The 72,089-nt window shown below is 37.0% G+C and overlaps 2 protein-coding genes across 2 annotated transcripts; both read left to right on the top strand.

Annotated features, from left to right (window-relative positions):
* Positions 1 to 35,874: 35,874 nt before the first annotated feature.
* Positions 35,875 to 36,763, top strand: LOC131066269 (uncharacterized). Its single transcript, XM_058000993.2, has 3 exons — positions 35,875 to 36,268; positions 36,374 to 36,514; positions 36,624 to 36,763. The coding sequence occupies exons 1-3, from the start codon at positions 36,239 to 36,241 to the stop codon at positions 36,732 to 36,734; spliced, it is 282 nt and encodes a 93-aa protein (XP_057856976.2). The 5' UTR covers positions 35,875 to 36,238; the 3' UTR covers positions 36,735 to 36,763.
* On the top strand, positions 36,751 to 44,055 carry LOC131859671 (disease resistance protein RPV1-like). The gene is made up of 5 exons (XM_059213701.1): positions 36,751 to 36,922; positions 37,058 to 37,215; positions 40,810 to 41,834; positions 41,928 to 42,179; positions 43,591 to 44,055. Exons 1-5 carry the CDS (start codon positions 36,822 to 36,824, stop codon positions 43,900 to 43,902), a joined length of 1,848 nt encoding a protein of 615 aa, XP_059069684.1. The 5' UTR covers positions 36,751 to 36,821; the 3' UTR covers positions 43,903 to 44,055.
* Positions 44,056 to 72,089: the final 28,034 nt, after the last annotated feature.

The raw sequence follows: 72,089 nt of genomic DNA, 5'->3' as shown, positions 1-72,089 counted from the left end.
ATAGTGTAGACTATTGTTTTGACAGCTTCTCTCCAGAAAGTTTTTACTACACCTCCTTGTATCAACATCATTCTAGCAGCTTCAACAACTGACCAGTTGTTCCTCTATGCAATACCATTCTGTTGTGGTGTCCTCAATGCAGAAAGTCATCATTTGACACCATTTCCCTCACAATATCTAGTGAATTCCATAGAAGTAAATTCACCACCTTGATCAGCCCTCAGACACTTTAGCTTCTTTCCACTTTCCTTTTCAGCTAAGGCCCTGAATGCTTGAAATTACTAAATGCTTATGTTTTATCCTTCAAGAATGTGACCCACATCATTCTTGAGCAATCATTAGTGAAGATCATAAAATATTTGTCACCTTGAATACTTTTAGTCCTTATTGGTCCACAGAGGTCTATATGAACCAAATCTAATAGATGTTCCACTGAAAAAGATTTGCTCTTAAAAGTTGAGGATGTCATCTTTCCCAACTAACATTACTTACATAGAGAATTAACTGGTTTTTCCAACTGAGGCAAACCTCTCACTGTCTTGGACTTTCTCACTTTAAAAATATTATCAAAATTTATATGACAAAATCTCCTATGCCAAAGCCAACTATCATCTACTTTAGTAATTAAATAGTTGTTGACTTTAGGATTCAAGTGAAAAATATTACCTTTAGTTTTCTTGCTAGTTGCAATCATTCACCTTTGCTCCCATAGATTTTGCACATACCATTCTTAAACTCCAATGGATATCCTTTGTCATTGAGTTTAGCAACACAAAATATTGTGCTTTAGTCCTTCAACCCAGTAGGCATCATCTGCATTACTCTTCCCATTAAGAGAAATAGTTCCCTTACCTTTTACCATGCAGGGTGAGTCATTACCAAATCTTATAACTCCACCATCAAATTCCTTCAAAGAAATAAATTTGCTTAAGTCACCAGTCATGTAATGTGAACAACCACTATGAATGATCCAATCATCAGAATTATCCATGTGAGAAACTAATGCCTTCTGATCAGATGTCTCCTCTTTAATGGCTACAAAAACAATGTCTTCATTAGCATCACCCTTAGATTCCTCATCAGTGATACCACCATCAACTGCAATAAGACAATATCTTTTACCTTTTCCCTTGTACTTCTTAAACTTCTCTCACTTGTGCTCATTATCACCATTAGGACAGTTAGCTGCAATGTGTCCAATCTTGTTGCATGCAAAACATTTGAAAGGTAATTTACCTCTATACTTACCGGTACCTCTGGGCAATCGCTTGGCCAACAATGCTTCAATCTCAAGCAAACTATCTTCATCATCAATTTCTCTGTTAGATCTAGATTCATAATTGTGACTGAAATGTTTACTTTTGGGTTAGAAACTGAAGCTCTAAATGCATATTCAGATTTCTGAACACTACCATCATAACCATTTAATTAAAAGTAGTAAGCTTACCAATGATGGAGTCAAGGGTTACCTTAGTGTTGTCAATTGATTTTATCTCCTGAATGGCTACAACACGGATATCATAGATTAGTAGAACGGTTCTCAATACCTTACTAACCACTATGGAATCTTCCACTTTACCACCAGCACTCTTGATCTCACCAACTATCTCTTTTATCCTCTGACCATATTGTTGTATATTCTCACCTTCATCCATCTGCATGTAATTAAATTTTCCTCTTACACTCTCTTCTTTGGCAATCTTCACATATTCATCACTGCTATAAATCTCTTCAAGTTTCTTCCATACCTCATAAGCAGTCTCTAGACCACGGACATCTACATATTTTTCATTAGACAAAGAACTGATAATAGCCTCTAATGCTTGATTGTTTTTTTGTTGCTCTTTCTTCTAATAATCAGTCATAATCCCACTAGGTGCAACATATTGAGTACCAACATGTTCCCGGTATTGACTTCCTAGACTCTTAATATAAATTTTCATTCTATCACTCCATATTCCATAGTTCTCTCTATTAAACTTTGGATATTCCTTCTTCATCATTCTCTACAAGATCTTTACCTCAAGCCATTGGGCTTAGACCTTAGAGGACTTGAGAAGCTCTAATACCAATTGATGGTATGATGAAACAATAAGGATCTAGTCAACTACTAAGACGGGGGTGAATAAGTAGATAGAAAAACTTATATAAACTTTCACCAATCATAGAATCAACCTCTCAATGCAAACTCTAAACTGACAAGTTAAACCACTAAACTACAAATGCAATATCACTGTCAAGTTAAACCGGTTGACTATTATAACAGATTAACACTAAATCAACTTGAAACTCACAAACATCCAAATACTTTAATGACATAAGTAAAACTTCATTTCAGATTGTTGTCGGTTACAATAACATATCAAATTGGATTTAGCAGTTAAGAATTTCACCCATAGTAAACATAACCACAAAAGAATTCACCACTTGACACAATATTTTTGACATGGAAACCCAAATGGTAAAAACCATGGTGGGGATGAATACCAACAAGTATTCTAAACTCTTCTGAAGTTCTCCCTATTAGGAGCCAAGCCCGTTAAAGCTTTACAAAAAGTCTTGTTAAGAACAGATCCTATTAGGGACCACCCGGTTAAGGGATTGACTATAATGCCCTATTAGAAGCAATACCCTATGAGGAGTAACCTTGGTAGAGGATTTGAAATCCAAGCTAATGGACCACCTGGTTAGAGGATTTGAATAACACTGAGCTTGTTAGAGCTTACCCTATTAGGGGATTTTACTGTTGTAATTGTTAGAAAACAACAGGAGTTTACTAATCTATTTGAATAGCACTACACTTGATTGTTTAGATCCTTTTCGCGCTCCTATTTGCCTTTACACAAACTGTAGATACATCATCTGGTTTGGCAACCACACTCTCACTCTCAACTACAAATTTTCCAACTCTAAAACAAAACAACTCATCGATCTTATAAACAAATCAATAGGTTGGTAACACAACACAAACCTAATTCTCCTATAGAGATTACAAATAAATCGGTTCAAGTATGACCATTGGATTACATAACAATCTTTTCACATCATTCAAGATAGCCTTGACCACTCCTTGATCATCGCTTCATCAAACTCTATGACTAATCACAAGGTTTGGATTATATTCAATGTACTTTCTCATTCCCAAGATAAAAACCATTATCTCAACGTGCCAAAAACACTTTGAAACTCTTCTCATACAACATGCATACATGTCATAATCATTACTACTCATCATTAGATCATAAACCAATACAACCAATTCACCAAACTTAATCGGTTAGGGTTTATCATATCAACAGGTACGGTTTACTGGTTGATCTCACCATTACTTAGCAATATCAATTTCCTCCACAAACTCACCTACCAGTTGCAGTTCCCTTCACTAGCTCTTCCTACCAGTTACAAAACAAAATTAACATCATCATTACTGGTTAATTGACATCAGTGACAATAGAACATTTCATTAATGCAATCTTCATGAAAATGCCAATAGTCTTGCTATGGTTTTTGCCTCACAGAAATTATGACATTACAGATAACTCATAAAATTAAGCTTGTTGCAAGGATAGATCCACTGAAGTATCTTCTCAATAAGGCAACACTCACTGGTAGGCTAGCTAAATGGGTTGTGATCTTGAGTGAATTTAACATCAAATATGTGGACAGAAAAGAAATCAAAGGATAAGCTATCACAAATCAGTTACCAAATGCACCCATGATTGATGATGCTCCTCTAACTTTAGAGTACCAAATGAATCCATTCTGATGGTGTCACACACGAAGCCTTGACAACTATACTTTGATGACTTGTACACGCACCATGGTGTAGGAGTTGGCATCCTTTTTATCACACCTCAAGGGAATTACATTCCTAAATCATATCAATTGTCATTTCCTTGCACTAATAATATAGAAAAATATGAGGCATTAACAAGTGGATTACGAATTGCAATTCAGTGGAAGATCCAGGAACTTCATATTTTTGGGGACTCTCAACTTATAATTTCTCAAGAAACTGATGACTACCAAACAAAAGATGAAAAAATAATGCCCTACAAGAAAATGGTAGATGACTTCAAGCAACATTTCATAAAGATAACCTTTGAGTAGATAACAAGAGAACACAATCGAGCTACAAATGCCATGGCTACTATTGCCTCACTGATTGATCTACCACAGAATGAAACCCTCTATGAGTTCTTGGTGGACAACCTTTTGGTACCCTCATATGAGATCACTCCTGCTGAGATGATATGTGTCGTTGGTCCTAATTTCCCTTTGTATGGTCCCATTTTTACATACCTTCATTACAATATTCTTCCTCCTGACCTATCCAACAACCAATGTCATACTTTCATTCGCCAATCTTCTTGATATGTCATTTAGCCAATACCCTTTACCATTGAGGTCTAGAGAACACTCTTCTTAGATGTTTAGAAGGGGAAGAAGTTCAATTTGCATTACAAGAAGTCCATGAAGGTATATGAGGTCCACATTCTAGTGGTCCCACCTTGGCCAAGAAACTCATCAGGACTGGATATTACTGGCCCAATATGGAAAAAGATTCATATTAGTTTTTCAAGAAATGTAAGCAATGTCAAATTAATGAGACCTTATTCATGTGCCATCTCAAGAACTTCAACCAATTACGACTCCTTGGCCCTTTTGTTAGTGGGGACTTGATCTCATAGACAAGATTCATCCTCCTTCCAATGGCCACAAATTCATTATCATTGCCATAGAATATTTTTAAAAATGGATTGAAGTTTTTCCTCTCATCCAAGTCACTAGAAAACAGATTGCTACATTCATTCTTAACTATATCATATGTTGTTATGGTACCCCTCTTTCCATCATCACAAATAACGGATCTCCCTTCAAGAACTAGGATGTTCATGAACTTTGTGATCACTTCCATATTAACCATCACTTCTACACTTCATACTACACCCAAGGTAATGGTCAAGCTGAGGCATCCAATAAAACCATTCTCAAAATCCTCAAAACAATAGTCGATGATGCTAGCTGAAATTGGCTCATCCAACTTAATCCCACACTTTGGGCTTATCGCATAGGTGTTCGCACACCTATAGGAGCTACACCTTATTACCTTGTCTATGGGGCCGAAGCTATGTTGCCTATTGAGGTTGATTTACCATCTTTGTGAGTCTCTTTGCACAACATTATCATTGATGATGACTATAGGGTCTCTCGCTTACAAGAAATAGAACTATTGGATGAAGGATGACAAACAACTTTTAATCACCTCAAGGCTTATCAACAAAGAATGAGTCACAACTACAATCATAAGGTTAAGACTTGTACATTTGAGGTAGGTGACTTAGTTCTCAAGGAGAATCCTATAAATCAGCAAGAAAAGATAAGTAGGGCAAGTTCAAACCAAATTGGCTTGGTCCCTATGTCATCACCATAGTTTATGGATTAGGTGCATACGAGCTCTCAACACTAGATGGAGAACCTTTGGAAGATCTTATCAATAGCATGCACCTTTGTAGGTTTTAAACATAGCTTTTTAGAGTATCCTAATATAAAAATATAAAAAAATCATAAATAAAAAATCATTACTCAGTGAAAACCTCGCAAACAAGCGCCTTGTGACACAAAAATATTGAAAAAAAAAAAAGAGAAATAAATTCGTCCAATGGTGAAAACCACTTCGGTGGCGCCCTGGGAAAGTACCATGGTGAAAACTGAGTTATTGGTGCCATGTGTAGAGACATTTATCCTCCCTCCTTCAGGATTCAATCTCATCCCTTCACTTTGCACACACTCACATCCTATCCATCCATTTTAAACTTACCCATTCCCATCATGGCTTGTTATTGATCTACCCAAGATTGGTTAGCCATTCATAATAATCCCTCCTTTGCACCTGTAGTCACATAAATCTGTCCACTTAATTAAATGAATACTTAGTATTTATTTGATTATTTAACCATCAATTAATAATTAATTAAATTAATATTTAATTAATTCATCTTAACCCTCTTCTCCTATTAATTAAATAAATTATTCAATTTATTTGATTTAATTCACTTAACCAAATTCAGACCATTAATTAAATAAATAAATCATATTTATTTAATTAAATCTTCTCTCACATTTAAATAAATCATATTTATTTAATTAAATCTTCTCTCACATTTAAATAAATTAATATTTATTTAAAACCCCCAAAATCCCACCTCTCACATTTAAATAAATAAATCATTTATTTAAATCACCTTTATCCTCCACCCACTTGTATTTTCCTACAAAAGCAAGTTGCACAATTATTTTAAATAAATCATTTATTTAAATCACCTTTATCCTCCACCCACTTGTATTTTCCTACAAAAGCAAGTTGCACAACTATTTTAAATAAATTATTTATTTAAAATCTTATTTATCCTCACCCACTTGAAACCTTTAATGGTTTCCCTTAAAGTAGTCAAACTTGATGGCTTTAAAGTCTTCAAACTTGATGGCTTCCTTCTATAATCTTCTTAAGACTTTAATGGTTTTCCTTAAAGTCTTCAAGCCTTTAATGGTTTCCCTCAAAGTCTTCAAGCATTTTAATGCTTTATCTTCTTTTTCTCATTTAAATAAATTAATATTTATTTAAATATTTATCCAAATGCAACTTACACCATTTAAATGAAATAAATGATTTTATTTTAATTGAAAATACCAAAATTTCTCCCACTTACATTTTCCTACAAAATCCACTTGTATGCCTAAACCCCTTCTAGATTCTTCTAAACCCTTCCTAATTAGCCTAATCCATCCCCTAAATATTGTCACATTCCTAAGCAAATTGGAGTCACTTCTCAAAGACTCCAAAGTCTTTGAAAAGCAATTAATGCTTTGTGTGTTCAACAAATTAACCCTCAAAGTCTTGGATAACCTTTGAAAGCTTTCAACCTTCAACCACTTAATCCCCAAAGTCTCCAATAACCATTAATGGTTAATTCAACCCTCCCACATGGTTAAAACATTTGTTTTGACTCAACCTCTACCCAACCCAAAGGTCTCATCAGGCCATTAATGCTTTGACCATGATTATCTCTTAAACATTTGCACAAAGGTTTATCCTTGGATTAACTCTTAATCCAGTGGGTAATCTTAATTTAGACTTGACCCTTACCTTCTAGATAACCATGAGGTCTTCTCAGGCCTTTAATGCCTCCAACCTCTTCTCTCAACCCAATCCTATGTTGAAACTTGTCACCATTTTATTGGTGCCAATTGTGCACATGGATCCCCAACTTTCAATCCTAACCCTTGTTAAGATTGCTCAATCTTAACCCTTCATTTCCCCATTTCTTCTATAAATAGAACCCTTCTCCTCAAACAAAGAGGAGAAGCATTTAGAGTATTGTTGTTATACTGGCATTAGCATAGAGCTTTTTCATAGCATCACTATCTACTCTTGTATAGTATTTGCTTATCATATTCAACTATCTTGAATCTCCATATGGCATCCATGGCTAGTGCTAAAAGCTGAGAGCTACACTCATTTGGGACTTGGAGAGGAGAGGAACAAGGGAGGAGCAACTATGAGCATCTTGATTAGCTATTTCATTCTATGTTTATATGCTTTCTATTTCATGCTTAATATCTCTCTTGATATGCCTGTTTAGGATAATCTTTTGTTGCTAACACTAACGTTTGTTTCTTGTGCTCTTGTGTGTGTTGCCATCAAACAGATTTTCTAATCCTTTTTGCAGAGCATCATTTGGTGAACCCGACGTGAATCGAACACGCAAAAAGAGCAACTTTTTTTTTTTAACCAATAACATGTTTGAATGTTGAAAATGTCACACAGGTTGCGCTTTTGACACTGTTTTGGTGCATTTGACATTATTTTGGCGCTATTCACCCTGTTTCAGTGCTTTTCCCTTCTCTGTCTTTCCCTTTCTTTTAGTACGTTTGTGTTAAATAGTGCCTCTGTTCAAACGCAGACTAGCGCTATTGTAACAAAACGTTGTACAAATCACCTTGTAACCAAAAAACCAAAAAACCAAAAAACCAAAAAAAAAAATTAGGCTTGTAGAAGCCCACCAAATAGGCGGATTTTACTAACTATTTTTCTCTTTTGTGCAGATTTAAATTAGATTAAAGAGTAGATTTATATTTTTTTACTAACTTGTTTTTGAAGTTGGTTTTAAAAATGAATTCACTTTTTATTTTGGTTTAAAATTAACTTCACATTTCAAATTTGGGCTTTTAAAAAAAAAGAATCACACATTTGTTTGGGGCTCTTAAAAAGAATTTCATTGTTCAAAGGTAAAAAGAACCACAAACTTATACAAAAACAACTTTATTTTTTTTTTTTTGCAAGTTAGGAAACAAACTTCGTTTTGGTGCTTAAAATCAACAAGGCAAAATTTCTTTTTTGCATCAAACTTAAAAATCACAATCCACACTTCAAATTTTTGGTGCGATAAAAAGAACAATTCACTTGTCTTTATTTTTGGCAAAAAAACAAATTTTCCTTCATGCAAACGTGTTTTTCATTAAGTTGACCAGGACTTTCAAACTTCTAGATTACAAAACATATTGCTTCGAAGTTAAAAAGAACACCATGACTGTTGGAGCAACATCTCCAAATAGTTAGATCATATTGCCATGATGGATTAAAAAGAACAAGTGAATTTTGTGTTTGGCACGCTTGTGCACAAAAGTCAGTCGAGTGGACCTACTTCTAACACACACTATCCTCTCCCTTGGCTCTCGTGGTCCTAGGTGCAAGAGAAAAGTGTTAGTAACACTCAAAAATTTTATTTTAAGAGAGGCCTGCCAAGGGATCGATACTCTTGGGAACGACCTCGAGCGGTAAATCCTTCGAGCCGCTATAGAAATCAGGTGAGAGCGAAAGCTGTAGCCTTGGGTATAGCTGTTCCTACAGTGTAACTGGCCGAAAGGACAAATGGGCCCCACCACCAGTTACAAGGCTCTTAAGTGAGTCACTGCAGAATGAACTTATGTCCAAAGCCATCGAACATGACTAAACACCTTTAAGTAGTAGCCCACCTGTTCTATTGATTGAGGATATTTGAGGTATAATTTAGTGCAAGAGCATAGATGGTTTTGCTCCCCAGATACTCACCATACATATTTCCTTGAGTAGAAACATAGCTTTTTGAAAAGTCACTTGTGGCTTGATAAAAGTGGTGACTCCCCCATCATAGGGATCATCTATTTGTTATGCTCGTGCAAGACTTAGTATATCACATCCTTACCTGCCATGGCGGGATTCATAAGGTATGTAGTACCAAAGTCGAAGAAATATCAAGATGTGGGCTAAATTTATCACAACTGGCCATTTGACCTTAGGGATAAAAAGTGTTTGAAGTGTGTTCGTTTTACAGACCTAGTGCGAATTGAGCCGACTTCAGGCTTTGGAATTACACCTTAAAATAAATCTAAAGGAAGGGTCAAAAACAAGTCCAAGGATTGGGTTGATCTAGACCCATACTCATTTGTGCCTTTGAGGCTACAATTTTGTGTTTGTGTGCTTGCTTTGTTTTCTTGTCAAAGAAAAATCAGAAAATCAATGCCAAAAACAAAGTATTCATCCAACATCTGTCAACACAACCAAAAATACCAAAAACACAGTGCCAACAACGAAGAATCACATTTTATGACCATTCTTCACATCTTGCGAAAGAAGAAGTGTCATCAAAATATCACCTTGAAAAGGAGACCACTAAGCTCAAAGGCTTTGATCAAAAGGAGGAAATTCTTCTATATCAATCGACAAATCTTTGTCTCCCATAGAGTCTTTCTACATCGCATGCGTCTATACCTTCAAGGTAAAACAAACGAATTTGATTCTGAATCATTGAACCGCAGAGCTTTTATGCAATATAGAGCTCTGAGTTATCACAAAAATCAAGGAGGAAAGATTAATCCCAACTTCTTCCCAAACATCTGTATCACCTACAACACAGCTCGAGAAGTGCCACCAACGCTTGAAAGGGAAGAAACAGAGTTCGTCCCATTTGTGACACAGAGTTTTTATTGAAGTTAAAAACAAAACATCCATCATCTTACTCATACATTATCATTCCATCATCAATCCATCCCAAAACTCTCAAAACATTAAGAGGTTCTTGTCCTAAGATTCCTTTTTAGATATTGCTTGAAATCAAACACATCACATCACTTTTTAGATTGTTTCTACATCTAGGATAAGCTCATCCTAAGAGACACATCTACGCAGGTTAAAACTAGTTCATGAGTGAATCCTCTCATTGCTAGGTAGTCAAAATCTGTAACACATCTCAGATTTCTCTACACCTTATCACATCCAAACTCCTCAAACAAACAAGCAATTCAAAGAAGGAATTTCGGTTGCATCTACCTTAAAGTGCTAGAGATCTACATACCACCAATCCACTAAAATCATCAATCCTTCATCAAACAACTCATCATCATCTTCAATCAACTTCAACACAAAACTTGCAAACAAAATGGCTCAAACTCGATCACGGTCAAGGCAACGAGAAATTGGAATTGAAGGACATGACCCGAAAACAACCAATAATGATCATCAGATGTTCAAGGATCCACTTCCATCGCAAGATCAAAGGGGTCCTTCCACTTCCAGACGAGGTCCTGATACCACTGATTATACGCAAGCTGTGTATAATTACACTGCCAATCACCTGTATGATGCCAGTGAACAAATTGCAACTATCACCTTCAAAAATCCCACCTCAAATTGCAATGTTGTTACGCGTCGCGGCAAAGTTACCATCAAGGCAGCTCCACAAGGCACCACCTCCATCCCAAAGCAGTACAATCTTGTGGAACAATTAGACAAAACGCCTGCGCTTATATCCATTTTAGAGCTGTTACGCCTATCGCCATCTCATAAAACAATCTTGGATCAAGCACTCCAAGAGGCGTCAGTCCCTGCAAACTTGAATACAGACCAATTTCAAGCCATGGTTGGAAATCTAAAGTCATCACCTTGTCTCACTTTTTCTGAAAGCGACAACTCTTCTTTCCAACAACCTCATAACGCCTCACTCCACATTGAAGGCTTCGTCAACCAACACAGGATCAAGCGAGTCTTGATCGATAATGGAGCAGGCCTAAACATTTGCACACTACAGTTGGTCACAGCATTGGGATATGCAATAGAATCAGTGGATCCTCGTAAGAAGATCACCATCAAAGCCTATGATGATGCAGAGCGTTCATCCAAAGGAGCTGTGGTACTACCAATCCGAGTGGGCCCTGTGGTAAAGCATATCATTTGTCAGGTTCTGGACCTTCCTCTGCCATATAATCTATTATTAGGGAGACCTTGGATACATGCCATGCAAGCTGTTCCATCTACCTACCATCAATGTATCAAGTTCCCACATAATGGTGCAGAGATCACAATCCTGGGCGATGCAAATCCCTTTGCATTTTGCCATAATATCAGCCATCAACCAGAAATTACTGTTCCTAATAATAGGGAAGCCATTTCCTCCACATCATATGTAAATCCCACCTCTCTTGCTAGTTCAAACACCCCTATACCCAAGCAAGAAAAGCTTAAGATGAAAATCGCAGAGGAAGGTCCTGGAGAATACAACTTGAGTCAGCTCTTTTGTGTGGGACAAATGCCCACTTCTCCTAGAACACATGGTAAACCACAGCAGTTGCTCCAGCAACCACTAATCACGCCTCCATGTGCCTTAACGCCTTTCATTCTTGGAAAGAGTCAAGAGGAAGAGACACAAGATGAGGACCTGGCGGACTGGATCTATAAAGATCCCATCACCACTGACAAACCGCAAGTTACACTTCCTACGGAACAGTATGGTAAAGGCCTCCTCATTATGCAAAGAATGGGGTATGATGGTCAGAGTGCTTTGGGATACTGCAAACAAGGACGACACGAACCTCTACTACCAGAATTCAAGCCCAAAGGTAATACAGGCCTTGGCTTTGAAAAAGAGATCCTTCCTAAACTCAGATTCAAAGGAAAACCCAGCAAACCATTTTGCCCACCTACTGCAAAGAGGATACCTTTCATAATCAAAGCACCATCAAGCACTATCCCCACTGCCCCCTCCAAGCTCACAACTCCACCATCACCAATGTCACTCATCCCATCAAACGAACCAGTAATCCTATCAGCAACACCATTTGTAGCAGCAACTATATTGGAACCCGCAGCAACATCTATGGCACCAGTAATTCCAGCAGAAGCCACTGAGTCACCATTACCGATACTTCCAGTGACAAATCCATTAAACCCCATCATAATTCCTGCAGCACCGATCACTACAAGGATACATAAACCAATCACACCTGCCGTGTTTAACTCCAAAGACATCCCAGTATGGTATAGCAATCGGATGCTGGAGAGTGATTCAGAGACCGACTCACATGAGTGGGAATTTGATTCAGTGCAACTTAACACTTCAGATGAGGAAGACACGTCACCACCTCCGCCATGCAAAGACATTCCTGTTTACGGAGAAGCACAGATAAAGACCACTTGGGTACCTGAGCTGGAAACATCTTCCACAGACCCTACGTCTCATCCTACGCCTGATTCTGACAGGGAGAGTACCATCAACGACCTTCACCACACCGTCTTAACCCTCACTGATACATCTCCCGCACTTAACTTAATCGATGAAGTAATGCCCATTATCCACCCTGAACTCATTGAATGGAACCAACCAAATCCCCCATGTCTTGACCTCTTCCAGAACGATGAGGCTATCATTGAATTTTTGGAATTAAGGGATAATCTACCAAGCGGGGATCACAAAGCTGGATTCGCCATTGAACTTAATAGCGCAGCATACTTCGGGGCGGATGCCAAATCCTTCAGCTGCAAAAATATAACAATAAAACATGGATCTTCCAGTGAAAACCACACTGTGGCACTATTTGATCCAACAAAAGTAAAAAGAAAGAGCGTATCCAATGGTGAAAACCTCTCTAAGGCGCCTGAGGATGAAGGGTTTGACATCCTCCCTGCTAGTACACAACAGGAACGATCAACGATTCTTATCGAGGAAACCAAAGAATACAATGTGGGGACTCCTGAAAATCCTCATATCATACATCTGGCATCTCTTCTCACTCCAGAGGAACAGCCTCAATTTATAGAGTTCTTCCAACAGCGTCAGATCAACTTTGCATGGTCATATGCAGACATGCCTGGGCTTGATCCTGATTTAGTCATGCATCATCTCACAGTAGCAAAAGGAGCCAAACCTGTCAAGCAGAAGCTTCGTAAGATGCATCCTCAGATTGCCGTGCTAGTCAAAACAGAACTCAAGAAACTCCTGGATGTTGGTTTCATTAGACCAATTGATTATGCAGAATGGATCTCCAATATTGTGCCAGTTGGCAAACCAAAAGGGGGCATCCGCATTTGTACTGACTTCAGAGATCTAAATAAGGCCTGTCCTAAGGATGACTTCCCCTTACCAAATATCGACATCATAGTAGATTTGACAGCAGGACATGCCATGCTTTCACTCATGGATGGCTTTTCGGGATACAATCAAATAAAGATCGCACCAGAGGACCAACATAAGACAGCCTTCACATGTCCATGGGGCACATACTGCTGGAATGTAATGCCTTTTGGTCTAAAGAATGCAGGAGCGACCTATCAAAGAGCAATGACCACCATCTTCCATGACATGATGCATACTATAATGGAAGATTATGTGGATGATTTACTAGCAAAATCACTTACTAGAGAAGGACATCTTCACATCTTAGATAAAATCTTTGATAGACTGGAACAGTACCATGTTCGACTCAACCCAAAGAAATGTGTCTTCGGAGTGACCTCCGGGAAGCTTCTAGGATACATTGTCTCAAGCAAAGGTATTGAGGTCGATCCAGCAAAGGTTAAGGCAATAATGGACATGCCACCTCCAAAGAATATCAGTCAGCTAAGAACACTACAAGGACGGCTTCAATCTATCCGCAGATTCATTGCACAATTGGCTGATAAATGTCACCCATTCACACACCTGCTACACAAGAACATCCGCTTTCAGTGGGATGACAGATGCCAGCAAGCATTTCAGGCGCTTAAAGACTATCTCATGAATCCACCATTGCTGATGCCACCAGATCCAAGTAGACCATTATTGCTCTATATCTCAGCAACAAGTACAGCATTGGGTGTACTACTGGCACAACATAATGCAGAAGGAAAAGAGTGTGCTATTTACTACATCTCTCGCACACTTGTGGGCTATGAACTCAATTACACACCTATTGAGCGAGCTTGCCTAGCAGTAATCTTGGCAGCCACTAAACTGAGGCACTATCTGTTAACACACAAGGTGCAACTCATTGCAAAGATTGATCCACTCAAGTATTTACTTAACAAAGCAGTATTGACAGGTCGCTTAGCTAAATGGGTAATGATTCTAAGTGAATTCGACATCGAGTATGTGGACCGTAAAGCTATCAAAGGTCAGGTTATTGCAGATCAGTTGGCCGATGCACCTCTCATAGGTGATCATCCTCTCATTTCCAATTTTCCAGATGAAGAGATATTCATGATTACAGAAGCACAGTCATGGAAATTATACTTTGATGGTTCATACACTAGGCACGGCTCGGGGGTAGGCATTCTGTTTATCACACCTCAAGGTGATAGCATCCCGAAGTCTTACAGGCTCACATTTCCATGCACAAACAACATAGCAGAGTATGAGGCCTTGATCACAGGACTCAGGTTAGCCGTACAATGGAAATTACAAGAACTACAAGTATATGGCGATTCCCAACTAGTCATTCGACAAGCAACAGATGAATATCAGACCAAAGATGATAAACTCATGCCATATAAGCAAATGGTGGACAATCTAAAGGCATCATTTACTACTATCACTTTTGAGCAGATACCAAGAGATCAGAATCGAGCTGCTGATGCCATGGCTACCATCGCATCTCTACTAGATCTTCCACAGAATTCAACACGCTACGAGTTCTTGGTAGAACAGCTTTGGATCCCCGCTTATGATATCCCTGAATCCGAGATGATATGTCACCTTGTCGGTTCAGAATCCCCATGGTATGGTGAGTTCTACACCTATCTCTGTGATCACACCCTTCCTCCTAACCAATCAAATAACCAACGAAAAACCTTCATTCGCCAAACTGCTCGATATACCATTATTGCGGAAACCCTATACCGACGTAGTCTTGATGGTACTCTCCTTCGATGTCTAGAACAGGATGAGATAACAAAGGTTTTGGAAGAGGTACATGAAGGAATTTGCGGGACTCACTCAAGTGGTCCATCACTAGCCAAGAAGATCATGCGAGCTGGATACTATTGGCCATCTATGGAAAAGGATTCCTACTACTTTGTTAGGAAGTGCAAATAAATGTCAAGTTCATGGCGACCTAATACATGCACCAGCTCAAGAACTGCAACCAATCACAACACCATGGCCTTTTTGTCAATGGGGTCTTGATCTTGTGGGTAAAATCCATCCATCTTCATCCAATGGCCATAAATTCATTATTACCGCCACCGAATATTTCACCAAGTGGATCGAAGCTGTTCCACTTACCCAAGTCACCGGCAAGCAGATCGCCTCATTCATCCTCAATTACATCATCTGCCGGTATGGTGTGCCCATGTCCATTGTCACAGATAATGGTCTTTCTTTCAAAAATCAGGATGTCCGTGAGCTTTGTGAGAAATTTCATATCCAACACCGCTTTTCCACTCCCTATTACCCACAAGGCAATGGTCAGGCCGAAGCATCCAATAAAAACATATTAAGAATCCTAAAGAAGACAGTCAATGATGCCAGTCGTGATTGGCATGTTCAATTGAATCCAACGCTATGGGCATATCGAACTAGCATTCGGACCCCTACAGGTGCAACTCCTTATTCATTGGTCTATGGTGCTGAAGCTATCTTACCTATTGAGGTTGAGATACCATCATTACGGGTTTCCTTGCATAATCTCATTGATGATGAAGCATACAGAGTATCCCGTCTTCAGGACTTGGAGTTACTTGATGAGAAGCGACAAGCTGCATACAATCACCTCAAAGCCTATCAGCAGCGCATGAGTAGAAGTTACAATCACCGAGTTAGATCTCGTACATTTGAGGTAGGTGATCTTGTTCTTCGAGAAAATCCTCGCAACCAACCAAATAGAGAACATCAAGGCAAGTTTGAATCAAACTGGCTGGGCCCATATGTTGTCACTGCTGTATTCGGGTCCGGGGCATATCAGTTGGCTACTTCAGAAGGAGAACCGCTTGCAGATCCAATCAATAGCATGCACCTCAAAAGATTTTATACCTAAGGTGTACAGAGCATCAGGCTCCCCTACATATCAGAAAAATACCAAAAACATTCAGAAAATGTCCTGAAGAAAATACAAAAAACATTCAAAAAAGTAAAGAAAAAAAATCATGCATCCAAACGGTGAACAACCACTCCGGTGGCACCTTGGATAAGTGCGATGGTGAAAACCTGGCAAACAGGTGCCACTCGTAAAGGCAATGGCTCTAGTATCTTTCAGGCTCGTTGTGATCACATTCATGCACACATACATCCATCCATCCCAACCATGGCTTGTTATTTGATCTACAATTAAGAAAGTACTCCATGCGTCTAGCATCCCACCTTTTCATAGTCAGGTCTACAAACTGGGGGTAATACCCTTAACCTATTGATGGAAGTGGATTCTACATTGTCTTATGTGTCATTACGCTCTTCATTCAGGCAATCATCAAAAATATCAAAAACATTCAAAAATGTCCCAGAAAATATCAAAAACATTCACAAACAATACAAAATCCAAAAACATTCAAAAATGACTCACAAAATCCACAAACATTCAAAAACTATTACACAAAATCCAAAAACATCGAAAAACCATCGAAAATCACCCAAAAAAACATGACAACACCTTGTACATATTCATCCGATCAGATACAAAATACTCACACAAATGACCACTTATCACTCGACCAACACAATCAACATCAACAATCCAAACTGTCTTAAACAAGGATGCATCCTTCCTTATCAAAACAAAGACAAGATGACATTTTATTTGACAAGAAAATTATGTTAGGCTGTCAAATACTTGGTTGATTTATGAGTACAATCATTTGTTTATCTGTATCGGGATCTTTCAGCATTGTTTTGTATCATTTGCGCATTACTTCCGATGAAGTACTGGGGCATGTACTAATGGTGTCTACGTGGGAAGTTCACCAAGCTACATGATCTTATGCAAAATGCAGTCATAGATCATTACAGCTTGCTGACTACAGCGTATACCTTGACCATATGGACAGTAACCATTACCAAGGATCCATATTCTTTATTCTTTATGTATATATTGTTTGTTTGCAGGTGCAATGCTCTTCCTTTGGTTCCTCCTACCTCATCCAAACTGGATAAAGGTTTTTTATCTCTTAGTACGGTATGAACTTGTCTCAGGATATGATCAGCCTAAGATCAAGGAGGACGATCCAAGTCATGCATGAATAGAGATAATCCTTGTCTGTTCCGCAAGCAATACTCAGGTCAACTTGATCCATTATATCAAGTTGCTTGTATTAACTTGCTATATAAAAATCCATGTAAGAAATACTCTGGTCATCTTGAATCTTTATGTCAAGTTGCTTGTATTTTCTTACAACATTTTAAAGCTCAATGATGAAAAATAAAGCACCATGGATCGTCATTCCATCTCATCTGTATATATTGCATTTCGTTGCATTCCACCCATCCATACATTCATAATAGCTGCATATCATGCATACGTAGTCATAATAATGCATACTCTATTTTACTCATCTTCTTCCATAGGACTCGATCCTAGTCCTCCATATCTTCTATCTAACATCAAATCCCCCCTCACCCTCCCTATCTTGATCATCAACATCATCCTAATCCCTTCATCGCTTCCCATCCTCACTCATCCACAAAATTAAGCCAGTTACTCTGTCTACACAGATACATCGACTCCCACACACCTAGACTATCAACAGATACTCTGATCAAGTATCTTCGGGTCTCAACAGGTAATCGATTATGGTAATCCTAGACTACATCAGGCATTTATCACAATGACCTAGTCTCAACGGGGTTGCCATGATTCCCCACAACCATCCATCACATGCACATACTATCAATTGATCAACCAATCAAACACAATCCAATGGACAATTACATCAATTGTCTACGTCTCAACGAGTATTTTTCTTCATATACCTTGACTTCATCGGGCAATTACATCAATTGTCTAAGTCACATCAGGTCACTTTGATTCACTTACTCAGACTTTATCATGTCCAAGTGACCAACTGACATCAACTGTCACGCTTTGACTTGACCGGGGCAATTAAACCGATTGCACCAGATTGTCCAACCAATTTTGATCAATTGTATAGCATCAATCCAAACCCCACACTACATCTGCTATGTATCTCTTGCATGACCTCAGGGTACTCGTTGGCTTGTTGTTTCTTCATATTCACTCCATTTTCTCCCATTCTTTCATCATTAGTTCTAATTTCTTCTATTCTACCTCCCCTCCACTTTGCATTCTTTTTCGAGAGATCGCCCGATTTTTCAAAAAAATTCGGCCCATCCCTCGAGGGGGCATACCACCCATTAAATTTACATTTTATGGGGCATTTCTTCACACCTATTTTTCTTTCTTTGAAACGACGCAATAAACTGCACCGTCTCAAAGAGGGGCAAATGTAGTCACATAAATCTGTCCACTTAATTAAATGAATACTTAGTATTTATTTGATTATTTAACCATCAATTAATAATTAATTAAATTAATATTTAATTAATTCATCTTAACCCTCTTCTCCTATTAATTAAATAAATTATTCAATTTATTTGATTTAATTCACTTAACCAAATTCAGACCATTAATTAAATAAATAAATCATATTTATTTAATTAAATCTTCTCTCACATTTAAATAAATCATATTTATTTAATTAAATCTTCTCTCACATTTAAATAAATTAATATTTATTTAAAACCCCCAAAATCCCACCTCTCACATTTAAATAAATAAATCATTTATTTAAATCACCTTTATCCTCCACCCACTTGTATTTTCCTACAAAAGCAAGTTGCACAATTATTTTAAATAAATCATTTATTTAAATCACCTTTATCCTCCACCCACTTGTATTTTCCTACAAAAGCAAGTTGCACAACTATTTTAAATAAATTATTTATTTAAAATCTTATTTATCCTCACCCACTTGAAACCTTTAATGGTTTCCCTTAAAGTAGTCAAACTTGATGGCTTTAAAGTCTTCAAACTTGATGGCTTCCTTCTATAATCTTCTTAAGACTTTAATGGTTTTCCTTAAAGTCTTCAAGCCTTTAATGGTTTCCCTCAAAGTCTTCAAGCATTTTAATGCTTTATCTTCTTTTTCTCATTTAAATAAATTAATATTTATTTAAATATTTATCCAAATGCAACTTACACCATTTAATTGAAATAAATGATTTTATTTTAATTGAAAATACCAAAATTTCTCCCACTTACATTTTCCTACAAAATCCACTTGTATGCCTAAACCCCTTCTAGATTCTTCTAAACCCTTCCTAATTAGCCTAATCCATCCCCTAAATATTGTCACATTCCTAAGCAAATTGGAGTCACTTCTCAAAGACTCCAAAGTCTTTGAAAAGCAATTAATGCTTTGTGTGTTCAACAAATTAACCCTCAAAGTCTTGGATAACCTTTGAAAGCTTTCAACCTTCAACCACTTAATCCCCAAAGTCTCCAATAACCATTAATGGTTAATTCAACCCTCCCACATGGTTAAAACATTTGTTTTGACTCAACCTCTACCCAACCCAAAGGTCTCATCAGGCCATTAATGCTTTGACCATGATTATCTCTTAAACATTTGCACAAAGGTTTATCCTTGGATTAACTCTTAATCCAGTGGGTAATCTTAATTTAGACTTGACCCTTACCTTCTAGATAACCATGAGGTCTTCTCAGGCCTTTAATGCCTCCAACCTCTTCTCTCAACCCAATCCTATGTTGAAACTTGTCACCATTTTATTGGTGCCAATTGTGCACATGGATCCCCAACTTTCAATCCTAACCCTTGTTAAGATTGCTCAATCTTAACCCTTCATTTCCCCATTTCTTCTATAAATAGAACCCTTCTCCTCAAACAAAGAGGAGAAGCATTTAGAGTATTGTTGTTATACTGGCATTAGCATAGAGCTTTTTCATAGCATCACTATCTACTCTTGCATAGTATTTGCTTATCATATTCAACTATCTTGAATCTCCATATGGCATCCATGGCTAGTGCTAAAAGCTGAGAGCTACACTCATTTGGGACTTGGAGAGGAGAGGAACAAGGGAGGAGCAACTATGAGCATCTTGATTAGCTATTTCATTCTATGTTTATATGCTTTCTATTTCATGCTTAATATCTCTCTTGATATGCCTGTTTAGGATAATCTTTTGTTGCTAACACTAACGTTTGTTTCTTGTGCTCTTGTGTGTGTTGCCATCAAATAGATTTTCTAATCCTTTTTGCAGAGCATCAGCACCCCTTTACATCCATAATAAATCAGCTCCTATCTGTGGCTAAGGTAGATCTTAAGTCTCGTGATGGGTGTGGAGCTAAGAGCATCACACATCCTGAGGAGTAAATTTTCTTCAATTTTTTTTCAGTCTATCCACACACAATCCACAATAAAGCAACACTTGCATCACGGATCTGCAATAAAGTTTCACCTTCTTTGCAATAAAGTATCAGTTTCATGGATTCAGTCAGTTTCAAATGAGACACTGCAGGAATGGGCTTCAACAAATCAACTCTTTCAATAGACTTAGACAACATTATGGTTCAGTGTTGTATATCCTTTTGTGAATGTAAACATTGTGACCACAATCAAATAGACTTATACAAGTGACAAGAGACGCTAAACTTGTGGACTATAGTAGATGTTGGTGTCGGGTCTTGGTTTTCTTTTGATTTTATCTTTCTGGTAACATGTCTTTTAGCTTTTTTAGGATGTCTCTAACTAGAGATTCTATCTCCAGAATGTCTTTGACTAGAAAGGCGAGGATGGGACATGTTCACATTTTGTTTTGCTTGTCATGCTTTGTGAAGTGTACCTGTTCCTGCAACCACAATGCATTCAATAAATCATTATAAGAAATGGTTAGTAAATTGAAACAGTGAAAGACAAAACCATAGCTAATCGACTTATTGCCTCCTAGTAAATGTGAGTATGAAAAATGCTCTCAGATTTGATTATGCATATTTCTAGTGACTTTACTACACTTAGATGGAGGATTTGAATGATGAAAATGTATGATCTAGCAAGAATAGCATGATTAAGCTATATGAATGCATGATTATTCTAAAAAATGAGCTAAGATTAAAATGCAATTAAGCTAAAATTGAGCATGATAACATTGTTAAGAATGATAAACTAGAAGCTAGATGCCTATAGTAACAATGCATGAATGAGAATGAGATGGGATCAATATTTCTCAAAATGAGGTCTATTTATAGGATTTTCCAAGGCTAGGGGTGAGGTGGCAAGAATCAACGGTCAAGATTGATTTGAAGATATCAATGGTTAAATTGGAGGAGGTTGGCAAAGGGGGTTGGATTAAAGGGAACATCTGTCATCTCTATGGTGACAAGTGTCAAGAAGCTTCTAGAAGAAGTTGGATGAAAGGGAACACTTAGTGACAAGTGTCACAAAGGTTCTAGAAGATGTTGGATGAAAGGGGACATGGTGGTTGGTAGAATGGGTTAGGTTTAGGAGTGGTAGAAGTTAGGAGAATTTGAATTTAGAAATTCAAATAATATGAAAAGGATAATTAATCTCAACAACTCATGAATTAGATTTGTTTTAACTGATTAAAGGATTTAGAAGAAATGATTTTGAATGGAGGGAATTAATCAATTTGAATTAATTAATGAAAGGGATGAAATGAGCCTATTAAATAAATCCTTAAATAAATGAATTCAACCACAAAACCCTAGCCTAACAACAACAATAAAGATCCACCATAACATATGAAGATTACCTAAGCCAATGCAAATCAAATGAAATCACAAAGATTATACCATCACATGTCCAATAGGGTTTTGATCTCTATTCTCCCTATCTCCATTGATACTGCTTGATATATTTGCTCTCAAATTTTATGTGTGCACAAAAGCTCAACAAAGAATGGAAATGTGGTTGCAAGTAGGATCGCATATGAAAGTGAAAAGGCGTAGTGTAGTCGAGTAATGAAGTAGTTAGGCAGTTAGGGTTGATAATGAAGAAAGCATCTCCTTATATAGAAGACACAACAAGAAATGGAGGGGTAAGATTGAGAGGGTAGGTAGAGGAAATAATAAAATAATGAAAGGGTAGGTAGTGTATGAATTAAGAGATGAATGACATGTGTTATAGGTAGAAAAGGTTAATGAATTAATTAAATAAATAAAGATTCATTTAATTAATAGAAGAAGTGGGATCAATTAAATAAATAAGATATTTATTTAATTTAGGAAAAGGGCTATTTAAATAAATAAAAGTATTTATTTAAATGAGAAATAAGCCTAGAAGAGGGTAAGTGAATTAATTAAATAAATAAAGATTTATTTAATTAATAGAAGAATTAGGCTTAAAATAATTAAATAAATAAAGATATTTATTTAATTAGACATGACAATTTTAGGTGTCTACAATAACCATGATGATCTACAATGAGATCTTACATCTAATTTATACAAACCCTCGACCATAAAAAATCAAGTCGGCCATTAAACAATAAATTAATTACATAATTACAAACCATGTCAGCCTTAGACCACAACAAATAATATCCACACATAAGATATCCCTCAAATACAACAATAGGTCCTATCCACACGTTACATTAATGCCTGTCCATAACCTAGATCAACTGGGACCAAGTATAGGTCTGCACGCTTCAACAATGATCTCCAAATGCCCAGTCTCAAACATTTTCACCAACAACATCCTGAAACTCCATCAGAAGATACACCAATACCAATTATGCAATGCATCAAAGATCTCCACCAAAAATCTCTTCCACTAAAACCCTCACCGGAACCAGAAGCTAATATTCTAAGTAAGTAGGATAGCATCCAATCGCCAGGCCTAAACCAACTAACCAAATATGAGTATGAGTATCATGAACAAGCCGATTCCATCACTAGATATACTAGAGTCTACCGGATCATGTTGGATCCAAGTTAATAAAAAAATAATAAACCTATCGGGACCAGAAGGGTGCCAATAAGCATCTAAACAACTAGTGTTAACATCAATGACAAAACATCAATGCAACACATAATCAATTCCACCAAATTGCCAACAATCTCCCCCTTTGGCATTGATGGCAACACTAGATGTGAAAAACATCTAAGTACCATGAAATGCCAAACAAGTCTCCCCCTGTGGAAGACAACCAACAATCTCCTGCATATAGCTGTGAATATCAATGTCTCTCCCCTTTGAATAATATCTCTGAAAAGTTCTGAATTTCTTTTTCACATCACTATCTCTCCCCCTTTGACATCAATGCCAAAAATATGACAAAAATATCAAAGCAAAAGAATAAGCCTCTGAATCTCAAAGATGACTACTCCTTCTGAGCAATAGCATCCCACATTAGTGCCAAAATTAATAGTATCTCTAATAATGCATGTTGGACTGATGCCAAACCGCATCAATCAAGTCTCTACTAGAGGGGCAAAAACTCTCAATCTGTCTCTCAAGTACTCAAATGATTCCTTGGATAAAGGTTTAGTGAAAATATCTGCAATCTATTCTTTAGTGTTCACATAAACACGTTTAATTTCATTTGCTTCCAACTTTTCCTTCAAAAAGTTATACTTGATAGATATGTGCTTTGTCTTAGAATGAAATACCAGATTTTGTGATATATCAATAGCAATAGACTTATCACAGTGAATAACTACTGGTGCATCACAATCCACCTTTATATCCTTCAATATTTTCTTCATCCATAAAACTTGTGTACAATTAGTAGCAACAACAACATACTTAGCTTTAGCAGTAGATAAAGAAGTACATGACTATTTCTTGTTGATCCATGAAACCAACTTCTTTCTAAGAAAGAAATCTCCAGCAGAAGTACTTTTTTGGTCATCAACATCTCCAGCTCAATTGGCATTTGTAGATGTACATAAAGTAAAGTTATCAATCTTAGGGTACCATAAGCCATATTTTGTTGTACCTTGCAAGTATCTAAAAATTCTTTTTACCGCCATCTCATGATTTTCTCTAGGATCACTCTAAAATATTGAAATAATACAATCAATAATCATAATGTTAGGCCTTGTCTAAGTCAAATAAAGTATACCTCCAATCATAGATTTGTATCTTGTAGGATTTATCGGTGCAGAAACATCTTTTCTTGTCAATTTCTCACTTGTAACCATAAGTGTGCTTACCGGTTTAGAATCTCCCATACCAAATTTTTTCAAAAATTCCTTAGCATATTTTGTTTGACAGATAAAAATACCTTTGTCAGTCCGAGTAGTCTGCAAACCTAAGAAAAATTTCATCTCACCAATCATAGACATCTCAAATTCTTTCTCCATATTCTTAGAAAATTCATGCATAGTTTATCTTCACCTCCAAAAATAATGTCATCGACAAATACTTCAACAATAAGTATATCATCATCAGTGATTTTATAATATAAATTTTTGTCAACACTACCCTTCGTAAAACCAAGCCTCAAAATATATTTATCCAACCTTGCTTACCAAGCTCTAGGTGCTTGTTTCAATCCATATAAAGCTTTCCTTAACCTCCAAACCATATTAGTATCATCTGATAGTGAAAAACCATCAGGTTACTCAATATTAAATTCCTCATCAAGATCCCCATTCAAAAATGCACATTTAATATCCATCTAATAAACCATGTAGTTTTTATAAGCAGCATAGGCAAGAAATAATCTTACAGCTTCAATCCTAGCTACCGGTGCAAAAGTTTCTCCATTATCAAATCCTTCCTTCTGAGAATATCCTTTACAAACTAATCTAGCCTTATTCCTTATAATTTTACCATCCTCATTTAATTTATTCCTAAAAAGCCATTTAGTTCCAATAACATACTTATTTTTTAGGTCGGGGAACCAAAGTCCATGTGTTATTTTTCTCAATCTGATCTAATTCTTCTTCCATAGCTTTTAACCAAAATTCATCTTTACATGCCTCAATTACTAATACTGGGTCAATTTTTGAAATTAAACATACCTCATTAGTTGCCAATCTTCTTCTTGTCATCACTCCATTGCTCTTATCCCCAATGATTTGATCTTCAGAATGATTCAATCTCACATAACTAGGAGTCTTCTGACTCTCTATTCGTCTTCCCTGTTCTTCAATTATTGTAGAATTCTTTGATGTTGTTGGAGTAACTGGTTCAACTCTTTGTTCCTGTAAAGGTGCTACTAGTTCAGATATAATCATTTCCACTACCTGTTCCTTCTCATAAATTTTGATTTGACTTTTCCTCAGCTCATATACTTTGACATTAGCACTCTCCACTATTCTCTTCAATCTCTTGTTATAACATCTATATGCCTTGTTTTCATTAGAATAACCAGTAAATATGCCTTCATCACATCTAGGATCAAATTTCCTAATAGTATCGTCTCTCCTAATATAACATTTACTACAATTTTTTTTGAAATACTTAACTATAGGTGTATTGCCAAACCATAATTCATAAGGTGTCTTACCGGTTTCTCCTTTGATATGTACTCTATTGAATGTATAAACCGATGTACTAACTGCTTCTCTCCAGTAGATATGAGGTAGACTTTCTTTCATCATCATTGTTCTAGCAGCATCCAAGATAGTTATGTTTTTCCTTTCCACAACTCCATTCTACTGAGGTGTCTGGGGAGCAAAAAATTGTCTTCTAATACCATGCTTGTCACAAAAGTTATTAAACTCACCGGATGTGAATTCTCCAACATGATCTAATCTCAAACATTTAATCTTCGATCCCGTCTTAGTTTCCACTTTAGCCTTAAAAGATTTTAAACTTTTCAAATGCTTCAGATTTTTCTCTCAAAAAAGTAACCCACATCATTCTAGAATAATCATCAATGATTAGCATGAAATATCTATCACCATGAAAACTTTTAACTCTAGCAAGGCCACACAAATCAGTATGAATAAGATCAAGAACATCATTTGATTTATCTTGTATACTCCTAAAAGAGGTTCTAACCTATTTACCCATTTGGCATTCTTTACATACCGGATTATAGGGCTTCATAATCTTAGGTATATCTCTAACAGCCTTAGTTGAATTGATCTTCACAATGCAATCAAAATTCACATGACATGGCCTTTTATGCCATAGCCAACTCTCATCAATTTGTGTAATCAAACATGTTTTCTCACCGAAGTTCAAATGAAATATGTTACCTTTTGTCTGTGTACCGATTGCAATATCCAGGCCAAATCTGTTAATGATTTTACATTTTCCATCCTTGAACTATAATTGAAATCCCTTATCTACCAATTGTCCTAAACTCAAAAGATTATGCTTCAAACCTTAAACATAATAAACATTGTCAGTATTGTTCTTACCATCCAATGATATAGTTCTTTTTCCTTTAATCATACATGCCTTGTCGTCTCAAAATCTAACTAGTCCACCATTAAATTCTTGCAAAGGCAAAAACTTCCCTTTATCTCTAGTCATATGATGTGAACAACCACTGTCAATTACCCATTTATCCTTGTCCTCAATTTTAGTAACAAGTGCCTTCTCCTTAGGTACAATCTCTTCCAGTGCTACATCATCTTCCTTGATAGCCAAGAATACCCATTCCTTCCCATTGTTGGACCCACTAGCAGAGTCTTCTGTCGGATCATCATCTAAATCAGTAATGCCTTCATCATCCACTATGTAGCATGATTTGTCTATGTTTTTCTTGAATCTATACTTGTTCTGATATCCAGGGTTAGGCTTAAATGATCTTTTAACTCTTTCTTCAAATCTTGAATTCCTTTAAGGACATCTAGATGCAAAATGACCAATCTTATTGCAAGAAAAACATTTAAGAGGTTCTTTTCCTTGATACTTACTTCCTATTGGTCCTTTCGGTAATCTTCTAGCAAATAGTGCTTCAAGTTTTTCAAACTCATCATCTTCTCTCTTCACATCTTCAACTTCTTTTGCATATAAAGGTTTCCAGTCTTGCTTACCGGTTGTAGATGTAGATGCATGAAAAGTAGGTTCAGTCTTCACAACTCTAGAAGGTCCAAATTCCTCAAGCTCAAAAGTAGATAGTTGTCCAGCCAAAGTATCTCTATTGACAGATACATTAGCCTTCATTTTGTAAGCCAGTGGTAGGGCTCTTGGGACTTTAGAAATAATTTCATCTTCGCTCAGAGTTCCACCACAACATTGAATTCCCATAACAATCTCATTTACCCTTTCCATGAATGCAGTAATCCTTTCATCTTATTCCATCTTTAGGTTTTCATATCTCACCTGGTAACCATCAAGTTTAGCAATCTTCACTGTAGGGTCACCTTCATTAAGAGTTTGCAAATTATCCCATATAGCCTTTCCAGATGATTTGTTTGTTATTTCCATTATTTGCTGATCAAAAAGTGAACACAAGAGGGATTCTCTTGCTCTACAATAATTCTCACACTCCATGTCCACGTTTGCTGGAGGAGGATTGCTAGATCCCAGATTATAGGGTTTGACATCATTCTATGTCATCTCCCAAATCTCCTTGCCAAGACATATCAGATGAGTCTCCATCTGAATTTTCCATATTGTATAATTTGTTCCTTCAGACCTCAGTATATCCCTTCGAAAGATACCTCTAGAATAATTGGATGAACTTGAACTATTAGTCACCATAGGATCTTCCTCAAGCGGTTAAGCTTTCTACAGAGAGGACCAAAGCTATCAGTTGTCAAAGATTACAAGAAGCATTAGCAATTTAAAATTTAATTCTGAAACCCAAAACAATAATACCAGAATAGTAGTTAATCCATTTAAGCATAAACAATAATCACAGAATAAAAGCCATTCACACAACACGAAGATTTGTATGTGGAAAACTCGGTAAAGGGAAAAACCACAGTGGGAAGCCTAGTCACCATCAGATACTACTTTTGCAGTAAGTATGTGAATTACAATGAAGGGGCCTGCACTTGCAAGAAGGCCAACAACCTAGGGCACACTGCTCATCACAAAAGGAGTCTCACTAACTACATAGAAATCCAGACTACAATCCGAAGGAGTTTTGAACTGCAAAAGATAACATCTCCTATTCCTGAGTACAGTTCCGATTAAGCTCAATACCAGAGGACTAAATCCTCTTAAACAAATCCAATTTGATCTCCAATGATCGACCAACTCATTTTCCTGAATTAGATTAAATTATTCTCACATTACATTCCTTGACCATCACCTCTTACAATAACTATGATGATCTACAATGAGATCTTACGTCTAATTTATACAAATCCTTGACCATAAATAATCAGGTCGGCCACTAGACAATAAACCAATTACATAATTACAAACCATGTCGGCCTTAGACTAAAATAAATAATATCCACACATAAGACATCCTAGAAATACAACAATAGGTCCTATCCACACATTACATTAATGTCGGTCCATAACCTAGATCAATTGGGAGAAAGTATAGGTCCGCACGCTTCAGCAATGATCTCCAAATGCCAAGTCTCAAACATGATCAACAACAACATCCTGAAACTCCATCAGAAGCTACACCAACAAAAATTATGCAATGCATAAATGATCTCCACCAAAAAGCTCTGATGGTGAAACCCTTATCGAAACCAGAAACCAATCTTCTAAGTAAGGAGGATAGCATCCAATCACCAGACCAAAACCAACTGACCAAATATGAGTATGAGTATCATGAACAAGCCAATTCCATCACCAGATTATATCGGAGTCTACCAGATCATGCTAGATCCAAGATAATAAAAAAATACTCAACCTACCGAGACCATAAGGGTGTCAGTAAAGCATCCAAACAGCTAGTGTTGACATCAATGACAAAACATCAATGCAACACATAATCAATTCCACCAAATGGCTAACAAAATAGAGATGAATCATGCTACATAGTGGATGAGGAAGGTATTACTGATTCTGATGATGAATAGGATGAAGAATCTGCTAGTGGTTCTGGCAATGGGAAGGAATGGTTGTTCCTAGCTATCAAAGAAGATGATCTGGCACTAGAAGTGAATGTATGTGAAGAGAAGGCACTTGCTGCTAAAATTGAAGACAAGGATGAATGGGTAATTGATAGTGGTTGTTCACATCATATTATTGGAGATAAAGGGAAGTTTCTATCTTTGCAAGAATTTGATGGCGGTCTAGTAAGATTTGGAGATGACAAAGCATGTATGATCAAAGGAAAAGGAACTATATCATTGGATGGTAAGAACAATATTGACAATGTTTATTATGTTGAAGGTTTAAGGCATAATCTTTTGAGTGTAGGACAATTGGTAGATAAGGGATTTCAATTACAGTTCAAGGATGGAAAATGCAAAACCATCAACATATCTATTTTGGAGATTTCAACCGATACACAGACAAAAGATAACATATTTCATTTGAACTCCGGTGAGAAGACATGTTTGATTACACAGATTGATGAGAGTTGGCTATAGAATAAAATGTTGTGTCATGTGAATTTTGATTGCATTGTGAAGATCAGTTCAACTAAGGCTGTTAGGGATATACCTAAGATTATGAAGCCCTATAATCTGATATGTAAAGAATGTCAAATGGGTAAATAGGTCAGAACCTCTTTTAGGAGCATACAAGATAAATCAAATGATGTTCTTGATCTTATTCATATTGATTTGTGTGGATGTGCTAGAGTTAAAAGTTTTCAAGGTGATAGATATTTCATGCTAATCATTGATGATTATTCTAGAATGATGTAGGTTACTTATCTAAAGGAAAAATCTAAAGCATTTGAAATATTTAAAATCTTTAAGGCTAAAGTGGAAACTGAGATAGGATTGAAGATTAAATGTTTGAGATTAGATCATGGTGGAGATTTCACATCCGGTGAGTTTAACAACTTTTGTGAGAAGCATGGTATAAGAAGACAATTTTCTGCTCCCTAGACACCTCAGCAAAATGGAGTTGTGGAAAGGAAGAACAAAACTATCTTGTATGCTGCTAGAACAATGATGATGGAAGCTAATCTACCTCATATCTACTAGAGAGAAGCAGTGAGCATAGTGGTTTATACATTCAACAGAGTACATATCAAAGAAGAAACCGGTAAGACACCTTATGAATTATGGTTTGGCAATACACCTATAGTTAAGTATTTCAAAATTTTTGGTAGTAAATATTATATCAGGAGAGATGATATCATTGAGAAATTTGATCCTAGATGTGATGAAGGCATATTTCTTGGTTATTCTAATGAAAGAAAATCATATAGATGTTATAACAAGATATTCCAGAGAATTATGGAGAGTGTTGATGTCAAAGTAGACGAGCTGAATAGAAGTCAAATAAGATTTTATGAGAAGGAACTGACAGTGGAAATGATTATATCTAAACTGGTAGCACCTTTACTAGAACAGAGTGTTGAACTAGTTACTCCGATAGTATCAGAGAATTCTATAGTGACTAAAGAACAAAGAAGAGGAACAAAAACTTAGAAGACTCCTAGGTATGTGAGATTGAATCATTCAGAAGATTAGATCATTGGGGATAAGAGAAATGGAGTGATAAAAAGAAGAAAAATGACAACTAATGAGGTATGTTAATTTCACAAGTTGAACCGATATCAGTAATTGAGGCAAGTAAAGATGAATATTGGTTGAAAGCTATGGAAGAAGAATTAGATCAGATTGAGAAAAATAACACATGGACCTTGGTTCCCCAACCTAAAAATAAAAATGTTATTTGAACAAAATGGGTTTTTAGGAATAACTTGAATGAGGATGGTCAAGTTATAAGGAATAAGGCCAGATTGGTTTGTAAAGGATATTCTCAAAAGGAAGGAATTGATTATGGAGATACTTTTGCACCTATAGCTAGGATTGAAGCTGTAAGATTATTTCTTGCCTATGCTGCTTATAAAAACTACAAGGTTTATCAGGTGGATGTTAAATGTGCATTTTTGAATGGGGATCTAGATGAGGAAGTTTATATTGAGCAACCTAATGGTTTTTCACTATCAAATGATACAAATATGGTTTGCAGGTTAAGGAAAGCTTTATATGGATTGAAACAAGCACCTAGAGCTTGATATGTAAGGCTGGATAAATATCTTTTGAAGCTTGGTTTTACTAAGGGTAGTGCTAAAAGTAATTTATATTATAAAATCATTGATGATGATATACTGATTATTGAAGTATTTGTTGATGACATTATTTTTGTAGGTAAAGATAAGTTATGCATAGAATTTTCTAAGAATATGGAGAAATAATTTGAGATATCTATGATTGGTGAGATGAAATTTTTCTTAGGTTTGCAGATTACTCAGACTAACAAAGGTATTTTCATCTGTCAAACTAAATATGCTAAGGAATTGTTGAAGAAATTTGGCATGGGAGATTCTAAACCGGTAAGTACTCCTATGTTTACAAGTGAGAAATTGACAAGAAAAGATGTTTTTGTACCAATAAATCCTACAAGATACAAATCTATGATTGGAGGTCTTCTTTATTTGACTCAGACTAGGCTTGATATTATGAATGTTGTTTGTATTGTTTCAAGATTTCAGAATGATCCTAGAGAAAATCACGAGATTGTGATGAAAGGATTTTTAGATACTTGCAAGGTACATTAGAATATGGTTTGTGGTACCCTAAGGATGATAACTTTACTCTATATGCATATACAGATGCTGATTGGGCTAGAGATATTGATGACCAGAAAAGCACTGTTGATGGAGCTTTCTTTCTTGGAAAGAAGTTGGTTTCATGGATCAACAAGAAATAGTCATGTACTTATTTATCTACTACTAAAGCTGAGTATGTTGTTGCTGTTACTAATTCTACACAATTTTTATGGATGAAGAAAATGTTGAAGGATATAAAGGTGAATTGTGATGCACTATTAGTTATTCACTGTGATAACTCTATTGCTATTAATATATCAAAGAATCTGGTATTTCATTCTAAAACAAACCACATATCTATCAAATATAACCTTTTGAAGGAAAAGTTGGAAGCAAATGAAGTTAGACTGGTTTATGTGAATAGTACAGAGAAGATTTAAGATATTTTCACTAAACCTTTTCCCAAAGAATCATTTAAGTACCTGAGAGATAGATTGGGAGTTTCTGCCCCTCTGATGGAGACTTGATTGATGTGGTTTGGCATTAGTCTGACATGCATTATCAGAGATACCATTCATTCTGACACTGATGTAGGATGCCACTACTTAGGGGGAGTAGTTAGCTTTGTGATTTAGTGGTTTATGTTTTTTCTTTTATATTTTTGTCAGATTTCTAGCATTGATGTCAAAGAGGGAGAGATATTGATGTGAAAAATACAAAGAAAGAAAAAGAAAAAGTCAAAGGGCGAGAGATATGAATAAGAAAAGTAAAGGGAAGATATATTGACATTCAGAGCTGTATGTGGGAGATTGTTGGATGTCTTCCATTGGGGGAGATTTGTTTGGCATTTCTTGATACTTAGATGTTTTTCACATCCAGTGTTGCCATCAATGTCAAAGGGAGAGATTGTTGGCCATTTGGTGGAATTGATTATTTATTGCATTGATGTTTTGTCATTGATGCTAGCACTAGTTGTTTGGATGCTTTACCGACACCCTTTTGGTCCCGATAGGTTGAGTGATTTCTAGTTGTTTTGGATCCAACATGATCTGGTAGGCTCTGATATGATTTGGTGATGGAATTGGCTTGTTCATGATACTCATGCTCATATTCAGTCAACTGATTTTGGTCTGATGATCGAATGCTATCATGCTTGCTTAGAAGCTTAGTTTTTGGTTCTGACAAGGGTTTCATCGACAGAGCTTTTGATGAAGATCTTTGATGAATTGCATAAGTAGTGTTGTTGCAGTTTCTGGTGGAGTTTCAGGATGCTGTTGGTGATCATGTTTGAGACTTGGTGGATGGAGATCATTCTTGTAGCATGTGGACCTATACCGGATCTCGGTTAATCTAGGTTATGGATCGACTTTAATGTAACGTGTGGATTGGACCTCACGATATATTTCAAGGATGTCTTATGTGTTGGATATTATTTGTTTAGTCTAAGGCCGACATGGTTTGTAATTGTCTAATTGGTTTATTATCTAGTGGCTGACCTAATTGTTTATGGTCAAGGGTTTGTATGTATAGATGTAAGATCTCATTGTAGATTATCATGGTTATGTTAGAGGTCATGGTCAAGGAATGCAATGTACGAATAATGTAATATCATTCAGGCAAAGGATTTGGTCAATCATTGGAGATTGAATTGGGTGTATGTAAGAGGATTCAATCCTCATTTATTGAGCTTAACCAAAACTATACTCGAGCATAGGGGATGCTATCTTTTGCAGTTCAACACTTCTCTAGATTGTAGTTTGGATTTCTATGTAGTCAGTGAGGCTCCTTTTGTGATGATCAGTGCGCTCTAGGTTGTTGGCCTTTCTGCAAGTGCAGGCCCCTCAATTGTAATTCACATACTTACTGTAGAAGTATTATCTTACTGTGGGTAGGCTTCCCAATGTGGTTTTCCCTTTACCGGGTTTTCCATGTATAAATCTTGGTGTCATGTGGATGGTTTTTATTATGTGATTATTTTTTATGCTTAATTGGTTTAATTGTTATTCTGGTACTTATGTTTTGGGTTCTAGTATTAAAGTTTTAATTTGCTAATAGTTCCGGTAATCTATGACAACTGATTCACCCCCCCCCCCTTTCAGTTGTCTTCCGGTCATTTAAACTGTCTAATAGTCTCTTCTATTTAAAATAGATACATTGAAGCCAATGCCAATGGATGAAACCAATGCTACAGACCCACCACAACCACCACCAACAACAAAGTATCTATTGATCACATCCCCTTCACCATCTTCATCCTCCTCTAGGATTTCACTTGTCGTTCCTATACTTTATCTCACAATACTCATTCTCACTCTCACAGTACTTATTCCTACTTTCGCCATGTTATCTCATTCATATAAATTTTTATATATCAAACATTGCAAGGGATTCACTAATTTGTTAACTCTTTGGCTTAGATTTCTAGATTGATTTTTAGAAAAGAACTTATTTCCTATTGAAACAATCTCAATAACTCTCTCTTTTTTCATTGTTTTGCATTCTTGTGTAAAATAAAGGTTCAAATTTGATCTTTTATGTTTAGAATTAAAATTTATAATGAGCCCAAGCTAAATCATTTTAAATTAGTTATTATTGAGTTGAATATAAGGTTCAAATTTTACTTTTTATGTTTAGAATTAAAATTCTATAATGAGCCCAAGCCGAATCATTTTAAATTAGTTATTACTTATCATTTTCCATGTGTAATTCAAGTATAAATGGACATTACCGTAGGTCCTATCCATCAACTATGAAGGTTATCCTCTACTTATACATGGGTAAAGTATTTTAGATATGAATATCTAATATTTTGATTTCATTTATGATTTTCCAAATTCTAGGTAGCATCTTTATTTATACTTTTTATTTTACTTATCATTTTATTATACTATATCCTCTCTACTCTATGTCTTTTGATTTATGTACATTCTATAAGGGTCATGAGAAAAATTAAGGGGACATATGACTACAAATTACTTTCAAGTTTATGTGTCGTTCATGTGTTGCCTTTGCATTATGGATTCAAATAGTTTAGTGTCAATTGTGTCAGTCTTTTGCTTCTCTACTTTCACATGCTTTAATCTAGTGGATTTAAATGTAAGTTAAAACTAGGAAAAAATTTAATGCTCAAAAGTGCATATTGTGACCACTTTTACTATTCATTTTATGCCACTTTATATGAGTGTTGGAAGTAGTTGATCCCAACACATGTTCTTGAGTAATTTGGTGCTCCCTTTAGTCTAAATTAGCTATCAAACGAGATCTTAAACCTTATTTAGATATTCTTTAGCTCTATGCTTATTAGTTCACATTCTTATGTCAACGTAAAATTGATGCAAGTCATTTTAATAATGTATAATTGGTATGTTTGAAATTTAAATTTTATATTATGTCCAAGTTGAATAATTTTTAATTAACCATTTTCATTATATACATAAAAGCATTCAATTTGTGTGTTTAAGTCATGTATAAATATCACTTCTAGGTCATATCTATCAATCATCAAGAAAATTAATTTATAGCTTAGGTTTCTATAAAGTGAAAACATAAATTTTGGTTATATACTAGTTCAATGAATAAATTATAGCTAAGCTTAAAAGTGAATATATTTACATTTATTGACACAAAACATTGATTTTGAGTGAAATGAACATCTTTGTATACCAAGGCTAATTTTAATTGAGAACAATCTTATATTACAAGTTTGACCCAAAATTAAAAAAAATATATAAATTTTAATATAAAATATTTATGTATAAACATATCGCATAAAAATATCAAATCTATTAGAATATGTGTGATTATGAATGAGATAAAATTGAATGTATTAAAATATGTGGATAATAAGTAACCAATACATTTTATTCCATTTAATCTTGCAGTTTACACAATAAATAAAGATTCCTTCCAAAGCGTCTTCAAAAACACAAAAATGACAACTATTTCTAGTGCCTTCCAAAAGGGAGAAACTTACCCTCGGAAGACGTTAAATTGGGATTATTGCACATGCGTTTGAATGTAATGCAGCTTTACCATTTCACTGCTCTTTGCTCTGCCTTCAAAAACGCTTGGTGTCCTTCACAAATTTTGTAAGTTCCCTATCGGAGGTTTGGATCTTGTTGATCAGCATTCTTGCAAACAAGATTTATCCTTTGGTTGTACCATAGGCAACCACCTGACAAAGTTCAAGATCTGTTTCAAGAGCTCTGAGGAGAACCTAGAGGTGAACTCAGCAGCAGCCTCGTCGGCCACAGTATCGTCGTCGACAAGGCTTCCAGAGGATCTGCACGAGTGCATTGTGCTTTTTAAGCAAATCGAAGATAGAGGCAACATTGATGAGCTAATCCATATGGCCCAACAAATTCTTCAGAGAATAAAGGTCAGTATTTATACCCCACCATTCATAAGCTTGAATGTAACTCTGCTTTCAATTGTCCTAGAGCAATAATTGAGTCTAACCTTTATTTTCTTCTACCTGTTGCAGTCTAAACAACAAAATAACCCTGAAAATGCCACCACAAGCTCTCAACTATATCAGGGAACAGAACAAGAAAGCGGCATATGGACGTCTATTACTAATAAAGGCTCGCAATTCCAAGGGTTTTTAAATAAATTTGGATCATCGGTAAAAAAATTTAAAATCGAACTAACTAGATCTTTCTAGGCGTTTATTCATCTATGATGTCCGTTTCTTCCCCATTGAGGGCTTATCATTTGCAATCGTATCATGACAGGAAGCTTTGCATCAATCGATAAAAATTGCTGCAGAGATGCTTCAACAAGGAGGACAAATAAGTTCGATTGGGGCAGGGTTGTCAACAATCGCATTTGTATTGTCCAAATAAGAAAAAATGTGAGATAATCAACCTGAATGTCTACAAGCGCTGGGAGATTTGATTAATCTTGCTCAGCATCTTCGAAATTTGAAGAAAATGATTCCAGAGGAGAAGGAAAAATTTACGATAGCCATTCAGTTCATTGTTGAAGGCTCAATTACTTGCCTTCGTCAATCAGAGGATAACAAGCTTTTCAGGTTAAAACAATTAGGACTTTCAGCTAGATCTTAAGGACTACTAATCCTTTATTGGTAGTTAATTAGCCTTTCCTTGCAGGTTTATCAAATCGGACTATAATCATTTATTGGTAGTTAATTAGCTTCTTTTTTCAGGTTTATCAAATCTTCAATCAATAATGAAAATTTGATGAGTCTTCGCAAGAGAATAAATGAGTTGTATCTAGATCTTATGTTGACCACTATCATAGACATGAGGAAGGACATACCCAGTTACCTTCCCATACCAAATGCCGTCTATCCAGTGAGAGCAGGTAGATCTTAAGGTATTATAATTTCATATTTGTATGTATGCATCTAAAAAGTTAGATGATATATTTTTTTGTGGCAAAGATTATGAAGCAATTACAAGCTTTATATGACTTGTAAAGTAATTTATTTATCCTTATATTCGTCACTTAACTTTACGTGAGCATTTAATATGTTTTTCCCTAAACATTAGATCTTGCAACCATAAGCTGAGGCCATGGATCATCAACACTTTCATTTGTTGTCTCCTCATGCTGTACTATTGGCATATCTTGTGGCATCTAATCTTGATTAGCCTCAATTGCTTCAAGTTCATGCCTAGAATCACCTGATCTGACAGACATAAGAGACAAATCTTTACTTGCATTAATCACCCTCTTTAACTGCCCTGTGTTTGCAAAAGACTCATTAGTCTTAACCTTGTGAGAGTGTACAATATACCTGATGCCATCTTTAAACAAATGATACTAATTAAATTCCCTGTAGAAAATAGCCTTCTGATCATATAAATAAGGGCTACCCAACACTATTCCGCAAACATCTAGTGGGACCACATCAAACTGTACCTTATCAACATACTTACTTGAGATTGTGAACCTTAAAGTACATTGCCTTGTTACTTGCAATTTATTTTTTTCGCAAACCCAACCTAGTGGATAAGGTCTCTTATGTGGAGTAGTTTTCAATCCCAAATTCCTTACAACATCTTCTGAGATTAAGTTAGTTTGGGATCCACTATCTATGAGTGCATCAACTTTAGTGTGTTTAGCAACAACCCTTACATGAAAAAGCTCATTTCTTTTCTTATCTTCAGGGACATTTTTAACTTGAGAAGTAGAAGCACAACTATCAAAGGAAACACTGGCAATAGGAGCTTTACCTTTCAAACCCATTGCTGTTATCTTGGTTTCATCTTCAGATTCTGAACCAAGATCCATAACAACATTTGCGGCCTTCTCCTTACCTTTCTATTTCTGAGCCCACTTAGGTTTCAATTTTGGATGCAACCACCAACAATGTTCTTCATCATGACCTTTCTTGTCACAATGCGAACATGTGAACTCTTTCTTAATAGTAGCAGTCTTCTTTTCTCTTTTTCTTTCTGCAACCTTAGATGACTTTTGTACAAAATTATCATTGTCAAAATCCTTACCCCTGGACTCTAGATGTGTGGCTTGAACACTAACTTCATCCAAATTACTAGGATTCAACATCAAAATAGAATGTCTTAGGTAAGAATGCAAACCACCTATGTACTTAAGCAGTGTATCCTGAGTATACAATGGCACATTCAAAGCAATAGCCCATTTTCTAAACTCATGGGTGTAATCTTGGACGGACTGACCCTTAGATTGCCTAAAGGTTTGCCAATTCATTGTCAATTGTTTCATATGACCCAAAGGGTAGAACTGCTTCTTGAGAGCAGCAACAAATTCCATCCAAGTAATACCGACATTACCATGGCGAGCACTTTCTGCCCTAGACCTACTCTCCCACCAGGTGAGAGCTGTTCCTCCCAACCGGAGAGTGGCTAACTGGATCCTAGAGGCATCTTCTACTAGGCCTTGTATCCTACAATACACCTCTACCTGTTGGACCCAATCATTTAACTTTTCAGCATCTAACTCCCCACACTACTTAGGTAATTCAAATTTTACATCTAGTTTAATTACAGGCTTAGACGTGCTCTTGAAAGGATTAATAGAAGTAGAAGAAGAAGAAGGGGAAGAAGGAGGAGAAGGAGATGGAGGAGTTTTTGGTGGTGAATCACCACCTCTCGATCGCTTTTCTTTATCCTCTCGATCTCCATGGTCCTTCGATGACTTTCCTTTTTCATGCTTCATCCGCTCTTGCCTCTCTTTGTAGAGCACTTCTACCATAGTCTTCATTTCAAAAAAAGATTTCCGAAAGTCTCTTTCACTGAACTCTGGGTATTCTTGTTCAGTTGCAATTTCTGACATCTTCAATGGAAAAGTCTTTCGTTTACCAATCTCAGGATTATACTCTGCAAGCGTGCCTTCACCACGTTGGCTCTTAGATCGTGTTAACATCCACCTCTGCAAACACTAGTCAAATAAGCTCTGATACCACTTGATCTGATGTTAGGATCTATGACTGTTGCATGTGTGATGTTAACTTATACAACGATTAAATGAAGGTCTTCAAATTAGATTCAAACTGCTTAAATAAATGTAATAATCAAATAATGATAAATTGAATAGAAGAGAGAAAGAAGGGAGAAGACAAAACACAAGTTGATAACGAAGTTCGCCAATATGGCTACGTCTCCGGATCCCTCTCCAAAAGAGTGACCGATCCTTGATTATGCTCTAGAAAAAGATTACAAGGTCTTCAACCTGTTACAAATTTCACGTCTCCTCAGAAGATAATGAATTACAAAATTCCTCTCCCAAGTGCAACAAGCTTGAATTCAAACTCCCAATGCACAGAGTCAAACAATTCACTATCAAATTCTCCAGAAGAAATCCTCTCACACTTCTCTAATCTTCAATTTTCTAACAATACACTTCAATCTCCAATGTCCTCCATTACAACAATCACCCCCGCTTTTATACAATTTTACATGTTAAAATGGAGTTAAAACAATAATATTTGATAATATCCCCATATCTCCCACTTTTAAACTATATCTCTTAAAAATAAAACCCCAAAATCCTATGATATCCCATTGGCTTAATAATATAGCCAAAAACAATCCTTATTAAAAATGGACTTTTACGGATTTTGGTGTTAACAAAGCGAATTAGTTTATATCAACTCGCGGATAAATCGCACAGTATAGTGGTTAGGATAATTTTTAGTTGTATGGGTGATCTTTCACAACAATAAAACCCGCCATTTCCTCCAATAAATATCGCATGGCATAGTGGCAATCACTGGTTCTCTGACTAAGAAAGGTCGGAGGTTCAAAACCGCTCAACCATATTTTTGGAAAATGAACTATCTTTAGTGTAGAAGTTAAATAGAAACCGCCAATAATGGATTCCAAGAAAGTCGGTTGGTCTATTGGTGGTGCATGAGAATAGGAGATGAGAGGTTCACAGTTCAAAGCTCATAACAAACATTTTGACGAAACGAGAGCATATCCACCTGGATCAATAGACATGAGGAAGGACATACCCAGTTACCTTCCCGTACCAAATGCCGTCTATCCAGTGAGAGCAGGTAAATCTTAAGGTATTATAATTTCATATCTGTATGTATGCATCTAAAAAATTAGATGATATATTTTTTTGTGGCAAAGATTATGAAGCAATTACAGGCTTTATATGACTTGTAAAGTAATTTATTTATCCTTATATTCGTCACTTAACTTTACGTGAGCATTTAATATGTTTTTCCCTAAACATTAGATCTTGCAACTCTGCTTCTAATGGTTAAGATAGCTCTTGCTCTTTTGCTCAAAATGAGCTTTTCCTAAACTCGACACCTTTTTATAAACTAAATTAGGGAGTGTATCAGGTCACCGTTTTATTTATAACTCTTTTTATATATCTTTTAAAATATTTAATATTATATTACATACAAGTTCCATCTTACAAAAATTTAACTTAGCGCATTTGTTTGTTGCTCAATAGTTGGGATTGAGATGCAAGTGAACGAAATATTGGATATTCTGAGAAGCACAGATCAGTTATCACTAGCCGTAGTAATTTATGGTTTCGGAGGCCTAGGAAAAACCACACTCGCAGAAGCTGTGGTTTCAAAAATGGATCTAAAGAATTATAATTACTCTACTATTGAGATATATCAAGAGCAAGAGAAGAATGATTTTACAAGATCACAACAGCGAATTTTGAAAGATTGTTTCCCAAATTATAATGGTGGCAAACCGGTAGTGTTAACAGATTATAAAGATGGTCGAGGTCATCTTTGGAAGGCTTTTAAATGTCAAAAAGAAAAACCTATTTTTCTTTTCATTGACAATGCATTACGGTTAGCAGACCTGAAGAACCTTCTGCCGGAGGAGTTGGAAGACCTTCCTAGAGGTAGCAAGATTCTGGTAACAACAAGAATTTTACAAGCTACAGACATTTTTGAAGGTCAACCCAACCTTGTGCGCAGACCCTGTCATCTGCAGCCTCTGCCTGATGAAGAGACATCAAAAATTTTGTTCAAAAACCAAGATAAAGCTGCAACCATAAGAAAAGAAGATTTAAAAAGAATCTTAAAGATTTGTAGCGGAGTACCACTAGCCCTCAAAATTGTTGGTGCTCAACTACATAAGCAAAATTATCGAGTTGACAGGTGTAGTAACATCCTGGAAATTTTGGAAAAGGGGGACACGATCAAAGAAGAAAAGTTGAGCGAGCGCCTTGTTGATTTCGTGTATGGTGAGTTGGAAGTCTACAGTCGGGAAGCCTGGCTTGACATATGCTGCTTTTTTAGCAAATGGAGTCGTCAAGATGTGGAATACATTGTGGGAGCAATGGCAGTAACATCTCTTCTTGAAACGGGATTGATCAGCTCAACTCTTAAGCGCAATCATCCCGCTTGGGAGGAGTTAATTGTTCATGATATCATCAAAGCAAAAGGGCAAGCCTTAGCAAAAGGCAATAGAATCTTGGATGTCCAATCCTTAAGTGAAGCGGTAGACGAACAGGTATATTCTTATTAGTTATCCCCTCCAATTACATCATCCCGTACAATACAAGTTTTAAACTTTTTACTCTAACCAATGTTACTACTTTTGCAGAGGCTCCATCAAATTAAAGGAGTCTGGCTCTCTGAAGATGGTATTGAGGAAAAACACTTAAAGCTAATGAGAAAATCATTAAGAGTTCTGGCATTGGGAGAAGGAATGGAAGCGAATAGAGTAAGTCAGATGAGATTTGAAGAATTGAAGTTTCTTCAGCTATCCGGTAACATTGCTCAGTTGGACAAGCTTGATAAATTGCGGGTGTTCCATGGGCCTTTCTTCACTGAAGGTGGAGTTACTCTGTGTAAGGCAAGTCCTCTGTCTTTAATTACCATTTTACTATTTATACATTTTGATAGTTCTGTGTAGCCCTTTTCACATTGAATCTCTTACGTTCTTCGATTATTATAGAACAGCTCTGTTGCTGTTAAATTGTGCTGTTTTTGACTTCTTGGAAACGTTGCTTCTGTTTGGAGCACTTCTAGTGATGGCATCTTGGAAATGCTGCTTCATTTGTATTTGAAGTATAGTTACAGCTTTTGTCAATTAATAAAAAGTGAAGTCAAGTTGTTTGATAACACATTAACATAGAAAGTCGAAAACTGGAGCAAACAAATTCTAAGAGCATTTTCTATGAAGAAGAAACTAGACCAATAAAGTCAGAGGAACAGAGTAACTATTTTCTGCGCCCAGGAGGCAAATATATTCAAGCAAATTGTACTGACCAGTGAATGTAAGATATGCCACCCAAGCAAATATCGATAAAACCTGCACAATGTGCTCTACAAATATCAAACTAAACAAATTATTCCTGATCCAAAGCATCTAGTTTTTCACGCAGTGAGAGGATGCTAGAAAAGCTTGCTAAGTTTTAGTTTAAATTCTGTTTACTTAAATATCACCAGTGATTAAATTTTAAGACAGTACAAGTCATTACTCACATTACAATGCAATAGCCAACATCATAATAGCATTTTGTCCAATAATCTGGATGCTTCATAAATTTTCTATTAAGACGACGGTGGTAACGAGTGTTGCAATTTGAAGTCAGTACAAGTCATTACTAATATCATTATAGTATTTTGTCAAACAATTTGTGTGCTTTCTAAACTTTCTATTAGGATAACGCTGGTGATGAGTGTTGCAATTTGAAGACAGTACGAGTCACTACTCATTACAATGCAGTAGCCAACATCATTATAGCATCTTGTCAAACAATTTGTCTGCTATCTAATTTTTCTATTAAGATGATGCTGGTGATGAGTGTTGCAATTTGTTATCAATGAGCATTGGCCTGCTCATTCAGACATCTCCCACTCACACTAAGATTATCAACTTGTCATCATCGGTTTCAAACTCTCAATTATCATTAAAATCCTTTCAGCTCTCCATAATCCTTGTGGATTCAGTAGGAAGGTCCCATCTATCATCATTCAACTTGTCTATCTCAATGTTAGTTTCCATGAGTATAGCTTCATGCACAATGTAAATACAAAATAAGCAACATTTCCATAAACACAAAAACTGTAACCAAACATCAAATACAAAATAAGCAGCATTTCCAAGATGCCACCGCTGAAAGTACTCCAAATAGAAGAAGTATTTCCGAGATGTCAAAAATAGCACAACTTTAACAGCAATAGAGTTTTTCTTATAATAATAGAAGAATGTAAGAGTTTCTCTGTGTAGCTCTGTTCTGACAATTGGAATCTCTATGCAGCTTCCTAGAAACTTATCATCAATGAAGGTCATTTGCCAATTCCATTCCTCTGAATGCACAAACTCTCAGATGAGAGGAGCTTCTCCATGTCCTCCTTTGGAGAAACTAGATTTCAGTGAGTTGGTTGTGCCGCTCAAGCTACCAGAGGGGTTTAATCAGTTAGTGGCATTGAATATTTTGATTCTTGATGACAATGAAAAAATGCGGGAGCTGCCTGAGCAAATCTGCCAACTGCCTGCTTTAGAGGTACTGAGTATGAGGAGGTGCTGGCGTTTAAAACGTCTACCAGAATCCATATTTGGACTACTTTAACGTATTTGGACTTGTCCAATTGCACAGAGCTCCCATATTTGTGTGATACTTTTGGACAACTCACAAATTTAAGGGATTTAAATTTATTTGAGTGTCATAAATTAGAAACTTTGCCCGACAGTTTTGGCCAACTCACAGTTTTGGCCAACTAACTTATCTGAGTGTTATAAGTTAGAGGCTTTGCCTAACAGCTTTGGACAACTCACATCTTTACAAAATTTTCACTATTCAAGTGATTTGAAAAAATATACCTAGTAAAGAGCCAAGTAGCCAGGGCTGCCTTTACAAAGAAAGTAGTAGTAGCAAGTTCTCATTAGAGGGAACATGTGCCCATAGAGATGTTGGGATGCTAATGTTTGAAAGTATATTTCAGGATTGATATTGAATTTAGAATATTATTTTTAGAAAATGCAGCAGCATTTATTTATTGATATAATTTTTTTGGTTGTAATTTTAAAAGTTTTAACATTGGTTTAATAAACTGTTTACATAAATTTTAAATTAGTATTGGAGCAATTTTTTAAATAATAAATTTAGGTTTTTTATTCAATTATAAAATAGACTAGAGGTCAATTATAAAGAGACAATAAGGAAAACTATTACTTAAGTAAAATCATAGTAGAGCATTTAAAATTTGTTATAGAATCTTTTTCCTATTTGATGCTTTAATTGCCAATGTATAGATTTTGATCTTGGCTATTGTGATGTAGCCTATGATAAATGTTATGAATGAGGGATCTAATTTTTTGGATCAAAGCCTTGAGATTCTAACATATCGTGAGATCATTGGAGTTGATATTTATAGGGTTCAAGTTATCAATTTTCTCATCCATTATGTGTCTTCTATTGTCACTTTCTATTCTTGAATGAAATAATTTTAGTGTCCACATTCTCTAACAAATCCTTGATGGTTGGGGTAAGGTCTTGAATATTAATTATACCTATTTTGGTTTCTTGGGCATATTCTAATGGTGACTAGATTGTAAAGAATAGACACAATGGGAGTTTTGGAGTTATGAGAGTTATCAATCCAACACAATATGTACAATAGGATGGATGATGAGTAGTATTATCATGCAAGAGATCCCTTGAGATATGAGCCTTCTTAAACCTAGATAAGGATTAAATGCTACCTGAACCAAGGGAAAACTAGTGTGAAGATAGATGGTTAGTTTGAGCACAAATAAACATAAAACATTCAAATAAACTCAATAAACACCATTATACCTTCACACATCTTCACTTGTTCCTTGGATTGAGCGGGATGAGGTTGAAATAGCACCCTTCTCCAATCTGATTGGATGTGCTCCTTGATTGAATGTGGTTGGCTCTTCAATTGTGCACAAAATGATTGAGAGGATGATGAGATGGATGGATTGAGGATGGAATGTGTATGCAAGATAAATGGCTAAGTGATGGATGAGTGGAATTTTGGCTATAGTTTCGGTGCTTGGATGATTTCTTGGACGCAGCATGAACTTACAAATCTTGGAGATTTCAAATAAAGGAATGGAGTCTCCAATTTATAGAAGAAAGGGAGGAGAAATGGAGGGCTACGATTGATCCAAGATGGAGGACCAAGATTGCATGTGAGCCCACACATGGATCAAGAGGGGTTGACATGACAAGTGTGGAGTCCAAGAGATATGCCATAAAGGCATTTCTTGTCTCCACACTCCTCAAGGTTTATTGGGAAGGCTTCCTAATGCACCTAGGGAAGACAAAAGGAATAAAAAATATTCCTTGGATGACGAGAAGGAAAATTTAAAAATTCTCTAAAAGGGGAGCATGGGGATTTGAGGAATAAAAAGGAATTAAAAATTCTTTGGGTGAAGGGATACCTAAAATCTCACATTTACCTAGGAAAAGAGCACTTAAGGAAGGTAGTTGGATGGGGGTAAGCATAGAGAGATGCGAGAAGAGTATTTAAGGAAAGTGGTTGAGTGAGGGGACAAGGAGTTGACTTTGTGGCTAATCATGGGGATTAGCCACTAGCAACCCATTTGAAAATATATTAGAAGAGGGATTAGGTGGGATTAGAGAAAGTGAGATTTGTAGGAAGATTTAACTAGGAGAGACAATGAGTGGAGGCAATTAAAAATTAGGGAATAATCGTAAGTGGGATTAAGAGGGTTTCTAGAAGAATTAATTAGGCTAATGATGGATTAGGAAAAAGTGACTTTTAGGAATCACAATGATTAATTAATTAATTGAGATTAATTAATTAAAAGGGGAGATTAAGAAGAATTAATTTTGATTGCCTTAGAGGAAGAAAGGGAAAATTGATTTATTAAATGAATCAATCATTGGAATATAGTTACAATATTAATTAGATTAAATTTATTTAATATTGAGAAGAATAAGTATTATCATAGTTAAATAGATTAATTATGTGAGAGGGTTAAATTAATTAAAATAATTAATTTAAGTGTCTACATTTTGCCGTTGTTTTACGTAGTGGCAAAATTTGGCGATAGGTAAAAGATAGAAGAAAAATGATGTCCCATGTTTTTGGTTATTTTGAGCACAAATAAACATAAAAAATTTAAATAAACTCAATAAACATCATTATACCTTTGCACATCTTCACTTATTCCTCAGATTGAGTGGGATGAGGTTGAAAAGCGCCCTTCTCCAACCTGATTGGATGTGCTCCTTGATTGAATGTGTTTGGATCTCCAATTGTGCACAAAATGATTGAGAGGATGATGAGATGGATGGATTGAGGATGGAATGTGTATGCAAGATAAATGGCTAAGTGATGGATGAGTGGAGATTTGGCTATCGTTTGGCTGCTTGGATGATTTCTTGGACTCAAAAGGGCAGCATGAACTTACAAAGTTTGGAGATGTCAAATGAAAGAGTGGTCTCCAATTTATAAAAGAAAGGGAGGAGAAATGGAGGCCTAGAATTGATCCAAGATGGAGGGCCAAGATTGCATGTGATCCCACATATGGATCAAGAGGGCTTGACATGACAAGTGTGGAGTCCAAGAGATATGCCATAAAGGCATTTCTTGTCTCCACACTCCTCAAGGTTTATTGGGAAGGCTTCCCAATGCACAAGGAGTTGACTTTGTGGCTAATCATGGGGATTAGCCACTAGCAACCTATTAGAAGAGAGATTAGAAGAGGAATTAGGTGGGATTAGAACAAGTGGGATTTCTAGGAGGATTTAACTAGGAGAGACAATGAGTGGAGGCAATTAAAAATTAGGGAATAATGGTAAGTGGGATTAAGAGGGTTTCTTGAAGAATTAATTAGGGTAATGATGGATTAGGAAAAGGTGATTTGTAGGAATCACAAGGATTAATTAATTAATTGAGATTAATTAATTAAAATGGAAGATTAAGAAGAATTAATATTGATTGCCTTAGAGGAAGAAAAGGAAAATTGATCTATTAAATAAATCAATCATTGGACTATAGTGAGAATATTAATTAGATTAAATTTAATTAACATTGAGAAGAATAAGGATTATCATAATTAAATAAATTAATTATGTGAGAGAGTTAAATTAATTTAAATAATTAATTTAAGTGTCTACATTTTGCCCCTCTTTTACGCAGCAGCAAAATTTGGCAATGGGTAAAAGATAGAACAAAAAGGTTGTCCCAGTGTAAAGCGTGGGTGGTGTATGAACGCTCGAGATTTTTTCGGAGTTTTTTGAAAAAATATCAGAAAATTCTCGAAAAGAAGAAGGAAGGAGGAAAAATAACAATCAAATGAGAAAGAAAGGAAGGAATGGTTGAGGACATACGAAAAGAGATAGAAGGAGGGAGGAGACGAAGGGATGGACCCGCGAGGGGGCCCATATAAGCCACATAGGGCCCAATGAAGGGTCATTGTCACACATAAGCATTATAGAAAATCAAAACTTAAAGAGAAGAAGAAGAGATGGACCGCATTCCGGCACATGAGCACCATGCAGAGAGGATTGACTGTTACAAGAGGCTTGCCCATTATGGTCCACCGATACGTACCCCAAACCTCCTTTGTGATTTAATAGGGTAGATTTTAGGGCTAGAATTAGGTCTTGAAGTCTAACAGGGCGGATGCGTTGATTGCCATTTTGGTGTGCGCACCCCTAGGGTAGTACAAGCGTTCGTGAATAGAGTCAGTGCATGTGGGGCAATAGGTTTCAAAGCGGGTTTTGGGGTGGGCAAACGCGCTTGGCGTGAGCACCCGTGCTAGTCTAGGTTAGGGTTTGGTCTGGGGGAAAAAGGAGGTGTGTGGTGCAAGCGCCCACACTAATCGGAGTTAGGTCCAAAGTCGGGGAGTTTAGCACATGTGACTGTGGTATAGTGTGAGCACTGGATGAATTAGTGTGAGCACTAGGGAGGTATAAATTGAATAATTTTGATAAGTATATGCATGGGAAATAGCTTGGGTGGGATCATGAATATGTCAGGAATAGAATAAAGGGAGGGATAAGAATGTGATGAGATAATGAAGCGGTTTGTGTGAATGCAAGAGGATTTAGGGTCATTGGCATTGAGAGAGCACTAGCCGACGACCATAAGGTTGTACCGACAGCGGAGGGTGAAAGAGTTGGAGATATTGAGCACCATAGGATTGCATTTTGTTGGCTGATGGCTGAGGATCAGAGCGCACACTACCATGATGATTGCAGTAGTGGAGAGATGGGATAACAAGACCTGTACCTTCCATCTTCCCATAGGAGAGGCCCCAGTGACACTTTTGGATGTATGGAGGATCTTGAAGATCCCCATTCACGGTGTCATTCCTAAGTACCCGCTGGATGCAGAATACTTCTATCTTTGAGAGGTTTGTGAGTATGGGGTGCTACCCAAGATGGATAGGATCCAGATGCATCTAGGGAGAGCAATGGAGATCCCACACATTCCTTGCCTAATTCTTGTGATTTGTGGGTTTTCTGAGTGGACGAGTGATGCTTGATCTGAGAGGGCTTGGATTTCCTATCAGATGGAGTTGTTGTGTATATTATATGGTATAGGACTGCGTAGAGTATGCTTGGGAACCAACAATGCTTTCTCAGCTATATCATGATATAAATCTCGTCGTGTATAGAGATTATGCTATTTTATCAATAGGGGTTACCCAACTACATGTATGGGCATGGGAGCACATTGCAGTTGTAGATGGAGGAATTGGATTGAATACAAGATTCAATCTTCCAACATCCAACAATGAATTTTTTCTTGCAAAACATACACATGCAAATTGAAATCTAAACTAGAAACATGCATGCATGCTATCAAATTCTACTCCATTTCACTCCTATTCCTCAAGATTTGACATTTAATATATTTTCTCTTAGAAGAACTTATGCAAAAAACTATGAGGAAATGGAGATTTGTGAATGCAAAGATAGTGGATAAGATGTCAAGATAATGGGATGTAAACTGACATAAGTTTGGCGCATAAAGATGAGATACTCAAATAAGAGAGGGAGCTTTTTTTAAATAGATTTTCTTCGAGCGAGTTCATGTTGTGGGATAAATATGGGATAATACAAGATGAGTGGTATAGGGAAGATGAAAGGTAAATGGGAAATGGTAAGTGGTAGGAGAGGATATTAAAGGGTTTTATTAAATAAATAGAGAAATGTATATAAGGTGAATGCATGAAGGCGTATAAATGAATATGATATAATGTTTTATTTAATAAATTTAATAGATAAATGGTGATATATTAATAATAATATAATGAAAGATGAAAATTATGAATAATGAATTATGGAGAAATAATAGTGTAATAATAAGGATTCACCCGATGCTTAGAGAAATTTGAAATTAAACGAGGACAAATTAATGGAAATTTTTATGTGTCTACATTTTGCCCCTCTTTAGGACAATGTAGCCTATTGCATTGTTTCAAATAAAATGATCAACTGATATATGTCCCAGAGGTGTCCTTGTAAGGATGATGATTGATTGGTTATGCCACCTGTAGACACTTAAAAATAATTATTTAAATTATTTTAAATTCCTGGCATAACTAATTTATTAATTATACCAATTTTCAATTCCTCCTCAATATTAATTAATTATAATTAATATTGTCACTATGGTATTTAATAAATCAATCCCCTTTTATTCTTATAAAAATATTCAATATTAAATCTCCTCAAATTCCTCCTCTTAACTAATTAATTTCAATTAATTAGTTAACCTAAGTGATTCCTGCAAACCACCTTTTTCCTAATCCATCATTAACCTAATCAATTCTCCTAGAAATTGCGTAAGCTCACCTAGCATTATTTTTCTAATTTTTAATTCCCTCCACTAATTCTCTCTCCTAGTCAAATCCTCCTACAAATCTCATCTACCCTATCCCACCTAATCTTTCCTCTAATCCCTCTCCTAATGAGTTGCTAGTGGCTAATCGTCATGATTAGCCACAAAGTCAGCTCCTTGTCCCTTCTATCCAACCACTCACATTCCTCAAAGAATCTCATCTCCCAAGGAATTTTTAATTCCTCCTTATTCCTCCAATCCCCATGGGCCGCCCTTTTCAATAATTTTTAACTCTTCATTTTCCATTCTTCAAGGAATATCTTATCCCTTGTTCTTCTCAAGCCACATTGGGAAGTCTTCCCAATGAACCTTGAGGAATGTGGAGACATGAAATTCCTTTAAGTCATATCTCTTGGTCTCCACATCTCCTCTTGGGCCTTGTGTGGGCTCACAAGGAATCCTAACCCTTCATCTTAGGTCAATCCTAGCCCTCCATTCCTCCTCCTCTCTCCCTATAAATTGAGGACTCCATCCCCTCATATCCATCTCCAATTTTAGCAATTTCATGCTGATAATTTGTGCCTAGGAAACCATCTTTGCATCCTTACCATGCCAAAGCTACTTCTCATCCATACCTAGCTATATTATCCATCTCATCCTTCAAAGCCATCACATCCATTTGTGCACAATGTTGGAGAACCAACCAAATCAAGCAATCTAGGAGAAAATCAACACCATGTTGGAGGCATTTGGGCACACTTCGACTTCATCCAAGCTCGATCTGAGGGAGAAGGTAAAGGTTTGCAAGGTATAAGCATTGTCTTCATGTTTTTATGTGGTTTGATTCATGCTTCATGTTTTAATATGTTTCAGTATTTTTTTGCCTACTAACCACCTGAATTCACCTTGCTTCTTTTTCCCATCTTCATTCTGGCACACCCGGTGGGACCCATGTCCCTAAATTTAACATTTTTGTCAGTTTTTGTGAGTTTGCAAGTCGCAAGTATCAGAACAGTGTGAGCAATTCAAGTTCAGCATGATAGACATACCTCTTTGGTATGTGTGTAGGTGCATTAGCGCGAGCGCAGGTGCACCACCGTGAGCAAAAAACTAAAAAAATAATTCAAATTTTTTTTTTCCAATTTTTCATTTTTGAAATTTAGTAACTGTGTTTATCTTTTCAACACATGTGCAGGCATGTCAATGCAAGCGAACGCATTTCAACATAGGGAAACAACACCAACATGACCATTTTAAAAAATTATGCCCTCTGCAAAATTTTGTTTTTAAATTTGAATTTTAAAATTTAATCGCTAGCCTTCTTCCCTGATTTCAATCTTTCAACGCGAGCACAGGTGTTTCGACATGAGCGAATGCGTTTCAGTACGTGCACAGGCTCTTCAGCATGACCGATCCAGAACAATGCAACAGATAGGTATAAAATCATGATTTCTATCTATTTTAATTTCTTTTTGTTTGTGTAGGTTTTTGCCAACTGCAGTGCGTACGCAGGTGTTTTAGCGCATGTGTGGGCACTTCGGTGCAACTGACTGCATTTCAGCATGTGCGCTGTTTCGGCAAGCCAATGACTACTGATTTTTTTATTTTTTTTTGAGTGTTGCAACTTCTTCGATTGTCCATGACCTAAGAAAACACAAAAAACCACTAATCTGAATTGTTTTGCAGGTTACCTAGGAGTTCCAACCAAATATTGCGTCATTTTCTTAACTAGGCACCTAGAACTAATTAGACAATAAATAAACCATTGTCTTTTGTGTTTTATGAAAAGCATAAAGGTAGGAGAGTATGCTCTCGTCTAGCTAGATGATAAAAAATCCAGACCCTCCAAGTTTTTCATGTTTGTTGCATGCTTACCTTTAACAGGCCTATCCTCCCAACTTTCTCTTTGAGAAGGTAAGAGGGGAATGACCCAAGTGAGTACACCCGGACCTGGGGTTCCCAACTCAGTATAATAAATAGGCCATTGATAATGAAAGGGTCAATGGTTGGGGCTATATGAGAGTTCACTCTCACATTGGGTGCTTAGTAGGATCCTAGAGATCACAATCACACTTTGCGTGACTACTAAGTTTTTGGTGCTTCGTTGGGCTATAGGCCTCAATTGTTCTTGCACAACTGTGAAGGGTAGCTCCTAATGGGAAGACATACTAAATACCTTGTTCATAGTGGCCAAAAACCTTCTAGTCATTGGTGCAGGAGGTCAGACCTCTAAAGCCGCCCATATTTTTATGGCCCTTAGTAGAGACACAAAATTTTCCATGAAGATTTTTCATGGGAATTGATGCTTGGCTGCCCTGGAGAAGTGAGTGTCATGGAGGGGAGCCAGTGGGGTCAAGAATCTAAGTGTCCACTCTAGGTAAGCATAGCTGGGAAACCGATTGGGATCCAATGAATATTGTCCTTTCCAACCTTAAGAATGTTGTACATGAGCATGAGTGTCTTTGAGTTAAAATTCATTTGATCATTATGTTTTCTTTGCTTGATATTTTCTAGCCAAGAGTAGACTAAAAACACATCATTATCCTCAAAAACTTTGCAAAAACATTTGTCTAAAAGCAAACAATCATCCAAGTCATGTCCTAGTCACCATCCACACAAATTCCTAATTGCATCGAAACTCCGTTCGTCTCATGTTTCATGAACCTAAGTTGTATAAGCATCCTAAGAAGTCAATCCCCCGACCTATCAAGAAGAAGAAGCTCACACAAGCACAACTCATTAGATGTTGGAAATTTTGGTATATAAACCACAAACTCTTGCTTAAACATAAGACATTCTTGCATCATTACAACAATTATGTCCATGGTCATAGCAATGTGTTTGATGCTAGGGATGAATTAATAGTCTGTACCCTCCATCAAGGTTCAGGTTTATCTTTCAACACCAACTATCGTCAAAATTAGGGTGGTCGTGTACCTTCATACAACTTGCCATCTGAACCAATCATCTATTGAGTCATGTCATGCCAAGGATAGCCTAGTCACCAAATTTCTTCTAATCATCACTATCATCCCTCTTCAATCAATCATCCTCAATCTTTTCCTAAGGACTTAGCACATCAATCAATCACTAAATCAATCACCTTCAAGTGTCAAATCAATTCTCAAAATCCAAATCAAATCATCCTTTAATCCAATTTAAACTCACATTAAGGTTGCATGCCTTGTAAAGTTTTATTTAGACCTCATCCTTAATCACTTGGATTTTGTGCTTGAAGAACAATCCTCTCCAAGTACCTTTGCCTTATCCTTTGAGTCAATCAAGACTCTTAACTTACGTCTTTGCTTTGCTTAGGGTCATTAGTCAACCCTTAGTGGAAGAAAGACTTTTAATCATCATTCCAAGGTCTAAATTATACCCAACTTGGTCATTACCTTGCTTGTGGTTTTAACTCCCACCTAAGATCCTCATCCAAGGACTAAGGTGCCAATCCTAATCAAATATAGGTCCTAATCCAAGGACCTTACCAATCAACAAAAATACATTTTCATCAAATTCAAATCCTAAAATCCAAGAGCCTTGCTAAGTCCTCTCATCAAAAATTTCCTCCTCCAATCTTCTCTAAGGTTATTCTTGTATGGTCACAACTCGATCTCAAAAGAAAAAGATGGTCGAACAACAATATGGTATGTTGGACATTAGTGTCCTATATGAAGATCCTACACAAAGTGTGCAACCTAGCACTCAAAATCAAACACAAAATCCTAATATGGTTGACCAAGATGAACTCTCTCTGGAAGTGCAAACTTTCCTAACAGACTCTTATAATCAAGAGATGTTGGAGAAATTTATCCAACACAACCCTAATACACTTCTAAAGACCCTCCTAAAAAATGGAGCTCAACTCCCACTTGATTTTGATAAATCCGCCCTTGGTCAACAACCACAAGGAGACCTCACTCCCACTCAGAATGCTGCACCTATTATTCAAGCTCAATCAATTGCATCCCTGCCAAGAATTCAAACTCAATCAATAACAACCGCGACACCTCCCCCCATGGTCTCCATTCCACCTTATTCCTCATTACCATCTATACCACTATAAAATCAGATCTCATCTATTCTCCAACATGCCTCTATACCATCTTCTACTCAACCATATATTTCTATTCCACAAACCTTCATTCATGTCAACAATGTTGCTAACCTCATTCGAGCCGCACTTAATCCTATCACAACAGTTTGTGGGTCGCAACCAACTGTCAGTCAGGTTCCCGCGACACCGATCATCACATCACACATTCCCACTTTCTCATCATATCAATACATTAGTGGTGGTGCACTTTCCATGACTCATCCCATTCTAGGGGGAAATGCAATCCATCATTTCCAAAATCCACAACAAGACCCCATTAAAGAAATTTAGGACATGAAAAACATCATCAAGGACATGAAAGAAGGGACTAACAAAAGGAAACCTTACTCGTTTGATTTTGTCCTTGTCCTTATGACTCATCTATATCAGTTGGACCCTATCCCCCAAGGTTTGAGATCTCTAAATTCACCAAGTATGAGGGGAAAGGGGACCCTCGCGACCATGTCTGGTAATTTCACATCCTATGCCAAGAGGTCTCATATAGTGACCTATACCTTTGAAGGATCTTCCCTAAGAATCTCACGGGAGATGCCCTTGCCTGGTTCTCGTCCTTACCATCCTAGACTTGGCAGAGAAGTTTGTGGCTAACTATTCCTACAACATGGCTAATGATGTTTCCATGATGGACCTGTGTAACACAAATCAAAGGATCGGAGAGACTTTCGCTAACTTCTTGCAAAGATGGTGACACCTCATCAAGAAATTCCAATGGGACATGCCAGAACAATACCAAATTGAATTATTTCAAAAGAATTTGGTGCCTGAACTGTCAAGGCCTCTGATGTCTCAATATATTAAATCTTTCCAAAAATTGATTGATAAGGGCCTCTCCCTTGAATGTGTCTTGTTAGAGGAAGGAACCTTGAAACACTAGCAAAGATGTAGTCAAAATTCTTCCTCTTATCATAATGATAAACCAAAATTTTGGTCCAATAACAAGAACATAGTCAATGATGGTGTAATTGATGCAAAATGGGTCTAGGCCATGGCCGCTCCTCCAAGACCCACCACCACCAATCATCAATTCAATAATCAAAATAATCAAAATCAATCCCAAAATCCTCACAACAATGTCTCAATTCAGGGGCGAACAGCTCGATCCAATAACAAGACTCCAAGAGACTTCACTCCTCTTGCTGAGCCTATTGAATTGGTGTTTCAAAAACTTGTTCAAGCAGGTGTAGTGATTTTCCTGATCACTCATCCATTTGATCCCAATCAACCCAAACCTAGGTGGAATAATGAGAATGAATATTGTGAGTATCATCATATCAAGGGACATGATACATGAAAAATGCATGGAGCTTAAAATCTACATACAAGATCTCATTGATAGGGGTGAAATTGAAGTAGCAAATGCAAAACCTGTTAATAACAATGACAAACTAAAAATCTACTAGGAACCCTTTCGGAAACATGTTAAGGGAAAAGGCTCATCATCTAATGCAGTGAACTATGACTACACTAATCACATAACCGACTTTGAATCTTTATTAGGTCGCATTGAGCCCACAGACAATCATGTCAATGTCATAACTATCCAAGGATTTAACCCTCCCCCTTCCCAAAACAGACCTAACCCTACTAGGATAGTCATTCAAAGCACTACACCTTCCACCCCCTACTATCAGAATGACTGTAATGTAACCACTCATCGAGGCAAAGCCACTGTCCAATGAGCTCCTTCCCCACCAAACCCTCCACCCATGTCTTCCACCCGCCGATATGACCTCCTTGACCAACTTGGGAAGACCCCCTCATAGATCTCCATTCTAGAACTTCTCAAGACTTCCCCTATCCATAGAGGAATTTTGGAACAAGCCCTCCTTGAGTCTCGCATTCCTGATAATATCAATGCTACCCAATTCCAAGCTCTTCATTGGAAACCTTGCTGCTCAGCAACACCTTGTGTTCACTTCTAATGATGCTCCTACAGATGAAGATCATAATAAACCTTTGCACATTGAAACCCTTATCCGGAAGCACAAGGTTAAACGTATCCTGATAGACGGTGGATTCAGACTCAATCTGTGTACATACAAGTTAATAAAACAATTGGGAATTTTTGATGACTTGGTAGACACATCAGGAAGGATCACAATAAAATCATATGATGATGTGGAAAGAGTTTCAAAGGGCATGATCACCTTACCTCTTCAAGTGAGCCCTATCACAATTGAAACCCCTTGCCAAGTACTAGATCTTGATCTCCCCTACAACATCCTTCTTGGTCGGCCATGGATTCACTCCTTGCAAGCTGTACCCTCTACTTATCACCAATGCATCAAATTCCCCTTCAATGGGAGAGAGATCACTATCAAAGGTGATCCACAACCTTTTCAATATTGCAAGCTCTTAGAGGGGAAGCACCCATATCATTGCCCATTAAATAGACCCTTGCCAAATCCTCCATCTGACACATCAAATGTTGCCTCCACCTCATCCCAAGCAGACACACAAATCAAGATCCTGGATAATGGGTATGGAGAATACAAATTGGAGGATGTCCTATTAATAGGCAACCTCCCCTTATCTCCTAAGTCATTTGGAGAACCAAAAGAGCTCAAAAAAGATAAAAAACTGGTCATACAATGCAAAGATACCACCTTCTAGCAATGGGGCCCACTTGATGAGGAGAGCCTTGACACACATGTCTCTTCATGGGTGTACCGGGAAGAAGATGAAGACCCGATAAAAATACCTAAAAAAATGTATCCAAAAGCATCAGCTATAGTCGAAAAAATGGGTTACAAAGGACACGGCTTGGGACCAAAGGAGAAAAGAAGAAAATAACCCATAAATCCTGTCTCCTACAAGTACAATAGAGGCTTGGGGTACACCCCGGTGCCTAAGATTACTATCTCTCATGCCCCTTCAAGTCATTCTTTGGATATTGAAATCTCTGACGAAGAGGAGTTCCATGAAATGCCTTATTAAAATAAAAACAACATCTTCTTTGACACTCACGTCAACACCATCACCCTCATAACCTCTCCCATTTCACACAAGCTACATCTTGTCCATCCTTAACTCATAGACTAGGGACAACGAGACAAACCCACTTTAGATACTTGTGCTGATGATAATGCTCTCATTACTCTCCTAACTATGCGAAATTTGGAAGACTACAACAGAGTACACAGTATTCAACTACATGAAAAGGGATACTTTGGTAGTCAGGTCAATGCCCTTAGCCACAAAAAATATAATAAAAAGAAAAAACATGATTCCCTAGGTGAAAACCTCTTTGAGGGACCTTTGGATGAGCAAAAAGGAAAAACAAAGGGCATATCCGAAAGTGAAAACTTGGAAAAGGCACTTGACAATGAGGGACTTGACCTCCCTACCATTGGTTACCTTCCACAAGACAGGTCAAATTTTCTAATTGAAGAAACTGATAGTATCAACATGGGTACCGAAGACATTCCAAAAAATGTGCTCATTGCCAAGTCCCTCATAGAACAAGAGAAACAAGACTTCATCAATTTCCTCATAGAGGTAAAAATCAATTTCGCATGATCCTATGCTGATATGCTAGGTTTAGATCCTGAATTGGTGGCTCATAATCTTGCTATCTACCTAGATACAAAACCTATAAAACAAAAGTTGCACAAAATGCATCCATATATTGCACTTCTGGTCAAGGTAGAACTACAAAAGATGTTGGACGCATAAATCATCAAACCAATAGACTACACTGAATGGGTATCCAACATTGTACCTATCGGCAAACCTGTTGGGGGCATCGACATCTGCATTGACTTCCGAGATCTAAACAAGGCTTGTCCTAAAGATGATTTCCTGCTCCCCAACATAGATATAATTGTGGACCTTACAACATGACATGAGATGCTATCACTTATGGATGGATTTTTTGGATATAATCAAATGAGGATTGCAGATGAAGATCAACATAAAACTGCATTCACAACATCATGGGGGACTTTCTATTACCAGGTCATGCCTTTAGGCCTCAAAAATGCTGGAGCCACATATGAGCATGCCATGACAACAATTTTTCATGACCTCTTGCATAAAATTATGGAGAACTATGTGGATGATTTGCTAGGCAAATCAAAGACAAAATAGGAACACATCCCTATCTTAAAGCATATCTTTGAAAGATTGGAAAAATACAAATTGTGCCTAAATCCTAAGAAGTGTGTTTTTGGTGTGACATCTGGAAAACTACTAGGTTTCATTGTTTCTTGCAGAGGCATCAAAATCGATCCTACAAAGGTGAAAGCCATCATAGAAATGCCTCCACCAAAAACTCTCAGACAGCTACACAGCCTCCAAGGGAAACTCCAATCTATTAGACGTTTTATTTCACAACTAGCAGATAAGTGCCATCATTTGCACACCTATTGCGTAAAGACACAAAATTCAAATGGGACTGCTTATGTCAAAAATCCTTCAAAAACTAAAAGAATATCTGGCGTCACCTCTAATACTTATGCCTCCTACTCCTGGAAGACCTCTTATTTTGTACATATGTGCTACCACAGTGGCATTGGGGGCATTGTTGGCACAAACAGATGATCAAGGGAAGGAACATGCCATATATTACATCTGTCGGACACTAGTGGGGTATGAACTCAATTATACCCCAATTGAAAGAGCATGCTTGACATTGGTGTTTAGTAGACAGAAACTCTGACACTATATGTTGAACAACAAAACAAAACTGATTGCTAAAATTGGCCCACTTAAATATCTCTTGTCAAAAGCTGCCCTCATTGGAAGAACCGCTAAATGGGTCATGTTGTTAAGCGAGTTTGACATTGAGTATGTAGACAGAAAAGCAATCAAGGGACAAGTCATTGCAAATCAGCTCGTTGGTGCTCCACTTCCAAGTGACCATCCTATTCTCACAGAACTATTGGGTGATTTCATTATGACTGTCACCACATCCCCCACATGGCAGTTATACTTTGATGGCTCTTGCACACAAAATGGATCAAGGGCATGAATACTACTGATCACACCTCAAGGAGTTTGTATACCAAAGTCATACAAGATAGCTTTTGCATGTACCAACAACATCGTAGAATATGCAGTACTCATCATAGGATTACACCTGGCTATCTAGTGGAAGATAAGGGAATTACAAGTCTATGGTGATTCCCAACTTGTCATAAAACAAGTTAATGACGAATACCAAACAAAAGATGAAAAACTCCTCCCCTATCGTAGAATGGTTGAAGATATTAAGCAGCACTTCACAACACTCAATTTTGATCAAGTCCCGTGAACAAACAATAGGGATGTAGATGCAATGGCCACCATTGGCTCCCTCCTTCAAAAGCCAGCACATAGTCAAAAGTGTGAGTTCTTGGTCAAGAAACTATTCATACTAGCATACGATCTACCGAAATCTGAAATGGTGTGTTTACTCATTGGTCCTAAATCCCCATGGTACCAAGAAACCTTCACTTTCCTAGAAGACAACGCCATTCCCCCACACCTTACCAAAACCCAACAACAAACCTTCATTCATTGATGTGCTCACTACACCATCCTTGGAGACACCCTATTCAGAAGGCATTTTGATGGTTCCCTCCTAAAGTATTTAGATAAACAAGAGGTAGAATGGGCATTACGTGAAGTACACAAAGGCATCTATGGGGCACACTCAAGTGGGCTCACCTTGGCTAAAAAGATTTTGAGAATAGGATATTATTGGCCTAAAATGGAAGTAGATGCATATAACTATGTGAAGAAATGCATCCCTTGCCAGCAACATGGCGACAAGATCCATTTGCTATCACAAGAATTGTAGTTGTTCATTACACCCTAGCCCTTCTCATAGTGGGGCTCATTCTCATTGGGAAAATCCACCCTGCATACTCCAATGGGCATAAATTCATTATCACTACCACCGAGTATTTCACCAAGTGGGTAGAGGCTATCCCTCTTACTTTTACCATTGGTAAGCAGATATCCAAATTCATCCTGAACTACTTGATCTGTTGATATGGCATTCCAAAATTTATCATTATAGATAATGGCAGACAATTTAAAAACCAGGATGTCAAAGAACTCTACCAGAAATTCGACACCCAACATCTCTTATCCACCACATATCCTCAAAAAGACAGTCAATGAAGTTGGTCATGATTGGCACCTCCAAATCCATCTTACTTTGTGGGCCTATCGCACTTCTATCCGCAAACCCACAGGTGCCACCTCTTATTCCCTTGTCTTTGGCTCTGAAGTTGTCCTCCCCCTTGAGATCTAGATCCGCTCTCTAAGGGTATCACTACAAGATATCCTACCAGATGAAGAATACAAAATTGCCCACCTACAAGAGCTAGAATTGTTAGATGAAAGGCGCCTTAAGGCCTTGAACCATCTATGAGTATATCAGAACCATCTACGCATGAGTTACCACAAGAAAGTCAAAACCCGAGAATTTCAAATTGGTGATCTTGTCCTCATGGAGAATCAAAAAAACCTTCAAGAAAGAGAAAAGAAAGGCAAGTTCGAGCCTAATTGGCTTGGACCATATGTAATCACAACAAAATATGGATCAAGAGCCTATTAGTTGGCTACTCCTGAAGGATATCCTCTGGATGATTCAATGAATATCATGCACCTCAAAAGATTCTATGCCTAGTCCTTAGAAAGTCTTAAATTGTCAAAAAAATAAAAATAAAAAAATCATGAAAAATACATAAAAATAAGAAAAAGATCCTGAAAAAAGATTGTCACTCTAGTGAAAACCTGGCAAACAGGCACCCTTTAACACCCAAAAAAAAAAAAACATCCATCAATGAAAATCACTTCATGGTGCTATGGACAAGTACCTTGGTGAGAAGCTCCATGCAGGCACCAAGGTAAATAAACTGGATCCATTGTCTATTAGGTTGGTGCTCCATCACCCTCACTATCCAAATCCACCTATCGCAACATTCCTTCCCTTCTACCTTCGAATAAATCATGCATATGATGATGAGTCTTCACCAAAATCATGAATAAGGAATGTCCCATCAAACTGAGCTTGTGTGCCTCTGTGTGAGCTTCACGAAGTCTTCAGAATAGTCATAAGTCCATAAGTTAATCTTGAAGGCTGTATGATCACTTGCCTAAATCCTAAAAGTGCACTCACTTTTGTCCTTTTCCCTATGGATGAATCCTTCTCTCACCTGGAAGATTAATCCTCCACACTAATCTTACTCTTGGCAAGAGGTGTTAGTTAGTCATGAGTGAATGACTTGTTTAATTTCTTGGATTTTTCATTTAGACTTGCATCTTTTGCCCTATGACTGCATCTATCTACAACTGCTTGGATTTTCCATATCTAGGTATGTTCACAATAAGTGCATAGTGGGGAATATTTTCATAGCATGGCATGTTTTGGATCTTTCTTTTATAAACTGACGACTTGGTACTAGTGTTTATCAACACTTACCCTCTCATGTATAAGAGGTATCAGTGTGTTTGAGGGTTTCCTTGCACCTACCCACAACTTTGTATTAGTGTCTCTCAACACTTACATAGATGTGTGTAAGGAATTCTCATTTGACTATGAGTTAGTCCACGCCTTGGGTTTCTCATGGCATCTCGATTCCTATAATTAGTGGTGCAGGTCACCCAAGGCAATATCAAACTAGGTTGGCTCTCCACATTTTTGTGCACAACTCTCACCATCATTCCATAAAGTCCTAATCTGAAAATCCCATGGAGTCCTCAATTTACCCCATTCCCCTTCTATTCCATATTCTTCTATTTTTCTATCTAAGATCATTGTATTATTATCGGCATACTCCCTCTTTGCATTATTCATTCACTTTATCTGTGTAGGTGGCATTATTCATATAGATTGTATTACTTATTCATTTCATTACACTACTCATTTTGATTGTCATTTTTTCACAAAAATTTACCACATAGGTTGCACTTAGATTTCATTGCATACATCATTATCCATTTATAATAAATGACATCAATTCATCCACGTAGATCACATTACATTACTCATTCATTTAGATCACATCATTGGCGACTCACATTGCAATATCTGTATAAATGACATTACATTCATTGCTCATATAGATTGCACCTATGTTAATTATTCATTCATCATAAATCATTTACATCTACATATCCATCATATATTTGCATATGCAACATATACACACATCAAAAAGCATGATCACTCATCTTTCATCCATAAACGCGTTCACAGCATATCATAGGCATACATATATAAGCATCCACACTGCACCACAAATAGGTCAGCCCAACATATCCATAATTACATCCATACATCACATCACAAGAAAATAAAGAGAATCCATCATAATAAAGTACACACATCATCCATCACCACAAATCATATATATACATATAAGCTCATATAAAGATGAATATGTCTATCATAATACAATGATCACCCCAAAGGGTCAAAATATGATACACAAGACAAAATGGAGCTATCTCTCCCCCCCTGTCTCTCCCCCACCATCCTTTGTACCTCCTCCACCTAATCCTCCTGCCTCCCCTCCCCTAAATGGTCTAAAACCCACTGATCCACCTATGTGTTGGATCTGTGTGGGCTGCTGACTCTGTGTCCTATGAGATCGTACACTCTTAATGTATGAAGCTGCTCATTGTGCTGTAGGTACTGCTCCATGATATAATCACCTATAATACCCTGCCTCCCAAACTACCCTCTCTGCCTTATCCTGCTATTGCATCATATCACAGTACATCTGCCCAAGCCCTACAGGAACCAACATCTGATGGGCTACATCCCTCTCTGCCCGCAGTCGTGTCACATCCACTTCTTCCCTCTACACTCTGGCCCGTAACCCCTCTATCTCATCATCTTGCCCATGGATAACATCCTAAAGGGTCTCTATAGTTGTCCCTATCCATGCCTCTTCTAGCATCTGCTCAGCCTCCTTCCTCTCCTCTCTCAAGGCATCCACCTCTGTCCTTTCCGTATGGAGGCTCTTCATCAAATTAGTTATCTCTCGCTACAACCGCTCCACCTCTGCCTCCAGACTCTCCCTCCCAACTCTCTCTTTCTGTATCTCATCCTCAAGAGAATTGAGCCTCTCCCGGGTAGTATCCCTCTCCTGCTGCACTCTATCATGGTTAGCCTGTGATACTCCTCCCCTCTCCTCCACCTATACCTCGGGTACATCCATAGGTGCAACATCCTCTTCTCGGCCACCCACGACCTCTGTGGCCTCTCCTACTGGAGCTCCCTCTCCCTCTCCCTCTCCCTCCTCCAGATCCCTCCTCCATACCACCCTAAATATCCTCTGTTGTTCACCAACACCATGCCTTGCACCAATCACAACTCTCTCCCTTGGGCCATCATCTTCCCCACCAACTACCTGGTCTACGGCCGGCTGTAGCTCATCATCCTCCAAAACCCCAAGAATGGTAAGACGTACTGGCAAGTGCCCCTCCTAATAGCTCATGTATCTCCCTATCATCTCTGGATCCTCACTTGCACCCATCCGCTCATCCCAGACCAAATGAGACACTGTCTAAAAATTGGTCCTGCCCTCCAATGGGCTCGCTGTCGGGCCCCAAAATCTCACCTCCGGTGTAATCCAAGGATATACTAGGATTTCACCCACTATATCCTAAACCTATCCAAGATGTCTCACCACCCTGTACGGTGCATAATACTCCATAATATACACTGATCTGCCAAACATCCACATCTCCACCCCAGCCCAATTTAGATGTCAGTCCCCCCTCCATCTCTCACACCCCAAAAATGGCCACCATGTAAACTGCATAAGCTCATCAAGAATCTGATGCCAAAACTATACAGACCCTATTTGAGTATAATTCAACAACCCCTTGTACCTATCCACATATGGCTGACGGGCCTACCTATCCTATACACCTAGAGGCCGAGTAACTACAATGTCCTCCCAAGCCCAAATATGGAGAAGTGTCACTCTTGCAGACAAACTAGCATACTCCCTATACACCACCAGATGCATATCATGATATAACTGAGCCAACATCACCGCTCCCCACGCATACTTCAAGGCATCATGAACAATGAAATAAAGGGACCTACTCCATCCAATAGGAAATCCATACCTACCTAGATTAGGTATAATATGTTCGCTCAAGAATCCACAAATCACCAGTACCAAGCGAGCAATATGCCGAATACCCATCACCCTACCCAAGTGCATCCTACTCCTATCTAGCATTGGTGGGGTCTCATACTCACAAACCTCTTGAAGATAAAAATCCACTGCATCCAAATGATACTCTAGGATGACACCACAAACGGGGATCTTCAAGATCCTCCATACATCCAAAAGGGTCACTGTCACCTCGCCAGTAGGAAGACGAAAGGTGTTATACCTGCAGTCCCACCTCTCAACTAATGTCATCATCATCACAGTATTAGCCCATACCCTCAGACACCTGCCCACATAATGCAACCCTAGAGTAGCTAACACCTCCAACTCATTACGCCCGAACTCCCGATATAAACTCATAGTAGTAGGCCAATGCTCCCTCGAAGCCAACGACCCCATCTCGGCCTGCATCCAACAAACCAATTCATTATTTTTGTGTCCTCAAGTCCTATTCTACCCTCCGGGACAAGCCATACCCTCACCCTATCCCAAAAATTCTAAACCTACCTCTAACCTCCCCCCTCAAAAGACACGCGTTGATTTGCCTAGCGCTGACACCAAAACTGTGGCCCTCGTGCCAATATGCAGGTGCATGTGCAAATAGAGAAACCTAACCCTCCCCAACCCTGCCTATAGCCTCTGTCAACACGAACACCTATGCACCAATGTGAGGGCTCATGTAAAATCTTGTGTGCTTGCGTGGATGTGTGAGCGCCCGCATCGATGCATGAGCAGCCACGCTAAACATTTCCCCTCCCCCAAAAACCTATTCTACCCACCTTCTGCTCGCGCTATTCGCTAGCACTGATGCTAACCCATTGGCACACATGCTAAAACAACAATCAACATGTATGCCCCACCATTTCTAGGCCCTAATTCTACCCCTACCCTAAAAAAATCAAAAGTGGGGATAGTCCTGCATATCGATGGTCCATATCTGGTGGGTCTATCGTACCGTCGGATCCTCTCGGCGCGATGATCACCTATAGGAATGTGATCCATATTTCCTTCTCTCCTTCTAGGCTCTGATTGGCTCCAAGGCTTGTGTGTAACAATAACTCCTCATTGGACCCTTTGTGGCTTATATGGCCCCCCTCGAGGGCCCATTCCCTCCGCAGTCTCTCTTCTATTTTTTCCACATCTCCTTCCTCTTTCTCTTTTTCTTATCTCCTTCACTCAAATTCTTTCTTCTTTATTTCGATAATTTTTTGTCAATTTTCCTTTCAACAAAATTCTCGAGGGGGCATACACCTCCCATGCTTTATGCTGGGGCATCTATTTCTTCTTCTTCTTCTATCTTTTACCCATTGCCAAATTTACTGCTGCATAAAAGAGGGGCAAAATGTAGACACTTAAAAATAATTATTTAAATTATTTTAAATTCCTGACATAATTAATTTATTAATTATGCCAATTTTCAATTCCTCAATATTAATTAATTATAATTAATATTGTCACTATAGTCTATTGATTGATTTATAAATCAATCCACTTTTATTCTTCTAAAAATCCTCAATGTTAAATCTCCTCAAATTCCTCCTCTTAACTAATTAATTTCAATTAATTAGTTAACCTAAGTGATTCCTACAAACCATCTTTTTCCTAATCCCTCATTAACCTAATCAATTCTCCTAGAAATTCCCTAAGCTCACTTAGCATTATTCTTCTAATTTTTAATTCCCTCCATTCATTCTCTCTCCTAGTCAAATCCTCCTACAAATCTCATCTACCCTAATCCAACCTAATCTTTCCTCTAATCCCTCTTCTAATGAGTTGCTAGTGGTTAATCATCATGATGAGCCACAAAGTCAACTCCTTGTCCCTTCTATCCAACCACTCCCCTTTAATGTTATTTTCCTAGGTATTCCTCTAAGCATCTCATCTCCCAAGGAATTTTTAATTCCTCCTTATTCCTCCAATCCTCATGAGCCCCCCTTTTGAAGAATTTTTAGTTCTTCATTTTCCATTCTTCAAGGAACATCTTATCCCTTGTTCTTCTCAAGCCACATTGGGAAGTCTTCCCAATGAATATTGAGGAGTGTGGAGATAAGAAATTCCTTTAAGGCATATCTCTTGGTCTCCACACCTCCTCTTGGGCCTTGTGTGGGCTCACAAGGAATCCTGACCCTCCATCTTGGGTCAATCCTAGCCCTCCATTCCTCCTCCTCTCTCCCTATAAATTGAGGACTCCATCCTCTCATATCCATCTCCAATTTTAGAAAATTCATGCTGCTAATTTGTGCCTAGGAAACCATCTTTGCATCCTTACCATGCCAAAGCTACTTCTCATCCATACTTAGCCATATTATCCATCTCATCCTTGAAATTCATCACATCCATTTGTGCACAATGTTGAAAAGCCAACCACATCAAGCAATCTAGGAACAAATCAACACCACGGTGGAGGCATTTGGGTGCACTTCAACTTCATCCAAGCTAGATCCAAGGGAGAAGGTAAAGGTTTGCAAGGTATAAGCATTTTCTTCATGTTTTTATGTGGTTTGATTCATGCTTAATGGTTTAATATGTTTTAGTGTTTTCTTTGGCTACTAACCACCAGAATTCACCTTGCTTATTTTTCCCATCTTCACCACTGGGCATGCCAAATGTAGATGGAGGAAATGGATTGAATATAATATTCAATCTTCCAACATTCAACAATGAAGTTTTTCCTGCAAAATACGCACATGCAAATTGAAATCTAAAGTAGAAACACACATGCATGCTATCAAACTCTAATCCATTGCAATCCTATTCCTCAAGATTTCACATTTAATATATTTTCTCTACAACACACTTATGCAAAAATCCATGAGGAAATGGAGATTTGTGAATGCAAAGATAGTGGATAAAATGTCAAGATAATGGGATGTAAACTAAAATAAGTTTGGCATATAAAGATCAGATACTCAAATAAGAGAGGGAGCTTTTTTTAAATATAATTTCTCCAGGCGAGTTCATGTTGTGGGATGAATATGGGAAAATGCAAGATGAGTGGTAAATGGGAAATAGTAAGTGGTAGGAGGGGATATTAAAGGGTTTTATTAAATAAATACATAAATGTATATAAGGTGAATGCATGAAGGCGTATAAATGAATATGATATAATGTTTTATTTAATAAATTTAATAGATAAATGATGATATATTAACTGAGGATGAACCCTTAAGGTTATAAATAGATGATGATGTTTTAGTATTCTTTGCGTCAACAACTCTGTCATTAATCAAATTCTTGTTCTTGGCCCAAAACAATATTTTATGGTTTGAACTCGATCCTTTGTGATCTTTATCATCATTTATCTTTATAGTACCATCATTAATAAGGGTTTGTTTGATCCAAAATCCCAAGTCTATGACCTCATCAAAGGTGTCCAAATACTTGAGGCAAAGTTCTCTTCCAATTTCCTTGTTTAAATTGTGACAAAAGAGGTCATCAAGTTGCTTATCAAGAATGTCATAAGGTGCTCTTTTTGTCAGATGTCTCCATCTTTGCAAAAATGACATGAAGGATTCTCCTTGTTTTTGTTTTGTGTTGAAGAGGTCCATCATGGTCACCTCATGTTTGCAGTTGTAAGCATAGTGTGAGACAAACTTATCAGCCAATTCTTGAAAATATTTGATAGTTGGAGGTAATCGAGAGAACTATTCAATGGAACTTCCTCCAAGACTATGAGAAATGAGTCTCATGAGGTATGTTTCATCTACTTAAAATTCTAAGGTAGCAGTGCAAAACTCTCTCAAGTGATTTTTAGGGTCCCCTTTTCCTCTGTACTTATCCAGTTTTGGTATTTCCCAATGACTAGGAAAAGTTGGCATCAGAATACTCAGATCAAAAGGATAGGGACATATGTCTTCAATATAAAACTAATGTGATGATGTCTTCTTATTCTTGAGAGTGTCTATTTCTTATCTTAATGCTCTCAGTTCACTCAAAATGGGATCATTGGTAGGTGCATATTTTGTTGTTTCCGTAGATCTCTTGTATCCTTGTTGCAAGTAGAAAGGTCTATGATCTTTTATGTATGTTTAGGTTCACTAACTCTTGGTTTTTCCTTAACAGTGAGAAATGATATGTCAAAATTAGGTGGCAATTTAATTCCCTTGTCAGCAAGGGCTTTGAAGTATGCTTGTGGATCATGTTTAACCTTGCCTCTTTAAGGAGTTTAGTAAATCTATGATCATGAAATGCTCTGCCAATAGTGGATTGAGTTATTTATTTATTGCTTGTTTCACTGGTGGTAATGCTAATGTGTTCTTCTTTATCAAAATTAATATGGTTGTCTCCATCTTGAAATAGATGATTTTGAAACATTTTGATCCTTGAGTTAGGAGACATAAGTTCTTGTTCTGATCTATGACCTAAGGTTTATATATATGATGATGAATGGGACTCAAGGTATGATGCAAACCCTAATGTGCAAAGGGGGAACTATATGATATTAGTGAGATTGTTATGCAACTAAGGATCAATGTGAAGGTGCAATCTATGTGATATGACTACTAAAGGATTGATGCAAAAAAATGTGATATATATGATAGGAAAGTGATGTGTAGCTAAAACTTCAATGGGATATGAGTATGAATGATGTCTGATGCAAGGACTAAGGATACTCTAGGTCTGAAAATATTTGCAATGTGAGGTTTGACTTGTGCTATGATGGATAGACACAAGGATAAGTGATCAAAGAGAGGGCATGCTATGACAAGAGATGATGAACTCCAAGAGGAATACCAACTCAAAGACATTGATAGGTTCCCTAAATGAAGGAAGATGCATGTCAACTGATAAGAGTAATTGATGATCGAAAGTTGATGTCAGACCTAAGACAAGAAATCCTAAGTGCAAGCAATGTTTTTGGGGTTTTTTTTGGATTTTTTTTTTTTTTAAATTTTTTTTGGATTTTGGTATGCAAGTAATAATGAAATGCTATAACCAATGATGAAATGACCTAAGGAACTTATTCAAGGTCTAAGGTTATGTCCTAAAGGAATGATGAAAGGCCATGCAAAGATCATGGGTATTATGCAAGGGTATAACCTAATGGTGGTATGCAAAGGTATTCTCTAAAGGTGCTATGCAAAAGTTTGATCTAAGGGTGGTATACAAGGACTAGGTATAATTAAATAGGATATGCAGGGATGAAAGGTGCAACTAGGTGAAGACCATGCAAGGACCTACAAGGTTTAGGAAGCTAGAATGATGTGACTATGCGAGTACCTAAAAGAACAGAACTCAAAAAATGATGTCTCAAGAGATTTGAAATGATGGTTTGAGAACACAACTTCAATGTTTCAAGGACAGTGTTGCTTTGCAATGTTTTTGTTTTACAATGTGAATGGATACTTGAAATTTTAGACTATGTTTTTTGTAAAGTGTTTCAATTTCAAGTGTGGTGTTGATTGTGAAATTTTCTTGTTTATTTTGCACACACTTAGAAAACATGGCAAACATAATGTTTGTTTGCTTTCACAATAAAAACACATTCAAGCACAATCCTAAGGCTGGCCAGGACAATAGTTGTTGAATCTCACTTGGGGGGTTACCCCAAGCTACGCAATTTAGAGCAGATACTTAGATGCTTGACCCCACTAGCTCCACCCTCGACACTCACTTCTTTGGGGCAGCCAAGCACTAGTCCCCACAAAAACTCCCCATGGAGAACTTTGTATCTCTACTAAGAACCATAAGAATGTGAGTCACTTCAGAGGTCCGACCTCCTGCATCAACAACTACAAGGTTTGTGGATTCTACTTAAGATAAAAGGTGTCTAGTAAGGACATCCATTCGAGTGGCCATACATGGTGCGGAGTATGCTCCGTTAAGGAAGGATTACAACCTATAGAGTTTGTGCTCTATACAGTTTATGCGGAGACATGTTGTCGGTATGAAATAATCAACACCCATTGCTTGCAACTTTCGTCACAAATACATTTATTTATAGTGGTTTGGAAGAGCTTGGTTTTAGCTCATTACCACTTGGGTTGTTCCCTCTCACCGAGCCTTAAGGGCTTCTTGGGAGGCAATCCCTCTAAAAGGTAAAACAAAAAGAGCCTATTGCTCAAGACACAAAAGACATTGGTTAATTTTAAAGCACCAATTCAAAATGTGATCTAATCTATAAATCAAACAATTAGTTTCAAAACACCATTTCTTTGACATGCGTCCTACATCAAACGACATTAGTGGTTTCAAAATTGTCTTCGACACACGAAAGTGGATGCCACATGAGGGAACTTGCACAAGACAAAAATCCAAAATCAATCTCCAAAATCAAAATAAACACACCAAATAATCACACCACATATTGAACAACTCCCTAGCCAATTAATCTAACTTGAAAACAAATCTCCTCATCTAAAAATGATCTAATCTAAATGAAAAAAAAACCATCTACATTAAGAACAAATTAATCTAAAGAAAACCATCTAGTCTAAAACAGTAACAAATTAATCTAATTAAAAAAAGACAAACTGATTTAATTATTTAATCTAAAAACAAAACAAATCAATGTAAATTAATAAATCAAACTAACCTAAAAAAAATAGTTTAATCTAGATTAAAAAAAAACATATTCAAATCTAAACTAAAATAACAAAACTAAAATCTAAACTAAATAAAATAACATAGTCTAAATCTAAATTAACCCAACTAATTAACAAATTAAAAATCAATTAAATCTAAATTAACAAAAGAAAGCTAAAACTAAAACTAATTAAATCTAAATTAACAAATAAATCTAATTAAAAGTCTAAACTAATAAAACAAACTAAATCTAACTATCTAACTAAATCTAAAATATAAACTAAATCTAAATTAAACTAAATTAAATTAAAAACTAAACTTACCAAAATCTAAACTACATTAAATACTAAATTAAGCATTTAAAAACTAAAACTGCACGTTAAGAAAGAAAATCCAAAACTAAAACTTAAAAAGTAAATCCAAAACTAAACTAAATAAAATGAATACTAAAACTAACTTTAAATTGAACTAAAAACTAAAAATTAAAAGACAAAAAATTTCACCAAGCACAATGACATGATATGTGAGCTATCCAAACAGTATGTGGATTGGAAAAATGATAACATGCACTGGTAAAAAAGAATGTGGGCAGAAATATTATGGATAGAATAAAAAGTGGAGAAATAAAACTTTATAGAAAATGTGGATAATGCTTGTAGGTAAAATAAATATGTTTTTGGATATAAACGCCAGACCTACACAATGTTATTGACCTGCAATGAAAAGATATGAGATTAATGATAGTCTGCTATTATAAACCAAATGCCTTCTATCAAACAAAAATCAAATCCATGCAAGGATAAGGTAGTCCCACCGAGCGTGCCAAATGTAGATGGAGGAAATGTATTGAATACAATATTCAATCTTCCAACACCCAACAATGAATTTTTTCCTGCAAAACACACACATGCAAATTGAAATCTAAACTAGAAACACACATGCATGCTATCAAACTCTACTCCATTGCACTCCTATTCCTCAAGATTTCACATTTAATATATTTTCTCTCAGAAACACTTATGCAAAAAGCTATGAGGAAATGGAGATTTGTGAATGCAAAGATAGTGGATAAGATGTCAAGATAATGTGATGTAAACTGACATAAGTTTGACACATAAAGATGAGATACTCAAATAAGAGAGGGAGTTTTGTTTAAATAGATTTTCTCTGAGCTATTTCATGTTGTGGGATGAATATG

Source organism: Cryptomeria japonica, chromosome 10 (assembly GCF_030272615.1).
Source record: "Cryptomeria japonica chromosome 10, Sugi_1.0, whole genome shotgun sequence".
NCBI classification, from domain to species: domain Eukaryota; kingdom Viridiplantae; phylum Streptophyta; class Pinopsida; order Cupressales; family Cupressaceae; genus Cryptomeria; species Cryptomeria japonica.
This window is presented reverse-complemented; position numbering and strand designations above follow the sequence as displayed.

Bases quoted from the DNA above. Each gene is read 5' to 3' on its own strand.
- LOC131066269 (XM_058000993.2), top strand. From the start codon at position 36,239: ATGGCCCAACAAATTCTTCAGAGAATAAAG. The intron at 36,269-36,373 runs GTCAGTATTTAT...TACCTGTTGCAG, and splicing joins AAATTCTTCAGAGAATAAAG to TCTAAACAACAAAATAACCC. The intron at 36,515-36,623 runs GTAAAAAAATTT...GTATCATGACAG, and splicing joins TAAATAAATTTGGATCATCG to GAAGCTTTGCATCAATCGAT.
- LOC131859671 (XM_059213701.1), top strand. From the start codon at position 36,822: ATGATTCCAGAGGAGAAGGAAAAATTTACGATAGCCATTCAGTTCATT. The intron at 36,923-37,057 runs GTTAAAACAATT...TTCTTTTTTCAG, and splicing joins GAGGATAACAAGCTTTTCAG to GTTTATCAAATCTTCAATCA. The intron at 37,216-40,809 runs GTAGATCTTAAG...GTTGCTCAATAG, and splicing joins CGTCTATCCAGTGAGAGCAG to TTGGGATTGAGATGCAAGTG.